This window comes from Anastrepha ludens, chromosome X, assembly GCF_028408465.1.
Source record: "Anastrepha ludens isolate Willacy chromosome X, idAnaLude1.1, whole genome shotgun sequence".
Taxonomy (NCBI): Eukaryota; Metazoa; Arthropoda; class Insecta; order Diptera; family Tephritidae; genus Anastrepha; species Anastrepha ludens.
In genome coordinates, this window is record NC_071503.1 from 44,724,584 (window position 1) to 44,783,548 (window position 58,965).

Sequence of the window (58,965 nt, forward strand, 5' to 3'; positions counted from 1 at the left end):
TTGTCTACGTGCACATATCTCTTCACACAAAATGTAAGCACGAACAAAATGTGCCATTCTCAAATAAAAATACTTTCTGCTTATTCTTACATCGAAATGAGTGGAAGTAGAAAGGTAAGTACAATAAAAAAGTTGTTTGATACATTCCAACGGCCGATTCTCTGTTTCTGATTTTGCAATTGGGAACTCGCCTTCAGGTAAAATAAATATATTGTTATGTGATTGAATATACCATTTTAACTGGTTGTAGTACATAAGAATGCAATCTCTTAACCTGAAGGCGAGTTCCCAATTGGTCTATATCTGGAGTCCTTAGTTACCCAGCGAAAAGAAAAGTCCTCTTTTCATTAGCATTTATCAACATCTTACAATGGATACTCATGTGGTTCAAACACATCCTAGGGTTATCCAGGTCCACGTTTTGCTCTATATCTCGAGACCCTAGTTACGGAGGGGAATTAAAAATACTCTATACTATAGCAATCATCAACAGCTCCCATTTGCTACCCATATTGTACGAACACATCCTTAAGTTATCGGGGTCCACATTTTGGCCGATATCTCGAGACCCTAGTCACGGAGCGGCATCAAAAATACTCTATACTACAGAATCATCAGCAGCTTCCATTTGCTACCCATATTGTACAAACACATCCTGGGGTTATCCAGGTCCACGTTTTGCTCTATATCTCGAGACCCTAGTTACGGAGGGGCATTAAAAATACTCTATACTATAGCAATCATCAACAGCTTCCATTTGCTACCCATATTGTACAAACACATCCTAGGGTTACCCGGGTTCACGTTTTGGAGTATTTCTCGAGACCCTGGTAACCGATTCTTAAAATTTCAAAACACAAACCATCTACTGAATAGTCCAAACAAAGCCTAAAAATTTGGTTTGGATAGGTGAGCCCATTCTTGAGTTATAAAGTCTCAACCAAAAATGGCATTCATTTTTATATATATAGATGTATCATTGGCGCTCCTCCTCCTCCATTGCAGAGCTCCTCCTCCTATTTGTGACGTGCGTCTTGATGTTGTTCCACAAATAGAGGGACGTACAGTTTCAAGCCGACTCCGAACGGCAAAAATTTTTTATGAGAAGCTTTTTCGTAGTAGACATACACTCGGAGGTTTGCCATTGCCTGCCTATAGTCGACTGCTATTAGAAAAACTTTTTCTTGATTTTGGTGTTTCACCGAGACTCGAACCAATGTTCTCTCTGAATTCCGAATGGTAGTCACGCACCAACCCATTCGGCTACGGCGGCCGATAGCACTTACTTAGTCTTGCCATAAATTGTGTGACAAATTTTACAATGCATACGGCGAGAACAAATTTTGCAGTTCTTGCCGTTCGAGAAATAATTCACAGAAATCCTCTTAAAAAGTAGAAAATCATGTCAAGCGAAATGAATGTATCGACCAGATCCATGTTAAGACTAATTAGAGATGATCTCCGCATGAAAGCCTTCCGTCGCTCAACTGGTCATCTTGTGACAACGCGCTACAAGAAAATTAGACACGACAGATGCAAGCAGTTTCTTCGGTGGCACGCGGTCAACGGCTATAAAAATATTATTTTCACAGATGAGATAATTTTCACTGTTCAACATAATAAGCAAAACGACAAAATCTATGCTAAAACTTCTAAAGACGCAAAAATTGTTGAGGGCTCCGCGTGATCACCATCCAGCCTCCGTAATGGTTTGGTGGGAAGTGTCTTGCAAAGAACTCACATCTCTTCATTTCTGCGAAAAAGTGTATCAGAAGGATGTCTCAGAAGGCGCGGTGAAGCGGTACTCTCTTCAATGGAGAGCGTTGCATCTCCCAGTAAGATTCCGCTCCAGCCCATATGGCAAAAACCACCCAGCAGTGAATAAAAAAACAATATTTCTGGGTTCATAGCCATAGAAGATTGGTCCCCTGGAAGTCCAGATCTGAATCCATTCGACTATAGTTTGTGGACTTGACTGAAATTTGGAGAATCTCAAACAATATTTGGTTGGACCAGAGACGTCAATATCCATGAAAACCGTGCATGCTGCAATAGCTTCAAAGCAACGTTCAAAAACCATGAAAAAGTAAAACATTTAAATCGTATTAAATAAGGGAGCTGTCCACAAATTCCTTTGTGTCATAGTTCTGCATTTCCAAATTCTGCAAAAACAAAATAATGTCAACTGTTTGTGTTAATGTGATGGCGTAGCGATGCTAAAATATGTATATAAGGCGTATTTAAAAAGTATTGCGAATTTTGTGTTTTTTCAAAAGTTATTTATTTATTCATTAATATCTATTTTGTCCCCTTCAAAGTAGTCCCCATAAGATGTTATGCACTTGTGCCAACGTTTTTTCCAATCTTCGAAGCACTTCAAAAAATAATTTTTTTATCCGGGTCAGCTCCTCCTTCGATGCCGTCTTTATCTCGTCAATTGTAACGTAGTGTCGTCCTTTCATGAACCTCTTCAGTTTTGGGAGCAAGAAAAACTAACAGGGGGCCAGATCTGGGGAATACGGTGGCTGTGGCGTCATTAGTGTGTTGTTTTTGGCCAAAAAGTCGATTTGTGAGCAGGGGCGTTATCGTGATGCAAGAGCCAATTTTTTTCTTCCACAAATCCGGGCGTTTCTGGCGGATTACTTCGTGCAAATTACGCATAACTTGCAGGTAATATTCCTTATTGAGCGTTTTACTCTGTGGCAAGAACTCATGATGCACAACGACCCTGCAATCGAAGAAAACGGTAAGCAAAACTTTTACATTCCACCGAACTTGACGCGCTTTTTTCGGTCTTGGTTCGTGCGGCAGCTTCCATTGAGATGATTGAGCTTTGGTTTCCACGCCATAACCATAAACCCACGATTCGTCACCAGTAATGACCCTCTGGAGCAAATTTGGGTGGTCGTGGGCAGAGTCCAACATCTCATTAGCAATGTTCATGCGATGCTGCTTTGGTCGAAATTGAGCAGTTTTGGTACGAATTTTGCGGCGACCAGTCTCATGCCCAAATCATTGAAAAAATTGAATGGTACGAGCTAATTAATTTCGTTTTTCACACAAAATTTGATACAGGTTCTTTGATCCATCTTTTTGAATAGGTAAAAATCGAAGACGAGCCCAAACACGAGCAAGCAAAGCAGCTGTCAACAATTAACTGAACATTCAAAATGGCCGAACTCGTCGGCATGAGTGAGAAATTCGAATATACGTAACCTGCAAAAATTCAAAATTCGCAATACTTTTGGAACACACCTCGTATATAAGTACATATGTGTGTGCTCCGGTTTGCTTGGTGCTAATTTTCTGTATTATTGACAAGTTATGTGAACTGCAAAGGCTAAGAATATCGCTTGATTTAGGGTATAAAGAGGCTCAAAAGTCAAACGCTGACTTTCGTTATGTCGATAACAGTATACACGATACAACATACCAAGCGTTTATCCGTAATTCAAAGTTTACATTGTTTTCTAACTCTTAAATTACATCTATATGCATATTGACCTGTATTCTCATTACAATATTCAAAATTTTGTATGCTTTTACTCACCATTTCTTCCTTTCCAGTGTTTTGTGAATTACTTCGACATTCTGCCTGCTTATTTGACTTTTGACTCTATTTGTCCAGCGTATTAGAGAAAATAGCAGCTGACGTTTGTTAAATATGCTCTTACTTGCGCAAGGAATTATTTGATTGGCAGGTCTCTTCCATATTTTCCCCCTACTTTGATTGAAAAGTATGTTTACCGAGTTTTTTAGTTACGACTGCCTTGTGCCATGTAAATATCGTTATGGTTGAGCCTACTGTTAAGGTTATGGCGTTATGGGATGGCACCTCTAATTTAACCTTAACTCGCCCAGTGGTTGAAAATTTCTTTAGCCCTTGCACAATCGTTTCTCTTAGATTTATTTTGTTTGTAAGCATTATAAATTTTCTTTTGATTATTTTGTTTTTTATTTAAATTTATAATAAATTCTGAGGAAATAATAACTAAATGAAACGCCATTTGGCGTAACAGATAGAGTACATGGTTGGGCATTCAGCTATAGCGTTACTGTTTTGTGTGGCTGACAATATTCGAATTGAAAGAGAGCGGGATTATACTGCATTTCATAATGATATTCCTCCAAAATTACCTTGAAGCGTTTCATTTTAGAATAAGGATTTTTATTTGATAACGCGTAGGTCAGGGGTTCCTGATCCGTAAACATCTTTACTCTCACAGTACTGTAAATATTTCCCTTTCATTGGTAGCGAGTCTTACTCAATGTTCTGGAAATGAGTTTTAGGTCTACATTTTCTTGTGTTAGTACCTATATCGTATTTTGAGGCGTCAGTCAGGAGTATTATAATTTCTCATAAGGGACAGGTTTCTCTATAAGTTTCGATTCATATTTTCAAGCTGTGATAAAATCGAATCCACCCTTGCCATTAAAAATTGCTGGTGGTTAACAAATGACCCGTGACACTAACACACACCACCTTTCTTGTCTGACTACCTTCTTTTACTACTTTTAACCCTTTTATTAATATATAAACAATCATCTATGCATTGTTTTTGTTCCCTTATTTCCTGCATCAAAGATATAACTTCTAAGTTAAAACAAAATTAATTTCATTATTAAGGGAAAGTTACTCGACATCAGTTAATATATGTACATAGGTACTTGAGAGCTCGTCTAGAGACATTTGACGACACATCATTACTATACTAAAACTATGGTTCATTGTAGTACTTAATATTATTAACTGGTTCTTTAACTCCACAAGTTCTTTAATTCCCAATAATCGTGGTAAGTCACCCTTAAGGTCACTGATGAAAGTCTCTAGCGCCTTGTCGCGGTATGTGTCTGCTAAAGCGTTCATTCACTACCGATATCCATGCAAGAAATTTTATTCAGATTCAGAGATAAGTGTTCGTAATCTGCATGGTAGAATTACTACATCGTTTTGTTGCCTTGTACTTCCGTAGTCATTTGGTACTCGAGTGTACTTGCCTGCGTAATGCAGAGTGAGACTCCGAGATATGCTGTCCCAGTTCAATGGGGCATTATAGGTATGACTCTAATACATTGTCAGCAATTCCTATCACTTTATTTCTAATTTATTTATTTATTTAAGTCTATGAATTACAATCCTTACAGACTATGATACAAAAGTCGCTTAGATTAAACTACTGATATATTACATGTATTTAAAAACAACTATAACATAAAATTCAAGAGAATTAAAAAATCTACTCTTGAAAGCGAAAAATCGAGAAAAACATGATTATGTATGGTATTTAATTCAGCACGAGTAAATCAGATCATTACTGGCATACTTTTAACTGGCATAAAGTTTTCTCCATAAAAAAGGTAGAGGTTCCTACGAGATCACTGGGAAACATTTAATCGAATCCTTTCCCACAAACAGGGGCAATCAATGATTGAAGTATTGGTATTATGAGTAAAGGGCAGACACAGTATACATAGGATCAATAAAATTCAGAGACCGCATATTTGAGAAAAAATGTTTGCACACGCTCGGTTCTATTGATAGCTTGCTGACTACATGGGCTGCAAATAAAAACAGCATATTCTAAATGAGACCTAACAAATGATGTATAGAGGATCTTAATGGTATAGGGAGCAGAGATTTTGAAGTAATGTAATTTATATGGTTATTAAAAGAAAACAAAGAAACAGCTTTTGATGTTATTAATAAATAACACAAAGAAGGGCGGTCCCAAGATACTTCCTTGCGGAACATCAGAGGTAGCGAAGGGGGTAGGTGAAATACCAATTGGTACAACACAACGTATATTGCTCAAATAAGAGTTAATACATTGCAGAAATGCAGAATGAAAACCAAAACAAGCTAATTATTTAATTAAGATTCTATGAGAAACTTTGTCGAATGTTTTCGAAAAGTCAGTGTAAATACAGTCGACCTGGAACCCAGCCGAGAAAGACTCAATGCAGTATGGGCAAAAAACAGCCAGATTAGATACTGTAGATCTGTTGGCAACAAACCCATGTTAGTTTGGGCAAATTAAAGATTTAACCACAAAGCTCAGTTTTGCATTGACCGCGTGCTCAAAAACTTTGGAAATAGTCGATAGCTTTGAAATAGGCCTATCATTTCTAAAGTAATTTTTATTGCAACTCTTCAACAAGGGCGTTATGGAAGTGAGCTTCCATGCGTCAATGAAACTCGCCGACGATATAGATTTGTTGAATATGATTTTCAGGGGATAGACCAAGGCCGAACAATTTTTTGTCAAAACTGCTGAAAATCTATCAGGTTCAGTTTGAGAGAAAGATTTAAAGTTGAGTAAAGCATTACTTATATCCTTAAGAGAAAGGTAAAGAGCTCCAAAGTTCAAGGCATTATCTATATCAGAAGAAAAGTTTGCTCGGAACTTCAAGAAGAACATTAAAAACCTCAGCAAATAAAATTGTCGTTTCACTTGATTTTCTCGCTTGACTCTTGTCGAAAAAGATACCAGTACGAACACTGGTACTACTCCTTCTACTTTTTATGTATTTCCAGAAGGCTAAGGGATTTGCATTAATGTTCAACTCCATGTTATTAATATGTACAATATTATAGACAGATTTATTTAAATCGTTGAAATCCCTTGACGTTTGTTTATATTTTACGAAATACAAATGATTCTTAGTAAATTTAAACTTCTTGAAATAATTATTTTTAAGGTTTTTGGGCATTTTCAAAGTCTTAGAAAACCAGGGTAATTTTTAAGGCTTTTTCTTTCTGAGCGGAACGTTATCCAAGCAGAGTAGATAAAATGGACTTAATTTGAGAGTAGAGTTAGAGTTGGAGACACCAATGTATCTTGCTTAAATTGAAATCACCTAATACACATAATTGATTGTCACTTAGATTATTCAAGACAAGATATACTATATTGTCAACATGCGCTTTGTACAACTCGAATGAACTTACAGGCGGCAAGTATGAGCCAAATAGATATAAAGAGCCTTGTGAAGTGGGACAAATTAGAGTCATCGTTCATGAGTGACACAAAAAAGCGCTTAAGTGACAGTTGGCAGTAATTAGAACGCCACACCCACGCAACCACAGCATCCCTGTCTTTGCGAAAAACATTGAATAAGATCGGGTTGGAGAATTCACTGTCACAGAAACTTGTATTTAGCCAGGTCTTAACAAGAACGAAGATGTCGTAATCTAATTGCGCACTAAGGGAATGCACATGCTTAGCCCCTGTACGTGTGGAAGTAGACCTTAAGACCAGAAACATATTTTGATATCATCTTTAGATACGTAAGAAGAGAAAGATACCAAATGTAACCATTTATATTTGACTGCAACATCCGAACCCTACAAGTATTTGTACCTACTGCTCGTACTAGTTTTTTGTTCTGTTTTTTATAGACAGTCGTTCACTGTGCATTAATAACCGGAGCAGTACGTAGGTGAACAGAGCCCGAAGTGTTAGAACCAGAAGTGGCTAGCGCAGAAATTTGTACGATCACTGATTAGATTATGCACACGGGGCATTGCCAGATCGAAGAGAAACAATTAAGCTGTATAGAGATCCCAATGTCACTTCTTGCCCATTGGTCTTTTCACTGTAATTATCACTTTGATTAAAAGAACCAACAGACTTTATATTCATAGAGTTTGGAGAGTTGGATAGTACATTAGAATTAGTTAATATGGCGTCCATGGCAGGTGGAGGGGGTGAACGGATGGATTTACGCCGAGCAGCAGCACAGACAGTACAAAGAAAACTCTTATCTGAGGTCATCAGAAACTCCAAATCAGCCGGTAGGATACCAACACATTGCTTATGGAAAAATTCTTTCCACTTCGCGCACTGCACTTGTTAAATTAAAATATTTTTTTTTTCATTTTTGGGGGATTAGCGGAAAGGGGTGCTCAAGGCTTATTAGATTTTTTCGAACATTGTGCATATCTCAGTTTTGAATTCCAATAATGTATGATTTAAGCCTCCTTGGAACACAGCAAAAACATGCAAGCGTAGAGTATTCCTTCCCAAATCCTGGCTTAGACCTTTTCCACAGAGAAATTTAACGTAGGAAACGTTTACCAAGAATTCAACCATCACCAGATATTGTGCGAAATATGCTGGCAGAAGCAGAACATCCAAGCGAAAAAAAGAAAAGCTAGTCAACGAGCAATCTGCGTAGTTTGTCGAAGCCCAATTTGCCCTGAAACGTACGATTTAACCGCACCATTTATAAAAACCGGTGTGCCCCCAAACCTCGTAGGAAGGTTTCTACATATAATATTTTACCTTGAACACTCAAAGTGAATATGTACCATACTTTTATGTATGTACAGATAAATTATGAAGAAACCCAATAAATGCTTAAAACTATCATACAAGTTAAATCGTCAGATTTTGTACGAATGCAGGAAAATAAAATTTTTGCTGATTTTGAAAACACTTACATACTTTCGAAAGACCTTATACAATTTTATTTAAAATTAAAATTTGTTGATTGAAAGTTTGGTTCAATAAATGCATATATAAACAATAATGTATATTCTAACCTCTTTATTATTACTTATACTTAGTCCTGCTAAAAGTTCTGTTACAAGTAAAGTCCGTTATATATAGATATGAAATTGTAATACTTTTTTTAACGAAGTTAGTTTTATTTAATCATGTAAATATTAAAAACCAATTTCAATTTTAATTCGAAATGGTCAACATTTGTTTTTACACAAGCATTCAAACGATAAGCTATTGTAGCACGCACGGTTTCCATGGATATTGACGTCGCTGCTCGAACCAAAGATTGTTTGAGACTCTCCAAATTTCTGTGAGGTCTGCGACAGGCCATGTTCTTCAATTGTGACCACAAATTATAGTCCAATGGATTCAGATCTGGACTTCCAGACAACCAATCTTCTGCGGCTATTTGCCCAGGGATATTATTTTTTAGCCACTGCTGGGTGGTTTTTGCCTTATGGGTCTTAACCCCTTTTTCGCAGAAATGAAAAGATGTAAGGTCTTTAAAAGGCACTCTCCACCAAACCATTACGGAGGATGGATGGTGGTCACGCTGAGTTTTAGCATAGATTTTGTCGTTTTGCTTATTAAAACCTTCTTCAACAGTGAAACTTTTCACATCTGTGAAAAGAATATTTCCATGGTTGTTGACCGCGTGCCACCGAAGAAGTTGCTTGCATCTTTCGAGTCTAATTTTCTTCAAGCGCGTTGTCAAAATATGACCAGTTTATGCCGAGATGATCTCTTATTATTCTTGACATGGATCTGGTCGATACATTGCCCTGAACAGGATTTTCTGCTTTCCAAGGGGATTTCTGCGAATTATTTCCCGAACGGCTTTTATGGCTGCACTAGTTCGAACCACGTGGGGCCGACCACTTCTTTTTCAGACGTTTGGAAAAAACGATGCGATTTTCCTTAGCTCCCCACTCCTTTGTTAACAAGCGAAATTCGCCACGAAACTGAGTATAATTTATGAGTAGACAATGCATTCGAACAAAAGCAAAAAGAACGGAACTTTTTTCTGCTAATTTGTTTTCGCCGTATGCATTGTAAAATTTGGCACAGAATTTATGGCAAGGCGAAGTATATTGTAAGTGTTTGAACAGATCATCAAACTTTTTTTGAATCTTGATTCTCATTTTTTGTGGAACACCCGATATAGCAAGCTAATGGGCACTCTATGATGAACGCAATCTTGTTTTTATCAGTCTTGTTTATCATCCTTGCTGCCGAGTGCCATGTGACGTAGCAGCTAAAGTGACTCCCACAATTTCATATTCCACCATAGTTGATGGCCAAATTTTGTAATCAATCATCCTCGTACTAAAGTACGGCGGAATTTGTGCTTTTCAAAATAACTCAGTCAATTAAAGTATTATTAAAGTGAATCAAATGAATTTGAACAAGTGAAGCCTATGTTATCTACTTCTAAATATTCAAAGTATTGAATCAAATACATCCTGACAGTGGGATTTTATCAAGGCTGTTGATGCTGTTCAAAATTCGATGTAAATTTTCGTTGGCTTGAAAGTTTTTGAAAATTGGGCTGATACAGTTTTATTTGAAATGTTTTTCTAATTACAATAAACTAAAACAAAAAAGAATAAAAAAGTTATGGAAGAAAAACGCAAAAACTAGCGTCAACACAATTTTCAATAACCTATTCGCACTTTCAAACTCATCACTGTGTATCAAAAATATATTATTATAGTTTAGAAATATATTATTATAGTTTAAAGTTATAAATAATTTTACATGTAGGACTATTTATGCCAAAATACGAACGTTTATTTTTCTGTGATCGTTGCGGCGGATAGCCATATTTCAAATATATACAATAAAAGAGGTACAAAATGTAAAAATTTACATTGAACTTCTCGTCCATAGCGATAATCATATTCGGAGAATGGTTGTAAATAATACTTTTTATTTATTTTTTCTAACTATTACACTTACGAAATAAGCACGGGCTGCTAGGCCTCGGTTTATAGTATTTAAATCTAGAGTAATTGTATAGATATGTAACTATACACCGTAACTGTTATAGCCGCTGTAGCCGAATGAGTTGGTGCGAGACTACCAGTCGGAAGTGCGCATGAAACATCAAATAACAAAGTTTTTGCTTATAGCGGTAGCCGCTCGACAAGCAATGGCAAACCTTCGAATGTATTTCTGCTGTGAAAAAGCTCTTCAGAAAAGACCACCGGCCATTGGGAGCAGGCTTAAAACTGTAGGCCCCTCCATTTGTGGAACAACATCAAAACACTCACCACAAATAGCAGGAAGCTCGGAAAAACTCCCAAAAACGGTGTAAGCGCCAATTATTTATATATGTAGACGAGTATAACTACACACTATCGGAGGGGCTTTAAAAGATGGGCGAAGGTAGCTGAGGAAGTGTTAGAGGGTTAGTGGATCGTGTGAGTTTTGAGTGGAGTATAACATTGTACATATGTATATAATATAATGTTAATTTGGTTTGTCTAATAAATTTACAAATTATGTTAATACTACATATTATCATCATACCTACCTTCCAATCCTGGATAAGGTATGTTGCCGTGTAGTCGTTTGAGTTGCACAAAGCACAGCCTGGTTTGGTTGTGCCATTTTGGATGTGAACTTGAGTGGCTATAGTGTGACGGATTCGAGGGCGTGTAAATTTCTAGAGAATCTGTGAAGACATTTGTGTAGGATATAAGGGTATGATGCCAGTAGGTTTGTTAATTTTGTAGTGGTGTTGGCAATTATTCCATTGTACATTTCCTGAAGATATTTTGAATCATTTCCCGAATATCTCTGTTGTTCAAATATGCAATGAAGTGCGAGGGTTCTTGAGTGGCTTCTTTGGCTCTGGCATCAGCGTATTCGTTGCTTTGTATTCCGGCATGACACGGAACCCACATGATCTTTATGAAATTTTTATTTGCATTATCATGCAAAAAGCGCCAGCTTTCTCCTTCGCGGTATTCAGAACGAATTCGACGAATGAGATGCAACGAACGCTTCAAAACGCCAAGATAGAAAATTGTATTGATGGTTTGGCCCATTGGCATGAACGTCTTGTGGACAATTCCCTTGGAATCGTAACAACAAATGAGTATCTACTTAATTTTTGACTTCTCCAAACGCGATTTTTTGGGTAGTGGAGCCTTCCATTGACGCTTAGTTTCATGTTCACCACGTTTCATCACCAGTTACAATTTTGTAAAGGAAGTTCTCGTCTTTTTTCGCCTCTTTAATGAGGTGTTTCGAATTTGAATTCTGAGAAAATTTTGATGCTCAGTTAACTTGTGCGGAATGAAACGTGCACAGATTTTTTGTAAGCCCAATTGATTAGTTAAAATACGATAAACCGATGTTTTGGAGATATTCAACTTCGATTCCATGAATTTCAATGATGAATTTCGTTCATTTTTGATAAATTTACGAACAATTTTGACAGAGTTTTCGATGACTGATTTTGGGCGGCTCGTATGTTCATTGTCTTTTATGTCCTCACAACCATATCTGAATCGAGTAAACCACTCATGAACTCTGGCATGAGATAGGCAATAATTTTTCATCAATTCAAATGTTTCGGTAAACGTTTTACCGAATTTAAAACAAAGTTTGATATTAGCTCTTTGTTCGAAATTAATTTTTGTACCGATGGCACAAACATACTGACATTTTAGACGCAATAACTTCGCTTCCGCTGAACCGAGTGGTACCAAGTTTTCACTGGAACTCAAAAACATTTTTATGGCGCCAGTCTTGTTTATTTTGGACCTCACCTTGTATTATTTCGGATTTCGGGGATTAATGGGGACTCGTTAGAATGCTCAATAGAGCGTTCATTGCAGATTTACTATCGCTGCAAATGATGAATTTTAAATTACAGCATCAAGCAATGTAGCTGCTTCGGCTGTAAATACCGAACAGTGGGATGGTCAAGCACCGGCTTAGATGGTGACGCCAAGCTGGTTAGTAACTGCAAACGAAGTACTAGTGTCTGTTTTAGATCCGTATGTATAAATGAGGATAGTGGATTATTTGGGAAATCTTAGCGAATCTGTGATAAAAAGCGTTTTTGGATTCAAGACTTGCGGGAAAACAGGAATTGGTGTCAATATTGCGCCTGATGTGACATTAAGTTTATGTATTAGTTCAACGCAACGCCGTATAGTGGACTACGGCTGTTTTTAGATTGTTGCATCGCTGAGTATATCTGTACCAGTGAAGGAGCTTGGGTAGCACCACAATAATGTTTTACTCTTGGCATACATCCGGTAATCCGACTTCCGCACGAACAGCTTTTGTTGGCGATGTCTGGCACGCGCGGATACTCCTTATAGCTGCCGCATTGTAACAAGCATTTAGTTGTTTAATATTTTCCTAAGCACAATCACCGAAATATAAAATCCTATATCGATTTTAGATAATTGCTTTTGTTATGTTGACAAGTCTTTGTGGATGAACATAGCAATGTTTAGAAGATAAAAACTTAATTATGTTAAGTCTTGAAACAATCTTATTTTAATGCCTTTACAGTATTCCTTATATATGAGTTTTTCGTGGAATGTTAAAATCCTTAGTGTATTAGAATGTGAGGTTATATATATATATATATAATTGCCGCGTATACCCTTTTTGGGTATTTGGTCCAGCTCCTCCTCCTATTTGTGGTATGCGTCTTGATGTTGTTCCACAAATGGAGGGACCTACCGTTTCAAGCCGACTCCGAACGGCAGATATTTTTATGAGGAGCTTTTTCATGGCGGAAATACACTCGGAGGTTTGCCATTCCCTGCCGAGAGGCGACCGCTATTAGAAAAATGTTTTTCTTAATTTTGGTGTTTCACCGAGATTCGAACCTACCTCTCTGCGAATTCCGAATGGTAGTCACGCACCAACCCATTCGGCTACGGCGGCCGCTGATTGTGAATGTGAGATTAGTATATGGAAAAAGGACAAACTGGGGAACAATTTTGTGATTTGGAAAATTCCGAAACATCATCGCCATATATTGAGTGTTCAACCTCAGCATTAGAAGCGATATTTGAACTAATTTCGTGTGAAGCTTTACTAAACAACGTCACTGAGAGAGCTGAACCTTGTTGTATACCATTAAAGAGGCTATGTGCCGCTGACTGAAAACTTGGCAAGTAAGAAGGATTTCATTTCACGGATTTATAAATTTTGTTTCCGATTTCCCAGCGCTTGAGTAGGTTAAGAGCAACATGAATCCGGATTCTATCAAATGCTTTCTCGAAATGTTAGTACAGAAACGTGATTACCTGATGCTAATGCCGATGAACCCGCATTAACTCCGATAATAATGTCAGCCTTGAAATCCAATGTAGAATCTCTCTTACCAACAAGTGCTACTATGGACTATGTAGGTAATTGAGTAGCAAAGTCCTCTTTCGACGAACAAAACCAACACTGTATCGTAGAAGCTTGGACGATGAGGCGTCGCTTGGAGTGTTTGAGAGAAAGGTTCTACGGAAGATTTTTGGACCGTTGGTGACGGCAAGTATCGTAGGCGATGAATGTTCAATATATATATAGCAATTTCGTTTTGGAACCCAAATTAGTGGGTACTAAGAAGTCTGTTTGCTTTAGCACATCACAGAATTCGGGCGAAATAATATTTTCAATGATTTTGGACATGAGTGTTATTTTCTGGTTTGAGGATCATTTTTACTTAAGCTAGTTTCCACTGTGAGGGACCAAACCAGATAGTGTAATAGAATTACATATATACATATGTACTCCATCTTCTATGAGTTGTTTCATTACTTCTCCTGTAATGAGGTCATATCCAGGGGCATTCTTTTTTCGATAATTTTTTTTTTTTGGGTGGCTCCATCTGGTGCGTGTGATCTAGGGTATCTGTTACTTTTTGAGGAGTGCTTGGAGAGAATTCGATTTCGTGCGGGCAGAAGACTTGGGTTAAGTGACGAGCAAATGTGTTTTCCTTCTCAAGATCTATTTAAGCCCATTTGTTAGTTTCCATTTTAATGGATGATTGTGATAGAGTTGGTCTTTTTAAATTTTTTGTTGCTTTCTTTAGAGAGTAGTCAGTGGCAGGGGTGAAATCCATTTTGGTGAGATAGCTCTGGAGCTTCTGGAGTTGTGTTCTTTTGTAAGGAGTTTTTTGAGTTCTTGAGTAAGTGAGTTAAGTATTGTTTAATCCTGAGAGTGTCTGCTTCCTTTTTAAGTTTTTCTTGCCATTTTTCTTTAATTGTTTCTTTTACTTCAAGATATATCTGTTGCTCGACAGCATTTCTAATGTTTTCATTGCTCTTGAGTGGGTGTTTTAAGTTAATGGTAGAAGAAATACGTTCAGTAGGATTTACTGTTGTGAAGACAACAGTGGGCAAGTGATTCAGCTGAATCTTTCTTTAATGCGAGAAATACGGGAAAGTGATTGGAAGATAGTTCACAACATGAGTTGTTGTCATTAGTTGTGTCAGTGAGCCAATACGTTGGAGAGCCTGAGGAGGCTGTGAAGAGGTTCAATTTCGTGTTGACTGCCAATAGTTGGTGACCTTTTGAAGTAGAGAAACGGAATCCCCAAAGCGTGTGCTTGGCATTATAGTCTCTTCCAGCTAGAAACCTGTTTCCAAGGGTTTTTAAGAATTTTTCATACTCCTCGGTTTGGACAGCATATTTGGGTGGGCTATTCACTGATGAGATTGTGATATGGCCATTCGAACTCTCCACAACTATACTTATGGCTTGAATATGTGCACACAGAGTTTATGCTGTAATGCTTCAAATTACTTTTTATGAGAATAGCAAAACCAGCATGCGGGGGGGTGCTCGTGAGAGTAACGAGCAGATTCATTAGTGATGAGACTTCTTGCAATACTATAATAATACTTGAGAAGTGCGATAATTTCTCGCATTTCACTTGAGGACGCGGATATTGTTTTTTGGGCATTCGTATTGTGTGGAACATGTTTTACAACTTGAGAGTATGAGAGTGAGTTTGGTACGTGTCTGGGCGTGTACATGTCAGTGGTCGAACCGGTTGAGCTTTGATAACCGGATAAGTGGACTCCAACGCATTTAATGCAGACGGCCACACTAAAACCTACTATCGCAAAAAAAACCGTCCGCATTAAATGCACTGGAGTCAGCGCACTGAGGAATTTTGCGTTTCGGACATGGGGGCTCACAAACAATTTTTGGGTAAGAAGTAATTTTTTAACGAGTTATTTTGGGTTGTCCTTTTTTATTGAAGTGAGTGAAGGGACTATTTCCTCTTTTATTGATTGTGATTTTTTCTTTTTGCTCTTTGACTTGTAGATAACAGGACGAAACAGCGTAGAAGATTCTCAAGGGTTTCTTTTGTACCTGGCTCTTTACATTTCCTACAAGCATCGTTAAGAGTTAGATTTAGCTTGTAACCATGCGCTGCAACTAGGCAGTGCCCTTGTGTAAAACGACAAGAGAAACTTAATTAAAAAGGTGGAGGATCTACAGTTTGAAGTAAAAACAGTTCGTCACAAACTTTGCGATCTCGATGTCGCTGCTACAATAAACATAAGAACTAAAATGCTACCTTTGTTGTTTTTCTCCTCTTCATCTGTCTATGATATCATAGCTTAAACAGAGACTTGGCTTTGTGACTGCCATTACACTGCAGAAATATTTGACTGTCAACTGTATAATGTATTTCTAAAAGACAGATGCTCCCGCTCATTATTACTAACAAACTATACCCCAAATCTAAAAATAACGCAAAACTTTATGAAGCGTACAATCAGTTGCGAAAAGAATTCGATGTTCTGAACAAATTTTTATATCAGAACTACATTTCTGAAGTAGAGAGTGGTATTAAAAAAAATAATAAATATTTTCGGCAGTTTATTAACTGTAAAAAGAAAATCACTGGAATTCCGTATAAATTACTATTTGGGGGAAACGTTGTCGGACATTCAAAAAATTAGTAACCTTTTTGCTGATTTTTCTCGATCTGTTTATGTTTGTCAATCTGACACCGGAAAAGAAAATACCTTTGCTAACAGCTCACGAACATATAAAAGTTTCCTCTCATGATATACTCAGGAGTCTTTCGGCCTTGACAAATGACCCAACTCCTGGAGATGATGGGTTCCCCCCTATATTATTAAAAAACTGTGCTACATCGTTAGCAGAACCATTAAAAATTATCTTCAATAAATCACTAGCTTCTGGTGAATTTCTACATAATTGGAAAAAATCGTTTATCATACCGATACATAAGTCCCGGAACCAAGTCGGAAGGCCAAAATTATCGCCATAAATTCTCTTGCATACTTAAACTCTTTGAAAAGCTAATTCATGATTTGATTTTCTTTCAAATTTCAGATGTCATATCACCTAATCAGCACGGCTTTGTCACGAATTTAAGGTTATTCGCAAATTTTGTCTTAAACCAATTTTAAACAGGCCAACAATGCGATGTGATATTCACCGATTTTTCAAAAGCGTTCTATAGAGTCAGTCACAGTATCCTACTTAAAAAGCTTATTTGAATTGGTCCTCATCCTAACTTACTTAAATAGCTTGCATTTTATCTAACAGATAGAACTCAATTCGTTCGTAAAAATAACATAAAACCGATGCCATCAGTGTTAACTCAGTTATACCTCAAGGTAGCCATCTTGGGCCACTATTGTTCTTAATATTTGTTAATGCCTCCAGACGTTTTTGAGGCATCACATTGTCTGATATATGCAGATGACCTGAACATTTACAGTCGGATAAAGGACGTAACTGACTGCATAAGACTTCAAGAAGACTTAACAAGATTGGAAGCTTGGTGTAATGATAACTCCTTACTTCTTAATGCTACTAAATGCCAGCACATGTCCTTCAGTAGAAGCAAAGTTCTGATTGATTTCGATTACAAGTTGTGCACCACCACCCTCTAAAAAATTTATGGAAAGAAAGACTTGGGGGTAATATTTACATCGAAAATGTCGTTTTCTAAACATATAGACATATGATTGCCAAGTCTAGATCTATACTTGACTTCGTTATAAGGAATTGAAGGGAGTTCCAGGATATTTGTACGCTGAAGAATTTGTGTTTTTCTCTTGTGAGATCAAACTTCAAATATTGCTGCATTATTTGGGATCCAGTCTATATGGGTTCGTCTTTAAGAATTGAGAAAGTTTAGAAACGTTTCACTACTAATTCACTTCGTTGCCTTGTACGAGTAGTTTGCCTGCATATAAAAGTAGATGTCTTTAGAATCGCGAAGAAAAATTGTATCGATAATATTTATAAGGGACATAGTTACGAACCATATCAAATGCCACTTCTTGCTGAAGCTAATACTTTTTAATTGTCCCACTCGTAACCTTAGACTCAGCAATATGTTCCATTTACGTCATCACAATGCTATGGGGGAAACGGCAACTGTTTTCCTAACGGAAGTTTTTGCCTGAAAGTAGCCGAATGGATAATCGAGAGGAGATGGAGCGGGAAACAGATTGGAGTTTTCAGTGACAGTCAGGCTGCATTGAAGGCCCTGGAGAACGCGAAGCAAGCCTCAAAGATTGTTTAAGAATGTAAGAAGAAGCTTAATTCTGTCGCAAGGCAAGACAGGCTTGTACTTTTATGGGTTCCAGGACACTCCGGTGTTCAAGGAAACGAAATTGCCGATGAATTGGCCAACCGTGGATCAGCGGTTCCCCAACAAGGGTCAGAGCCAATAATGGGAATCAGTTCCTCAGGAATCATGAATTGGATCAGCGATTATGTAGGCAGTCTACATAAAGAGCGATGGTCCGGTCTAGAACGCTGCAGAACTGCAAAGTGTTTTGTGACAAGTCCGAACAGAAAACTGTAAACTTTCTACTAAAACTTGGAAGGAAGGACGTTGTATTATTACAGGTCACAACCCATGGGGTCAGCATATGACCACCACTGGAATCATTGAGGACCCAATGTGCCTGTCATGCTTGGAGGAGGTGGATAGCACTGAGCACTTTCTCTGTGAGTGTCCTCCCTTTGCTAGAGCACGGCTACGAGTTTTGGGCTCCGATGTCGTGAGAATGAGTTATTTATTCTCTAAAACTGGAGCATATTTACAGATTTGCCAAAGAATCCAGAAAATTCTCACTGGACTAACTATCTCTATCTCCGTCTCTATTCTTTCCTATCTCTTTCTTTGATACTTTTCTCCTTCTCTCTTTGACTATCTACCCTCTTTCCAGAGCTTTAAAAACAAGACCAATTTTAGTCGAAATGAACCGCTTGCACGTTGTATAAGGCAGTTAACCAATTATGCAATAATTTAGATATATTCTCTAACTCAAGAGAGACTTTCACGTCAAAACTTAATCTGGAGAAGATACACCTTTTGAACTGTGACTAATGTATCTCACAGTATTGTTTACCATATATTATATTTAAGCTTTAGTATTAGTAATCTATTTGTGTTCTACTTTAATTGATGAAAGAATGAATAAATAAATACTTGGAAAAAAGGTGGATATAAAAATTTTAACTCTGTTCGTGGAAAAAAGTTTATGAATTGGGGTGAAATTTATCCCAGTGTGACGTTTACGTCAAAAAAAAAATTTGTGTGTCTTCCGAAGGTTAATTATGATAAAGCTACAGTGGTTGACAGTTTAAGTAATATTTTCAAAAACACTTAAATGTACATTCAATGATACATGTATTTGAATCATGAACACCAACAAATAAATATTTATTTAAGTGTTCGGTAACGATCGTGCACTTATAGACTATTGACAATTCTGCGATTAAACTACTATACCTAAGAAAAGTAACACTAAATGTACTCTTACAATTTCGAAATAAATGTGTTTTATTCATTGAATGTAGTAGATCTTATTCAAAATAACTGTAAAATTAATTTAGAAACACTTAGAAATTGAGGCTTAAAAGATTTGAGGAGGAATTTAGTCCTCTCCCGGTGGTCTACAGCTCGAAAATTTAGGGTATTTTCAGGAAGGTTTTTTTTACAATAAAAAATGAAAACCAATATTTAAATATTTTAAGCATTTTACTTAACTTCTTTCACATACGAAAATGAAAAAAAAAAAATTTTCTTTTAATAATTTAAAAAATGGCGCTGAAGTTGACTCTCCCGAAAAATTGGACCCGGACGGTGTTTTCCATTTTGGCTCTTCCATTTATCTAAAACACAAAAACCAAAAAAATTATTAATCAGTAGCAATATCCCATGCAAGAATAAAAAAATTGACAAAATCACGCGGTTTTGAATTTGGCACTCTAAAAATCGGGATTTTTTCATTTTTTTGAATATATAAAATAATACGCAATAATTGAAGTAATAGTATGATTCCAGTACGAGCGATAGCCATTGATGTTCTGAACAAAATATTAAAATCTCAGACAATTCTGTTGCATAGTTTTTTTTTTACAACACCAGGCCGAAAAAAGTAGTTTTGGGATAATTGAGTTTAATGTTTTGAGAGTGGCCGCGTGGCGAATCTGACTCTACCTGCTAAAACGCCCGGCTGCACAATCGATAATCCTGGGAATATCCTTCCAAAAATTTGGCAGTATATTCTGCCTATACTTTCGAAATACTTACATCTGGCACTATACTATGGCATTGGGTCCCCTTTTGAATACGCTTAAGCCTTAAGAGTCGGACGGACTATGAGTGATGGCATAGGTTTTTAGTCGTCCGCATATAAAAGATAATTTGAGTATGTAAAGAACTGACAAATTTCATAAAAAATTTAAATAATTAAAGAAAAAGATTTCTACCAAAAAAAAGCGTAGCGTAAAATGGCTTCACAACTTGTATCGTGTGAGATCTTTTACCGATTGGAAAAACGCAAAATTTTTTTGAATGTTACAAACGGTAAAATATGGTGGAGGTCACATGGTGGTTTTAAATTTACTGACAAATAATGTACTACAGAGCGCTAAAATTTTTTTACTTATATAAATATACGACTATACAACATGTTCCGCAAAGTCTATGGCGGACACTTAGAGTCGATGTTATTTACCACGATTGGTGGAAGATTCGCCTCTTTTTTTCACGCCAAATTAAGAAATGAAGTGCGGTTAAGTGCGGTCTTCGTACTTTATCCACAAATGCCGAAAACGTTTCAAAAATTCTTGAGACAGCCAAATAAAAAAAAAAATTGGAATTTCTCACTGTCGTTTTTCTGAAAATATGCATGTGAAAAATACGGAGAATTGTTAAAATTATATAAATTTAGCACTTATATGATACTTTTAGATTACGTGCATTGGAAATAGGTATCGCTTCCACAGGGCTTTCTTTACCATATTTATGCTTCCAATAGTGTTGAAAAATATAACCCAAAAGAAATAAGTATAAGTACATACATATATACATGGCATATGTATATCAATGAAGCCTTTTGTAAGAGCACATGCGAGACTACACACTTCGGTGTCATGCAGGAGCCTAGTAAGGGAAAAGACGGTTGTTTCCCACTCACATGAGTCTTTAAGCTAAGAGGTGGTCATCCCATTCCCATTTTCCTTTCCCTATCATTACTCTTCCTTTCCCTTCTCTTTCTCCACTGGGCTGGACTAAGGTGCAATACGACTGGTGCCGAGACTCAACCTGGCTGGAGGCCCAGTCCATCAAATAGCCCAGACGCAAACGAAGTATACAAAATACCCGGCGACTTTCTGTATTATCTTGCGTAACTTGCACGCAGAAGCCTCTGCGTGAGTGAACCTTCCCTTGCTCTACACTCGTGGGACCAAAATGGAAGCTCTCAAAAGTACAAAAAATACAAATGGTACGGATATCTTAGAAAACCCGAAGAAGGCAACCCCTCCAATTCAGCTATCGCCGATGATCAATATGTGAGCCGTGGCGTTGCAAATGCTTTGGTAGGACTTGACTTCGGCACTCCTGAGCAACAGAGACCAGGGAAGTATTGTACATTTTGTTAAGCGCAGGTGTTCCTCTACACTGGCCTATATAAAAAGGCGGTCAAAAGGCACAAGCTTGCTAAGCATGCTCCAGGGCTATTTAATAACTTTGTGGTTAAAAGTGGCGGTAAGATGTTAGTTGTCGTGGATAGGGCGAAGGAGTTATGCGGTGTTCTTGAAGATAAGTGGAGGTAGATTGAGGTTGCTTTGGCCAACTTCCTCTTGTGCTTACTGGACGAGCATCCTGACCCTCCTCCGACTTATAGCGGTGCGGGTTCGTATCAAGGCTGCGTCAAATTAGTTGCCTGTGACTATAAGTGGCTGTAGAGAAAGTTGGTGAGGTTTATTCTGGCGTGAAACTTGAGGCTGTTGACTTCGAAAACATTCCGTCTCAGGCAAAAGTCCGTGCTTGGGTTACCAGCAAGCCGGGTGATGAAGCATCCACCTTGCGGATGTTTAAGATCTGCAACCGGAACCGTCTGACGATATAGTGGTAGTAAGAATCAACACCGAATCCTTGGTGCCACTGGAGAAGGCTTGAGTGATAAAAAATTACGGCTTCACTAAGGTCAATCTGCGCGTTTATCGCAAAGATGTTGCCGCCTACTGCAGATGCTAATACCTCTAAGGAGGTATCGGCGGACCCTATGCAAGAGGACTACTACTCCTCAGATCCAGAAAGGCTGACAGGGGTCAAAGGTCTCTACGAAGAGGCCAACGAACTTGACTCCAATGAGGACATGGGTGATATTATGATGGTGGAGATGGAGACTAGAAAGCCCATTGGGCATTAAATTTTTGCAGATTAATCTCCACTACTCTAAATCGGCCTCTGCTGATTTACAGATCCGCTGAGCAAATCACGGAGATGATATTGTTCATCCAAGAGCCCTGGGCTCATAGCAATAGGTTTTGCGGACGGAGTACGTCAGGCTATAAGCTGTTGGTATCTAGTTCTGACGGTGTTCCTTGAGCCTGCATTTTAGCACGATATACTCTGGATATATTCATTTTATCGAATCTTAGTGATAGCGATCTTGTGGTAGCTAGCCTTGAGCTCAACAATTCTTGTTATTGGTTGGCGTCAAAGATGGGCTGATTGTAGGATGCGATGTTAACGCTCACCCCTACTTGTGTGGAAGTAGCTTTATAAATGAAAGGGGTGAAGTACTTACAGAATTTATCCTGGATACTGAGAAACTGACGTTTGTCAGTAGAGAAAGATAATAGGTTTTTGATATCACCTTGACCTCAGATGTTATCAACTCCTTGGTAATGAGAATTCGTTCTCAGATCATACGTATATTGAGTTTAATCATTTAGACTCCCTACAAGCGCCGATATTTCGAAGAAATATTAAGAATACCAATTGGGTGTTGTACAGAACTACCTTTATGAAATTACTTGATGAAGCGCCTATATAGTAAGTAAGTATAAGTACCAGTATCAGTCAAGTAGTAGAAAAGCTCTCTAGTAGCTGAAACTAGCACTTAGTGCGGCCTGCCCCTGAATCAAGAACAGAGGGGAAAGAAACTAACTTGGTGGTCGCAAGAATTAAATACGCATAGAAAATATTGTAACAGATTGCTTATCCGGGCTAAAGCCACTGGCCTGGTAGATGATTGGAAATGTCATAAAGATAGCCTCAGAATCTATAAAAGTGCTTTTAAAAGAGAAAAACGAATTTCGTGGCGAAATTTTTGTAGCTCAGTTGAGGGGTGTATGGAAACTTCTAGGCATAGGAAAGTATTGGACACCTTTGTCCCCAAGTTTTGTAAAAAGGCCGGACGGTTCGTGGACCATGCCTATTAGGGAATCTCCGAATCTCCAATGAGATACTCACTTCCCTGGTAGTTCAGGTATAGTTACTGCATCTACAATCCTAGCGTTACATCATAATCGTTTTTAAACGTAGTTTTTATTCCCAAAGCAGGAAGGACTTTGCATGTCCTTCCGAAGGACTTTACACCAATCAGCTTAGGTTGCTTGAATAATGTTAATTTTTTTTTACTTTTAAGAATATACTCTAGCAGCCTTTCTAGACATTGAAGGTGCGTTGAAAAATATCTCTCTTGAGAAAATACACTCCGCCCTTTGCAAGGTCGGAGTTGATGTGTCAATCAGACTACTACCACGTAACCTTGGATGCTCGATGGTCGGGGCTGTAAAATGAATGCTTACGCAATATATATATCTGTTTCCACATGTGACAAATATTTTTTAACTCTAAGCGATCTAATGCGAAATGCTTTTAGGCTATCTAGATGGGCCCACACTAGTTGTTTAGGTGTGGACCTTCAGAAAACAAGGGTAGTACTGTTCTCGAAGAAATACAAATTTTAAACCCATCATTGTGTAATGCTGAGAATTGGAGACAGCGCCAAACATAATATTTAGGTGTAATTCTCAACAAGAAACTAAATTGAACCATAACTGTAGAGGACAGAAAAGTACTAGTTTATAACTAGAGCTGCGACCGCCGTAGCCGAGTGTAACCTCCGAGTGTATTTCTGCCATGAAAAAACTCCTCATAAATATTTGCCATTCGGAGTCTGCTTAAAACTGTAGGTCACTCCATTTTTGGGACAATATCAAGACGCACGCCACAAATAGGAGGAGGAGCTTGGAAAAACCTCTCTATGTTCGTTGATTTGATCACAGGTCACTGTCTCCTTGGCCGACATGCTCAAAGATAGAACGTACCTAATTTCGATTATTGCATAAGCTGCAAGGTTGAAGAGGAGGAAGAATCTGTCAGACATCTTCTCTGTCACTGTTTCATGTGGCATAACACTGATGGCCTTGGGATATACAATGTGACAGCCAGATCAATGGGTTTGCACTCAAAACAAAATGGTTTAACGAGGAGTAGCAGGTAAACTGCTACTGTGGTATCCCAATGGATCGGCAACGGTCTAAGTGAGTTGGTTTGGACACCCACTGACACTTTTACCTACCCATATTACAGCACGTGTAAATAAAATAAGATGAATATTTTAGTGACAAGTATGCTAAAACATGAATTGGCCTTGGCATCAGAAGAGAAGACCGAACAAGGCGAGAAAGAAGTCTCCATTAATTAGTCTTATATTACTCGTGTGCACGATAAGTAAAGCTAATTGTGTCGCCATTAGTTTGTGATTTTCCTTCAGCAATCCAGTGATCGAACTAAGAGGAATTATTGTGAGACGTTTTATTTGGATAAAAATTGTTAGTAAATTAATTATATTATAAATTATGATACACCAAGATTTGGTGTATTGTGAATATTTGGCCGATGGTAGGTCCAATCAGTTGGTTGATGATGGGCCTTTCACACAATACGCTTGGTAGAACCTTATAGGCGACATTTGGAAGACTAGTCCCGCGATAATTGGCAAAAATTACAGTTTCACCCTTCTTATGGATTGGGCAAAACACACTTAAATTCCAATTGGCAGGCATGATTTAAATATTTTGCATAGAAACTCATTCATGAACTTTACCAGCTCCTCACTGCCATGTTTGAATAACTCAGCCGGTAGTCCGTCGGCGCCCACGGCTTTGTTGTTTTTTAGCCGCGTTACCGCTATTCTTACCTCGTCATAGTCGGGTAGCGGAACGACAATTCCGTCGTCGACGATTGGGGTATCGGGATCTTCACATTCTCTGTGACATGCGCACCTGTCACTATTTAACAGGTTCGAGAAGTGTTCCCTCCATAATTGAAGTATGCAAAACGCCCCGGTCTTAAAACTTTCTGTAAGCCGCTGAACTTTCTGCTAGAATTTTCGGGGGTTGTTTCTATTGGCCAGCATCTCAAGCTCCTCGCATTCACATATATCGGCCTCTCGTTCTGTTTGATAATATGTGCCTTTTCTTTTCTTAGCTCCCGGTAGCGATCCCACATAGCTCGCGTTGAGCCTAATCGCAGCGTGGCTCTATAGGCAGCGTGACATTCCTCGTCGTACCAACTGTTTTTTCGGACCTGCCAGAATAGATTTCTTCTTCGGCGGCGGTACGTACAGAACGAGAAATGTTGCTCTATTGCTCGTGTATGCTGGTTTGTTGAGCAGTACTCTCTGAGAACAGGAGTGAGAGTCAGGTGGCGAATCTTCTGGCTGTCAGTTGTGATTGCAGCTTTTGAATGTCGAACATTCTTTGCGTAGTTAGATGTACGGTTTTTGCTGCACAGAAGCGTGTACGTAGTTTGGCTGCAACAATGTAATGATCCGAGTCGATGTTGGGTCCTCGGATCGTACGTACATCTACAACACTAGAAACGTCTTCCATCTATTACAACAGGATCGATCTGGTTTCGCGTGTTCCGATCAGGATGCTGGAATCTGGTGCTGCAGACTTCCATGTTTGGGGCCCCGGCGAAGTCGATCAGCCTCTGTCCGTTACCGAATGTTTCGTTGTGCAGGCTGAATTTTCCGTCTGTGGGACCTCTTTGGCGAAAGAACCGTTGGTCGCATCGTCCTTCTCTTCCGTCGGGGCGTGGGCGCAAATGAGGGAGATGTTGAAAAATCGCGTTTTGACGCGGATTATTGCGGGGCGCTCCTTCACCGGAGTGAACGACAGTACTTTACATTGCAACTGTAGTAGACGTCGCTAGGTCTAAGGTTTTTCCGGCCTAGGCCCGTCCATCGCATCTCTTGAATGGCAGTGAAATCAGCCTTTACTCTCACGAGGATATCAGCCGGGCAGAGGCATCTTCCCCATTAAGGGATCGGACATTCCAGGTGCATGCCCTCAAATCGTTGTCCTTAGTTCGTATCCGAGGCTTCTCGCCTTCTCACGTTGGCTCACTCTCGAACGGGTGTTCGGAAGCTACCCAAAGGATACTTGGGCTAAGCCCCGAAGTTGTGAGCTGTGTGGACCGTATGCAGAAGGATTGTCCTGGTCACTCCCAAGTGAATGGCGATCAGTAACTTTCCCCACTTGCGTGGACTTCTACATATCGAAACATCCTCCAGACGTTTGTTATCAATGGTTGACTGTACACGTTTGTAGATGTTTCCAGACGTTTATTTTCAGTGGCTGACTGTGAACGTTTTAAGGGTAGTTTTTCAAAAAGCTTCGACATTACTGTTAACAGAGATATTTTCCTGCAAGAGGACACTTTGATGGGTGATTTACCAGGCTTATGTATCATGGTAACTTCGGCGAATTTCAATTATATACGTACGTACCTAAAGCTGAGGCATTTGTTAAATAAACTGGTCAAATAGACAGTGCAATTTCTTGGCAGATTACAAAGGACTTCAGGCGTGAATAAATCAATTTCAGGGGACCATTTAAGCTTCATTTCGTTTATTTCATTCCCAACTTCTTCTAGGAATAATATATTCGTCGTACTCAGTGCAGCCTCGTATACGTTTTACATCATCAGCGCCTTCATTTGGGGTAAAAGTTTTTTCCAGAGTTTTATTTCTATGTTTCTGTATTTATTCTTTGACAAACGAAATTGCATGTGTTTTGGTAAACTTAAAACTTTTTACAAACTTCATGAAGAGTCTTTCTAATTTTTTGTGTTCAAACTGATTTTAGATTAGAATCCAAAGAGCCTATAAGTGCTTAGCCATATTGATTTATATAGACTTATATAATTAATATAAATCTATTTAGTTATCCTAGGAACTTGAAGTGCGCCTTATTTGGACGTTACTGTACATACATTCAGCCTTCGAATGTAGCCCAAAGTGTCAAACATTTGATATTGAAGAAATCCCTGAAGCTTCTGTAAGCTGTGTTCGCATACAGTACTGTTCATAGCAACAGGGACCAAAGCCTCAAGCCGTTAAACAAAATGTTTTCAGTCAATATAGTGTATATTTATTTCAAAAATTTAATAAATAATTTTCCTCTTAAATATTAAAATTCATATATCAAATAATAATGTACCACTTCATAGTAAAGGCCTAAAAAGTTGTTTAAATAAATTATGAAACAATTTTGTTCATGGTTCATAATTCATAATTTTTGGCATAATGTTGTTCCTATGGATGTGCACTGAATTCATTCAGAATTTTAAGGGAATCTTAGTATTTTTGATGTAGTAAGTTCTCGCCGCATATGTACATATATATGTAAATTCATATATCTGTATGTGCAAGTTAACACATGACTCCCATGCAGTAAACACTTGATTCCCACGCTATATTGGATACGCTAGTGCCTTTTACCAGCTGAGTTATCTTTCGCGGGGGCAGGATGTGATGATTTACTCCTTTTGTCTACGTTCATTACCCTCGCGACTTTGCATAGTTGTCCAAGTGGTCCTTCCCTTCGAACTATCGTTACACTTTGTCTGCCATTGTTACAAAGAGATATCGTCGATCGTCAGTAGGGCGTCCCTCAATGAGGCATTGCTATAAGATATCGACGTATTTTTTGTATTCTGGTATTTTTGTTTAATACATTTTGCCTTTATGTCGAGAGGGGTTCTGCCTGCTATTACCCCAGCTGCTTCATTAGATATGGTTCTGTACCCGCTAATAATTCTAATGTTGCATAATCTGTACACCCGTTTAGGCTGTCTCAGGTAGCTGGTATATTCCACAGCTGGGATACTTCCACAGCGTAAAACATGATCGAATTGCAGACGATTACCAACAGTGCTCTAATTAGTTGTTTTGATTCACCCACGTTGGGCGTCAGTGGCGATAAAGCCGTGCATGATTTCACATCCGATTTGAAGGTTTTGAACTTTTCGTTCACAGCTTGTGAGAACTAGTTCGGTTTTATGGTCTTCTAATCTTAGTTTAGATGATTGTAGCCATTGCTTAATTTTACTGACCTCTGCCCTCTACCACTCGTGAGACCTCTTCCACCATTTTCCCTACGACTATCACAGGTAGATCATCTGCATATCCAATCATACTCGCTAGTTCATGCTTTTCAACGCATAAACGCTATCGTACATAATGTTCCATAGAGCCGGACCTAATACTTAGCCTTGAGGAACTCCTCCAGTTACCCTATAGAATTTAGAGCATTCGTCTGTATCATACCATAGAGTTCTGTTTTCAAAGTATGATACGATTAGCTTTAGCAGATAGTTCGGCACATTCATACTCTGTAATGCCATCAGTATTTGATCCCGTGTAGCTTTATTGAACGAATTTTTGACGTCTAAAGCCACGACTGCGCAATATTTTTTGGTACTTCCTATCCATACGGTTTCTGAGGTTTTCTGAGTTCTGCTCTTGACGGTTACAAATTATTGATTCTAGCACTTTACCAGCTGTGTCCAACATACATAGGAGCCTATACGACGACGGATCTTCTAGAGGTTTTCCAGGCTTCGGCAGTATGACTAGTCCTTGTTGCACCCATTTTACAGGAAAAACTCCGCTTCTAATACACGTTACGTATAGTACATGATCCGAAAAACATCTGACCTCACTTGCAATGCCTTCTTCATAATGACGTTAGGGATTCCATCACGAGCCGGTGTTTTGTGTAATTTAATCCTTTTGCGGGTCAGTTCCAGTTCGTTGAGGTTAAATTCAGGTATTTCATCCCCAATATCAGTGAGACCTCTTCTGATAAAGAGACTACCCCGGTCCGGGAATAGACTTGTTACTATATGTGGCATTTCAAAAGGTGGTAGCAGGATATTAGTAGTACCGTTATGGAATTTTTCGTAACAATCTTGTAGGCGTTACCCTATGGGCTTGCATCTACCTCATTTCGGAGGCTAATACATTCTATCAAAAAAAAATACCGGGAATTGTTGATTTAAAAAGCGCGCGTTACATATAGATCTAAACTTTTTTCTGCTGGAATGTTTGTACAACTATCCTCTATAGTGTCGCAGAGTTTGAGCGTGATCCGTCAATTAGCTTGTTTTTGGCATTTAATTGTATCAGTCAACAGGAGGTGTGCTCTGCGATAATTTTGTGTTTTGAACGGGATTTCGTTTGCCGAATCGTTGAAAATGTTGCAGAAAGTCTAGGGCGAGTGTGCTTTATCAGAAACACGGGTCTACGAGTGGTATAAGGCTTTTGCAGAGGGCCAAGAAGTCGTTTAAGATTTGCCACAATATAATCGCCCATCAACGTTTTCAATGGATGAAAACGTCGACAAAGTCAAGGAAATGGTGTTGAAAAATCATAATTCAAGTTTGGAAGACCCTAACGTGTCTCACGAATCAATCGCAACATTTTGCACCATCAATCGGGCATGAAACGCGTGGCTGCTCGAACTATTTCAGCTCAGGTTTGCCTTTAATTGCTTTTAAGATATCGGCATATGACTTCTTTCCAGTTTTAGAGATAATTAGCTAGTTTACGATGTCTCTTGGCTGTATTTTCGCGTTCCACATGTTGTCAAACATTTGTCGTAGATTGGCTCTCCGTATGCTGTTCGCTTGTTGTCTCTTCGGTTTCTGCCACTTTTATGGCTATATGCTGCCTTATCACTCTACTACTTTGCTTGCTCAATGCAGCTTGTTGAGCTTTCCAATTTTTGGCTCTTTCTCTCTGCGTGACACGAGGCATACCATTTATCTGCACTCCCGATGTAGCCTGCATTGCCACTCTTGGTGTTTCAGCGTCCTTATTTATTGACACCTCTTTGTGTAACTGCTGTGTTTTACTTGCCAGGTCTCTCATCCTGGTTCACATGTCGCTGTGCTGCCATCAATTCGATTAGTTCGGCAATTTTATTCTCTTACTTGTTGTATGTACTGTTTTCTTAAGGCTCCTTATCGCTGGTTGCAGTCCCGACTTATTTGCCTATTCGTGTACGCGGGGTGATGTTATTTCCTTTAAAAGGTTCACACATGTTTGATACTCCACATTCTGATATAATATAATAGGTATGATTGGGCGTGTTGCCGATCTTGCCATTTTGTTCATTCTCTTGAAGAGATCTTGCATTTTCGCGACATTCTCTTCTAATATATTTTCGTTTTTGTCGCTGTTTTTTCTATTCTGTTCGATATAATAATATATTGTTCCGTGCTTCGTGTGACAGGGGGGCAGGCCGAGAGTTCAGGAATGGGTATACCATCGAAGACATTGCTTCTACTCCAGTTCCCTCGAGCCTGAACCACGCTTAGTCAATCCCGGAATACACGGACGTATTGACACTCGCCCGGAGCAGTGCAGACTACTGATTCTGCACCCAATGAACATTTCTTGACCAGGGATCGAAGTGGCTGATTCCTGTTGCACGTAATAAATTTCACCTCGGCAGAGCAAGGTCACATCACCCTCTCTAATTGTGGGCAGAATACCGACATCTAATTCAGAGACTCCAATTGTATCGCTATGCAACGGTCAATATTGTTATTTGTAACGGCTGCAACTAACTTAGCGTACAGATGCTGATTAGCACGCCGCTCGACTCGGGAGCAGACGCATGCTGGGTTTTGCCACCGTTTTCGTTACTTCACTTTTAGGCAGCTATCCTGGAGCTATCCAAGAGTTACCGCGCGGAGGTGAGAATCGACTTGATGTATCATAGATAGGAACAAGGATTACTACACTTGTCTACAATTTTTTGTAGGTAACTATGTCTTGTATGTATAATATACAAATATGAGCATATGCTCATGCTTCTGTTTTCCTTGAAAAACGATTTTTTTAAGGGACGGGTTCCAAACATTGCTCACAGCCAGACATCCTGGACTATCTCGACTTCTCACATTAGCTCGTTCCCAAACGGGTGTTCGGAAGCTACACCGAGGATTAGGATGAATTTGGAAGGAATTTGAAAAGACCTACTGGGAGGTATATAAACGGGAACTTAAGAAAATATAATAATAATGAAATATGTCACAGTTGAGAGTTCTGAATGAACATTCATACAGAAAGGAAAATAAGATTTGAGCCGCCTTCTGCCAGCAGGAATTTGAAAAAGACCAATTGGCACGTATATAAACGGGAACTAGAGGGAAGACTTCCTCATTTCCAAAATATCACTATTGAAAATAGAGAACCACTGAATGATTACGTACAAATCCTTACGGAGGTTTGTAGAACTGCGCTAAATAAGGCCTACCCTATAATTAAGTATAATGGGAAGGAAAACCCACCTTGGTGGTCTGAAGACCTGAAAACCTTGAGAACTGATTGCAGAATACAGTTTAATAGAACGAAAGCAACACGAGAGTGTAAATACTGGGGCTGCTATTACATTAAACTAAAAATATATAAAAAAGGAGTAAGAAAAGCGAAAAAGTGTGGTTGCCATCCTCGGAGGATGCACCACAATGCATCCGGTTATGGTTACGGCGAAAACTAAAATTCAAGTCCAAAGGTGCCATAACTATAACGCCATAAATTTTCTGATCGAACCAACATATGGGCAACACTGTAAGCAGAGAATGTTAATGCAATGAGAAGGAGCAAATGTTAAATGAGCTTTTTTCGAGTTCTAATTTGTAGATTCAAACTAAGGTAATTTCAAATTCAACTTTCCTCACGAGGTGGGAATTACAGATATTTACCACGCGAGTGACGCGAGTGGAGGGTTTCTATATTTATTTACCACGCTAGGACAGGAATTCAGATATTTTCTGCGTTTACCAAACTACTGAGGAAGTTCATAAGATTTTTCGGCACACTACTAAGGAAATCGAAGCGAATAAATTTGCGATTAAGAAGGATGCGCACCAGTTAGTTTGTGGTGCAGAAGCTAAAGTCGGCGGAATTATTCGTTTTGTTTTTTGGCACGTATTTAATTCAGGTTCAAGTCCTGAAGTCATATTTTTTTCTTGCACTTTTACAATTCAAACCAGGAAAGTTTGGTAAAATTTTTGAGTTTATTTTAATTAAAATTTCTTTAAAATACTGTTTTTTTTGTATTTTATAAATGGAAATTTCTTTTCGGTATAAAATAGTTCATACTGGATATGACCTGATTTTTATATAAATCAATCAAAACAGAAAATATGTACATATGTCTATAATCTATTTCATCAAATCCAAATTATATTGATGAGAAAATATCATTCTAATATCCGTCCAGAAAGCCAAACGCGCAAACACACATACATATGCATATAATTACAAACTTACATACAAACTTTCAACTAACGCAGAATATGTGCATATAAAACTGCGAATCGAATAAATGAGTGATTTAGAAAACTTCATTAGCGATTGTAGATTAGCGCGAAAGACGTGTTGTGTATGCGGTACATAGTCTCATGTTTGACTCAGGTTCAAATCCTGTTTTGTTTTTTGTTCGATATTTTTATTTCATTTTTTATATTTAGTTTAATTAGAATTGATTTAAAATAGTGTATTCAGGTTTTTCTAATACCTGTTATTTAGAAATTTATTTTCTATATGACATTATTCATACTCTTTTTGAATTTATATGTAAAAGAGCCATAAAGGCAATCATATGAATATGCATTCCTATATTTAATCTCTTCAGTCAAATCTGAACTACTTACATACACATATTGAAGAGAAAATATTCTAATATCCATGGATGCATCCAGAAAGCCAAACGCACATACACGCATATGTATATAAAGATATATAAATATATGTATGCAAACCTTCAACGAACGCAAAATGTATGCATACAAAAAACAACAACTGCGACCGTCTTCTTGTCCGTCAGTAAAAAGATGGGATTAACATTCTCTGGTACAAGTACATTGGCTCTGCTCAGTTTTTGGTTTCTGTATGAAATCAAATTGACGAATGCCGACGGCATTTTGCAAGGCATTTGCTTGTGCATTTCTATGTTCCCTTGATAAACGAAAATTTATTCAATTTATATTTTCAAACAAATATAACCAAATAAAAAAAGACAACATTTAAAATCAAAGTAACTTTAATGTTTGTTGTTTTAATTTTAAAAGAAAAATTTAAACAAAATACATTATAAAACGACCTCACATTTTGTTGTGTGCGTTTTAGTGTAAATTTGATGAAAATTTTTAATATACTAATTTTTCGAGTCGAAATTAATTTTAGACAAGAGTTCAAAGAGCATATTGGCATATTGATGAATATATATGTATATCAATATATGTTTATATACATATATTTTGTTAGTTATATTTGTGCAAAAGTTCAATTGCATCTTCAATTCTTATATTGTTACAAATGTATGTACATATGTGCACACGCACTGCAGCAACAATGACCTATCTCACGACTCATTGCCTTATCATATTATATTTATGTACATTTGAATATGCATTTTTGTTCCTTTGCCAAACGAATTTTTTTTAAATTTACATATGTATATTACAGGGAATAATTCATATATGTATGCATTTTATAGATAGTACAAAACTTTGAAATTTAAAATAAATAAAATAAAACTTCAAAGAAACGTATTTGCATACATATATGGGACAACTAAGTTCTATTGCATCTTTAATAAATATAGTGTTGCACGCATATGTATGCACTGAAGCAACATGACCTACCTCACGAGCATCGCCTTGTCATATTTCATGCAATAATTAGGGTGTAAATATTCGAATGATCGAATTCCTGCAAATGCTAAAACAACTTCTTCTGCATATGCATCGACGTATGTATGTGCATGTGCGTATACGCACACTTGATGCCCTAACTATACCTATGTATATCTATATCAATTGATCAAATCAATAAATTCTGTATACAAAACGCTTCATTACCAGGCACACAGGAAGATGGCATATGCAAATATAAATATGTGAATTGAATTCAAGCAAATCAATGCTTATTAATATACACATATGCATGTACATACAACCACACACACAGGGCACTCACTTTATTCCTCAAAATGCGTATGTCGTTCAAAGCTAAAATTCTATGCCTAGCGACTACAAGAACAAAATGCAGTCTTCGGCGCAGGCGTAGCGGCCATCATTCTAGTTGACATAGCGCTGAATAGTCGCGGCGGCGCCGAACAGTTTCAACAAAAACTCATCATCAAAAAATTCATTGATAAATTCGAGCTCATAGTTCTAAGAGCAAGTACTTTCATTCATAAAACGAGCCGCCCATATGCCAATTTTCTCGACAATTCGAAAATAGTCAATATTGGAATATTTCGCGTAGAATTATTTGCCAATATTTGATAAATCTTGAATTTTTGTCAAATCGAGTGCCCGCGGCTTCGTACATATGAATGCATCAATATATGTACGTAAATATGTGTATATGTACAATGCTGTGCCTATGAATATGCGCTGCGCCATGAGTGCGCGCTGGATTTCTTGAGAAGTTTACCGTTTTATTTTGAGCTGTCGCTAGTGAACATACATACACACAGCATATACATATGCGCATATGTATATAAATTCACAAATTCACAAATTTACATTTGCATATGCCATCTTCCTGTGCGCCTCGTAATGAAGCGTTTTCTATAGAGGATTTTGATTCAGTTGAAGGGAATTAACAAATTTTCCAGACACCACCAGACAGACAGACATAACATACACTCGTCAGAGAAAGTTAACGTACACGGCCCGGTACGGACTTTTCTTGGCTCTGAATGATAAGATTCTTTATAAACAAAACTTTTTTTAATTTCAATACCATCGCATAATATTGAGTAATCATTCAAATGTAATTTTAATAGAAAAACTGTGGCAACTCTTGATTTAGCGATTAATATTTAAAAAATGTGGCATTACCACCGCAGAAAAAGTTAACGTACAGCACAAAGCACGGGGCTTCCCCTATTACGTTTTAAACAAAATTGAATAAAAAGCATTTAAGGTGTATATCTAAACTATTTTCTAGCTAGTGCGTGTAATATTCAGCAGTTTTGTAAAATGGCTCCAAAAAGAAAAGCAACAAGCTCCGATGAAAGGGATATCATCATAAAACTATGGAATGAAGGGAAATCTTTACGCGAAATTGGAAAAACTGTAGGAAGGACTCATTCTACAGTCCAAGGAGTTATCAAAAACTATAAATCGACAGGCTCCACAACTTCCAAGCCGCGTTCAGGACGCCCTAGTACGCTTACTGATAGAGAAAAACGCCATATTATTAATGAAGTTCAAAAAAATCCAAAACTTACGGCTTCAAAAATTGCAAAAGACGTTGAGGAAAGGTTTCAAAAAACCATTTGCAGTGATACTGTGTGTAAAATTCTAAAGAAAAGTGGCTATCATGCCCGAGTTGCACGCAAGAAACCGTTTGTGTCATTAATAAACAGACAGAAACGTATTGCTTTCGCCAAAGAACACATCAGCAAGCCCCTAGATTTCTGGGAAAAGGTATTATTTTCCGACGAAAGCAAATTCTGCATATTTGGAATTACGGGACGAAAACTGGTATGGCGAAAACAAGGAACAGCTCTCGACAGACAGAATCTTGCTCCAACTGTTAAGCACGGCGGCGGAGGCGTAATGGTATGGGGGTGTATGGCATATAACGGAGTGGGTACTATTGAATTTATAGAATCAACTATGGATAAGTACAGATATTTGGATATTCTGAAATCGAACTTGAGGCAGAGTGCTACCAAAATAGGCTTAGAGAACGGATTTGTGTTCCAACAAGATAACGACCCTAAGCACACTGCAGAAATAGTTAAGCTCTGGCTCCTGTATAATGTACCCAAACAATTGCATACACCTCCACAATCACCAGATCTCAATCCTATTGAGCATCTTTGGGATTTATTAGAACGAAAGATTCGGCAGCATAACATAACCTCAAAAACAATGCTGAAGGACGTAATTACTGAAGAATGGGGCAAAATTACGTCAGAGGAAACGTCAAAGTTGGTCAAATCTATGCCAAAACGTTTAGCAGAAGTTATAAGACGTAGGGGATACCCTACAAGCTATTAATAAGTTTTATTATTTTATTTACTAATTTTTATTTTAAAGTTATGTACAGTGTACGTTAACTTTTTCTGAAGTATTTTTCATATGATTTTTGTTTTTATTATTACTTTGAAACTGAATTTAAATTTATGCTTTTTAAATCATCTTGTGCTAAATGACTGAACTCTAACCTGTAAATAAAGTACAAATTTTTTTTATTCAATCCAAATATAAATACATTTTTTATACTTTTTTAATGAATGCATGCAGTGTACGTTAACTTTTTCTGACGAGTGTATGTACATACATGTATAATTTTGGATGATTTGGAAAAATTCAAATTCATTACCAGGCACACATATATGTATGGCATATGCAAATGTAAATTTGTGAATTTATATGGCGCATATGTATATGCTTTGTGTATGTCTGCTCACTAGCCACAGCTTAAAATAAAACGGTAAAACTTCTCAAAAAATCCAGCGCGCATTCATTAGTGCAGCGCACATTCATAGGCACAGCATTGTACATATACATACACATATTAACATACATAAATTGATGCATACATATGTACGAAGCCGCGGGCACGCGACTTAACAAAAACTCAAGATTTACCAAATACTGATTCTGTTTTTATGCGGTTTTGAAATAGTGCGGCTTTTTTTAATTAAAAAATGCATGTCGACCTATCGGGAATTGTACATATAAACAAGATTCTAAACCAGCTAAGAAAAAACTCATCACAGATTATATCAAAAATGCTAACTCTACAAGTATGGAACCGCCTGTATAACCATCCAGATCAGACGTGTACATTTCCTCAAGTGACGGAAGTGATTTTACGCCACATCCTAAACGAATGCGCAACATGCTAGTATTGTCTGGTTCTATTTTTGACGATGTAAATTTATTTTTCGATTCTGACGTAAATAAAGATATAATTTTCAAATATACAATTTTTTGTTTATGCGATTTTATTTAATTATTTCAGATTCATGCGGTCTATGGAACGTATCTATAGTTATAATATGGGACTAGTACCCTTTTTTATGCGATTTTATTACATTATTTCAGATTTATACGGTTCTTAGCACTTTTGAAACGTATCTATAGTTTTACTGTAGAACTGGTAGCTTTGTTTGTGCTGTTTCTTGCGGAACGTATATACCGCATAAAAACAGAATCTACTGTATGGGCAAATAATTCTACGCGAAATATTCCAATATTGACTATTTTCGAATGGCTCGTTTTATGAATGAAAGTACTTTGAAATATGAGCTCGAATTTATCAATGAATTTTTTGATGATGAGTTTTTGTTGAAACTGTTCGGCGCCGCCGCGACTATTTTAGGCTGTTCAACACCATGGCACTAGAATGATGGCCGCTACGCCTGCGCCTATGAGTGCATTTTGTTCTTGTAGTCGCTAGGCATAGAATTTAAGCTTTGAACGACATTCGGAATTAAAGAAATAAAGTGAGTAGCCCGTGTGTGCCGGCATTTGTATGTGCATACTAATAAGCATTGTTTTGCTTGAATTTAATTCACATATATTATTTATATTTGCATATGCCATCTTCCTGTGTGCCTGGTAATGAAGCGTTTTCTATAAGGAATTTATTGATTTGATCAATTGAACGACATAGGTTAGGGCATCAAGTGTGCATATACGCACATGCAAATACGTCGATGCATATGCAGAAGAAATTGTTTTAGCATTTGCAGGAATTCGATCATTCGAATATTTACTCCCTAATTATTTGCTTGAAATATGATAAGGCGATGCTCGTGATGTAGGTCATGTTGCTTCAGTGCATACATATGTATGCGTGCAACACTATATTTATTAAAGATGCAATAGAACTTAATTGTCCCATATATGTACATATGTATGCAAATACGTTTCTTTGAAGTTTTCTTTTATTTATTTTAAATTTCAAAGTTTTATACTATCTATAAAATGTATACATATATTATTCCATGTAATAAATCTAAATTGAAAAAAATTTCGATTGCAAAGGAACAAATGAATGCATATGTAAATGTAAATGTAAAAAATGTTGCTCCAGTGCGTGTGCACGTATGTACCAAACTCTATAAGAATTGAAGATGCAATTGAATTTTTGCACAAACATAACATAACATATACATCAATATACCATACACTTGTATGCTCTATGAATTCTTGTCTAAAATTAATTTCGATTCGAAAAATTATTAAAAATTTTCATAAAATTTTTATGAAGTTTTCAATTTACTAAAATTTTTGTTTAAATTCTTCTTTTTAGATTAAATCAACAAACAAAAAGTGATTAATGTTGGCGCATAATTTCATAATTGTATTTGTTTGAAAATATAAAGTGAATAAAATTACGTTTCTCAAGGGAACATAGAAATGCACTAGCAAATTCTTTGCAAAGTGCCGTCGGCATTCGTCAGTTTGATTTCATACAGAAACCAAATCTGAGCAGAGCCAATGTACTTGTACATAATTCACTGTAATCAGCTCTGTTAAGAACTTCCCCGCTGTCGAGTTGAGCGAGATGAAAAAGTCTTCGCGGTTTCATTTCATTTTTGACAATTCACACTATTCGTAGCTCGTGAGACTTCTCTATAAATGTATGTTCTCTGCAAACAAGTAATTCGCCTTCCTTTTGCTTTTTTATTCATGGGGTCTTACATTTGGAAGGCGGAGGAATAAACATACTCGCTAGCGGCGGATCTTGCTCGAATAATTTGGACCTCTTCTTTTCTCCATGACTTAGCAAGTGGCAAATAGATGAAGAAACTGGTACAAATGGACATATGTCGGCAATGCGGGAAGAGAGCTGCCTTAAATTACTTGTGTTGGTAAGATAGTGGTCCTAATGAGCGTTAGACATATTCGCCGGGAATGGCGAATAGAACAGGCCTTTTGTTATTGTTTTCACATGCAAAGTTTTCGTCAGGTTAGTCGAGCAGAGAGATAGAGAGCAGGAAAGTGGCGAGGCCATCCGTTAGAAAGTGGTGAATAGATTAAGCAACTAAATAAGGCGAAATATGTATTTTATAAATCACTTATGTATGTATATATCTAGCGAAACACGTCCTTACTGCATGGCTTCTTAATCCTACTTGTCTTCATCAAGGTTGTTCTTCATGAATGTACCATTAAGTGTTTGAGCTACTGTATGTGTTAATTAGAAATGAATATACAGTAGGTTCTGTTTTTATGCGGTAGATACGTTCCGCAAGAAACAGCATGAAAAAAGCTACCAGTTCTATAGTAAAACTATAGATACGTTTCAAAAGTGCTAAGAACCGTATAAATCCGAAATAGTGTAATAAAATCGCATAAAATAAAATCACATAAACAAAATATTGTATTTTTGAAAATTATATCTTTATTTAAGAAACGTCAGAATCGAAAAATAAATTTACGTCAGAAGTAGAATCAGACAATACCCACATGTTGCGCATTCGTTTAGGATTTGGCGTAAAATCACTTTCGTCACTTGAGGAAATGTACACGTCTGATCTAGATGGTTATGCAGGCGGTTCCATACTTGTAGGGTTAGCATTTCTGATGTAATCTGTGATGAGTTTTTGCTTAGCTGGTTTAGAATCTTGTTCATATGTACAATTCCCGATAGGTCGACATGCATTTTTTAATTTTAAAACAACCGCAATATTTCAAAACCGCATAAAAAAAAGCCGCATAAAAACAGAACCTACTGTAAATGAAATGTTAATTTCTGTCTAAAAAGGTTGGTTACTGTTTTCAAAATTTGGTAGTTTTTCTTTTTCTTTTTTTTTTTTTCGTGGCTGCACTGGTCTGTTTATATCGCGCAGACTATACTGTTAGTTTCGACCATGGAAACCGACTCCCAGGAACTTTTAAGTTGATTTGTTGAGGTAGCTTGGGTTATGACAGCGGTTTATTTACGACAACGGCTAGCAAAAACTGAGGTTGTGTTGGTGGTACAGTAGAATTCCGATTATCCGGATTCCAATTATCCGGACATTCGATTATCCGGATTTTTTTTCGTCAAAAAAAAAAAAATTTTTTTTATAATTTTTTTATGTTTTAACATTTTTTAAAGTTAAATTATTATGTAGTTTTAATTTTGTGATTGTAATATTTTTAATAAATTAAGTAATTTACCAAAAAACAAAAGGGCTTCGGAGATAAATTTTAATTGTCACTTGCACCAATGTTATAAAATAAATTACATATTTCTAAAAATATTTTTTCATTTAATAATAAATACATAATATTGATGAAAAGTAAACTTGAATTTCTAGACTATAATTTATTATTAATATTTTTTATATTATCTAAATTTTGAATGTGTAGAATGTGTAGAAACTATAGCATTTGCAAGTGCGTTTTTCGTCGAGTTTAAGAACGTTATCCCCTCCTCTGTAGATTTCACTTGACCGAGACGCATGCGGATACCGCGTTCTTCGGCGTGTACAAACTTGTATGCAAACAGCGGTTAAATTTTCGTCGCGTTTTCCAATCTTTATATATTTTTTATGTCTAAGTGATTTGTTTTAGTGTTTCGCGTACAGTTTTTGCGTAAAATGTCTTCTAAAAGAAAACGTGTCGTGCTTTCAATCACAGATAAAGTGAAAATAATTGAACAATTAAACAAAGGAGTGTCTAATAAATTTTTGGCTGAAACTTATAATGTAGGAACATCGACTATTTCGGATTTCAAGAAAAACAGTTCTGCAATTTTAAAATTTGCTTCTAATTTGCAATTTGAGGATGGAAGTCCATCTAGAAAAAATATGAAAACTGCTGAAAATAAAGAACTTGAACAGGCAATGATTAAATGGTTTTTACAGCAGCGTTCAATTGGAAATCCTCTTTCTGGACCTATTCTTTGTGAAAAAGCAAAAATTTTTGCTGAGAAGATGGATAATTTGTCCGAATTTAAAGCGAGTGACGGTTGGCTGCGTAATTTTAAGGCTCGGCACGGCATTCGAGAGCTCGATTTGTGTGGAGAAAAGCTTTCTGCCGATAATACTGCAGCAGAAAAGTTTATTGAGGAATTTAAAACGAAAATTGAAAATTACGATCCTGAATTTGTTTTTAATGCGGATGAAACAGGCCTCAATTGGAAGGCACTACCTCGTAAAACTTTAGCTTCAAAGAGAGAAACAAGTGCTCCTGGTCACAAAGTTAGCAAAGATCGCGTGACAGTTCTTACTTGTGCCAATTCAACAGGCAATCATCGGCTTCCATTACTCTTAATTGGCAAATCCAAAAACCCAAGAGCTTTTAAAAACGTTAAAAAGCTTCCAGTTGTTTATAAAAACCAAAATAAAGCATGGATGACTTCTGCATTGTTTACGGAATGGTTTGATGACGTTTTTATTCCAGATGTTAAAAAGTATCAAAAGAAAATAAATAAAAAGGGGAATGTATTGCTTTTGCTGGACAATGCACCTACTCATCCTTCAGAAAGTTTACTTGAGAGAGAAAATGGTCGTTTCAAAGCTCTTTTTCTGCCACCTAATGTGACCAGTTTGCTGCAACCTATGGATCAAGGCATCATTGAATGCCTGAAACGACTTTACAAAAAACAACTGCTTCGTAAGCTACTGTTAGCCGATGAAAATGAAGAAGGTACTCTAATATATCATAAAAACATTAACATAAAAGATTGCTGCTACATGGTAGCTGATGCATGGTCTTCCGTAAAGGCGATAACTTTGAAGAGGGCTTGGAATAAAATAAATGGAATTTCAACACAACAGCAAATACAGGAAGAAAAAGAAAATGCAGAATTGAAGAACAACGAGGAAAGTGATAAAGATACTGATTCAATGTCTACGGAAAACCTGCAGAATATGATTACAAAAGTTCCAGGCTGTTCCGAGTGCAATGTAGAGGATATCGAAGATTGGTTACATTCTGATTCAATAGATCCTGGGTTCCAATTATTGAGTGACGATGAAATTATTCAGAGTACAAAAGAAGAATCATACCCAGTGGACTCAGAAGATGACAATGATTCTACATTTGAATTAGAAGCTGGACCTTCTGCAAGTGAGGCGTTTGCTTGTTTTGAGACTGCCTTAAATTGGATGGAACGACAATCTGAATGCGACCATGTAGACCTTCTTGTCGTCAAGCGCTTGAAAGATCTAGCTGCTAAAAAGCGAGTTTCTTCATTAAAACAGCGTACATTGACAGAAATGTTCAAATAAAATTATTTTCTTTAATATCTAAAGTTAAATGAAGTACAGTGAGTAAGTTCTTTTATTCTATTAAGTTACGATTAAGTAAAGCGAGTTTGTTCATTAATACACTTACATTGACAGAAATGTTTAAATAAAATTATTTTCTTTAATATCTAAAGTTAAATGAAGTAAAGTGAGTAACTTCTTTTATTCTATTAAGTTATGATTAAGTAAAGCGAGTTTGTTCATTAATACACTTACATTGACAAAAATGTTAAAATAAAATTATTTTTTCAATAAAGTTACATATTTAATCTTACTTGCTTCATTGCTTAATAAGTAAAGTGATTTTAATGTTCTTATTAATGCTTTATTTCCCTATATATATAGCTTTTTTGGTCAAATCCGATTATCCGGATTTCCGATTATCCGGATCGAGTCTGGTCCCAATGGATCCGGATAATTGGAATTCTACTGTATAAGAAAAAATTAACCGAACTACAGCTCAGGATATTTCATTGCTGTCTGAGCAAAGACTAATAAAGTAGACGAGCGTAAGAATACGTGTGAAATGAGCGGGGCAGAATTCTGCTGCCGAATACCAAAGAACTGCGTTTTTATGCATCACCAGCGCTTTAAGTACCACCCCTAATAAAGTGCCGTAACAAAAACTACGATAAATATCGTCTCCGACAGCCAGGCGGCCATTAAATAAATGGAGACAGTTATACTATGATTAAAGGTAGTGCATACCTACAAATGTATGTGATAGGAAGTGGTCAATAAATGAAGGAACTGTTAAAAATAAACATATGTATCTTGGCAGCGCTGGAATAGAGCAACCTAAAATTACATACATATGTGTGTAAAATAGTGAGTTACACCAGCTTTATGAGGTATAATCAAGGTGAATTGAGTACTGGAGGTGGCGTCTTTCCAAAAAATTACTTTATTTTTCGCTATTTTGAACGAAACAAATAAAGTGAGGAGAAAATACGGGTTTGTGAAAATTTAGTGTATGGCTGCGTAATATTCTGAAATTTAAACTAAACAAACTAATGGGGACGAAGTACAGCGTATTAAATTGTGAAAGCAAAAATGAATACAAAGTCTCCAAATGCAGATATTTTACGTTTTTACACGGACTATTGAAAATTTCAACTTTATTTCTGTTTTCTCTCATAGAAGATAAATACTTAACTCTTTCGCGGACAAATCGGCAAGCGCCGTAAACTTTGTGTAAAAACATAGGGGCAGGACGGCATTCCCCGTCATTACATAACTATTGCAACAAATATGACATGGCAATATGGTAAAATCCACAAAGATGGTCTTCCCGGTCTGCCCTATGTTATCAAGTTTGAATTATAAAATGTACTTATAGTGTCCAAAAGTTAATTCAGCTATTGATTTCAAATATTTTGCTGCAATCCCGAAGTGATCATCTGAAGATATAGCAAGTGCCCCGAAACGTCATACCAAAAACTTTTGCGGAAGGGTTAATTAAGACATATCTTCACATATGGGATTATTCAGTTAATGAAAAATGAACGAAATAAGTAATATAGCCTTGAAGTTAGAAATTTACTTTGAAACAAGACTGTTGCCTTTTTGTTTTGCTGCACTGTATCCATGTTTACAAATACATTTTTTTCTGACAACGAACGCGAACTCCTGAGAATTTTTAGCGAATCGTGCTATTTTTCTGTGGGCCCATCACGGCACTTGTTTGGCTGCGTCGCACAGTTCTTTTTGAGCGGGCACAAATTAAACATTTTGTTGTCCGAAATAATGACGTATTTGGTATTGTTCAAATGTTCCGAAAAAAATTTTATCTCCATTTCAGACATGATTTCATAGAAAATATAAAAATCGTGAAAAAACAAATGCGAATATCAATGATTCAGCCTTTGAGGAACCAATTTTTAGCAAAATATATCCATTTGCCTATTTTTGCCCACTATTTATATTGAGCAGCAGCACTCTGCGTCGATTACCCCTTGTAGATACGAGCAATCATTGGTTGCCTTATAACTCGAGTAAAAATTAGGTGCCACTTCTGATACTCCTCATACAAAATAATTTTTGTTCGAGACTTGGATTCTATGTTATTACTTACTCAATGCTGGAACTCTAGCCGTGGGCGTAGATACAACGACCGTTCTTTATTTCGCCTTTCGATTTTTTAAGTTTCGCTGATTTAACTCCAAATTAAAGTTTTTAATTTCAAATTAAATTTTTTTTAAATTCAAATTAAAGATTTTGAATTTAAAATTAAAGTTTACGAAATATGAAATGATAACTAATTATTATTTTCCAAATATGTTTACTTTGCTGATAATAAGGTTAAACATTTATTTAAAGTTTAGCAATTGCAGTAATCACAAAACAAAACTTTTTTTGCAATCGCAGTAAACGCAGAATACAACTTTTCTTTTCTTGTTGTGTAGTTATTATTTGTTTTAAAATAAATATTTGAAATTAAAAATCCTTAAATTGACGCATTTCTTTTTCAATAGAAATATGAAAAAGCTCCCAAGTGTACCTACGTTCTACATTGAAGTTTGTTATTATAATATAACCTTTTTAAAACGTTAAAGTTTTATTGTTTTGCTTCAATTTGTGAAAAAGAAATGTGCGATAATCGTAATAAGTTTTGTTTCATATGTGGTTTGTTGCTGGATCAAAAGCATCGTTTGAAGTTACAAAATAATAAAGCTGACATATATTACTTCTGGTCGCTGGTATGAACCGGAATTTGCTTGTACTGAGTGTTCATTGAAACTAAAGAGATATTAATCAAAACGTTGCCAGAAAAGTCGAATTTCCTTATATTCTCCGATGAAATGGCATCATCAGCCTTATCATAAACCAGATGACTGTTATTTTTGTAAAACGGACGTAAACGGTCATCATTTTAAAACTCGAAAACACATAAAGTATGCTGGAGTTGCAACTGTTAAGAAACACGTAGTCTTGGACGATATCATTGACTCAACTGCAGGTTATGAATTGAAGGAAGTTCAACTCATTGCTGATGATGATCAAACTGATAACAATGAACGTGATGATGAAGAATACTTTCCGTCTGGTTCTAAGTCTTCAGAACGACACATTGTATCAAATTCAGATTTTCAGGGTCTTTCTCGTGATTTACTGCTATCGGGAAGACAATCTGTGTGGGAAGTTCCTTGGAAATAAAAAGAGCTCTGATTATGTTGAAGTCGTCAAAGAGTTTTCGAGTGCGTACGAAAAAATGGAATGCAATATGTCCATCAAGATACACTTCCTGCACTCACATTTGAATTTTTTCCCGGAAAACCTGGGCCAGATGAGCGATGAACAGGGTGAACGATTTCACCAGGAGATAGGAATCATCGAAAAACGTTTTCAAGGGATGAACTCCATTAACATGCTTGCTGATTATTGCTGGTCCTTGAGACGTAAAACAAGTGATGACTCTTACAAACGGAGCATGTCTAGCAAACATTTTTGAAATCAAGATCAGTTTTTCCCGACATCTTTTAAAATTTTAATCCTGTACTGTTTCGTACTGTTCTATTCCGGTTAAGTAATGTTATGTCCTTTTTTTGCTGTTTTACAATATGCTGTTCTGTTTAACAATATGTACTGTGCTGTAATATACTATACTTTACTGTACTATAGTGTACCGTACTATACTGTACCGTGCCATAGTAAACTCCAAAGAGCCGTTTCCAATGCATTTTTAAGTTTGGAACCAGTTCCGTTGTGTACTGCACCGTACCGCACCGTAGCATACCGTACAGTGCTGCACTGTACTGTATATCTATACTCCAATAAATATGATGTGTTTATACTGACACTTGTTATCATTTTCATGCTTCGAAACGCGCCCTTATTCGCATTTAGCTCAGCTATACGTACATACAAAATTAGTAAAAAAATAAAATCTTAAAACTCACACAACTCTAAGAATTTTAATTCAATTACAAATTCAAATAAAGCTCATTCGACGCAGAATTAAATTTACTATAACAGTAGTGTACTAAAAACATCCTCAATATCGGATAATATCGCAAAAATGATGTCAAAGTTGAAAAAATAGAGAAAAAATAAAAAATTTCAAATACTTCCGTCTACAGTCTCGTCAGTTGTCATTTCAGAAAAATTGTCAACACACTGTCAAAAAGGCTTGTGTTTGTTCTTTCGAACTAAAAAAACCAATTCGAAATCGGATGGAAATTGGCGAAGTTAGGAGTGATTGTTCACATCAACCTACTGAAAAACGGTTTTTTGGCCATAAAATGAGATTTTGAGGGTGTATTGGAAATTTATCCTATACCATTTTTTAAGTTTTTCTATACCCACAAGGTGTGCTAGGTCTCCATAAAAGTATATTTAATTTTTTTTTTGTCACACAGTGTTATTACTCTTAAAATAAACATTGAAATATTAATAAAACTCTATGTATTTATGTACAGGGTGGCTGATGAATTTTGCTACATTAAGAAACTCAAATAACTTTTTTTTTAGTGTATGGAATTCATTTATTTTTTTTTCAAGTTGAAGGTCATTAAATTTTATTAAATGTAGCTTAACTAGTTTTAAAAATAATTGAATTTAAATGCCCCCCATGCTCGTTGACACAAGTGCGGCATCTTAGTAAAAAGTTGTTCATTGCTGCTTTGAGAGTTGCGACAGGAATAGCCGCAATTGTTGCCCGAATGGATTGTTTTAGTTCATCCAAATTTGTTGGCTTTGTTTTATAAACTTCTTGTTTACATAAACCCCACAAGAAAAAGTCAGGTGCAGTAAGGTCAGGCGACCTGGGGGGCCAACGAAATTCGGAGTTTCTTGAAATCAGTTTATTGGGAAATTTTCGTCGCAACTCTGTCATAACAGTCTGGGCTATGTGAGACGTTGCCCCATCTTGTTGAAACCACACAGAGTTGAAAGGAATTCTCTTTCGGCGTAGTTCTGGATAGAAAAATTCTTTCAGCATTTTCAAATAACGGTATCCAGTAACCGTAACGGTGTGACCATTTTCTTCAAAAAAATAAGGCCCGGCAATACAGCGTGAAGAAACCGCACACCACACTGTCACGCGAAGAGGATGCAATTCCGTCTCGTGGAGTATCTGTGGGTTAGAAGTACTCCATATTCGACAATTTTGTTTGTTCACATTGCCGTTTAAATCGAAATGGGCCTCATCAGACATGAAAAGGCAGTTTAACATGTTTTGGTCTTCTTCCACCATTTGCAGGATCTTCTGGCAAAATTCCAAGCGAATCGGCAAGTCTGCTGCATTCAGTTTGTTAACCATTTGAATTTTGTAGGGAAATAAGTCTAAATCTTTGTGCATTATTGTTTGCAAAGACTGTCGGCTGACACCAAGTTGAGCAGATAAGCTTCTTGTTGAAACCCTTGGATTGTTTTGTATAGCTGCAGCTACAGCAGCGATCGTTTCCTCTGTCCGAACTGGTGGGTTTCGATGATAAGGCCTTCTTGCGACTGTTCCTTGCTCAGCAAAATTATTCACCAGTCTCATTATGGTCCATCTGCTCGGGGGATCGCCGCCAAACATCCGCCTGTACTCTCTCTGTACCAAAACTACGGACTCCAGTGCGTGATAGCGGCGGACTATCCAAATTCTTGTTTGCGTGTCCCAGTTATCCATTTTAATAAATTTTAAAGATCAATCTGCAAATTAAAACAAAAATGGAACAGATAACTTAAAAAGAAAAAAAGTTATTCAATTTTTTTTTGGTAGCGGCTTTCATCAAAATTGATTAAAATTGAATTAAGAATGTTCGATATGCACTGGTTCTAAGTAAAATACTACTGGAAAATACAGGGGTTGTCGAGTTCATTTTTTTTAATTCAGGTTGGAGATTTATTTTAAATATTAATCCACCATTGTTTTTACCAACGTATGACAATTTAGGAAAGACAAATGCTGATTTCCTCATGACCAATTTCGTAAAACTATTGTTCCCGTTAAATTCGTTTGCAATAAATTTTGTATATTGTTTTGTTGGCACTATAGTATGTCGTACTATTTTGATTAAAGCAGATTTGTCCATATCCATACTATAAACCAAAAAGGTCTCATGGTAGTAAAGATAATCCCAATTGCTACGAACAAATTTTATGCTTTTTCACCATGTTTTCTAAGTCTTGTACTGAACCAGGCGGTTTTTTATTCCGGGCCCTGCCGAACGATTATAACGACCGAAAATGTTCATAATTTCATAATTTTGCAATGCAGCTTTCACAGCTCACTGAAGTATTTATTTGTACCGCCGTAGCCGAGTGAGTTGGTGCACTACCATTTTGAAGTAAACAGGTTCAAAATCCTGGATCCGAAACACCAATTGATTAAACATGGGCAATGCGAACCTCCAAGTGTATTTCTGCCAGAAAAAAGCTACTCATAAAAAAACTATCTGCCGCTCGGAGTCGGCTTAAAACTGTAGGTCCCTTCAGTTGTGGAACAACATCAAGAAGCGGTGTGCCTCGAAATAACCAAAATTCACAATTTTTCTACATAACATTAACTCATCTATAAAATCATACGATAAAATTTCCATTAGCCTGCTCGTATCGAATGCTCCTTATTTGTATTGACAATAACGGTATTAAGTTCATCTTTCGAAAAACAAATGGTGTTATGAGGATGCTTATTGGTTTCACGCTCAGCTACGCCCCAGATTACATAGTAATCCAGGGGATTAAAGTCTGGGGAGTTAGGCGACCAGAAATTCGGTCTTATGTTGTCATGGAAGTTTTCAGCTATCCAATGTGGTGTGACCATCACTTTGTGCAAAGGAGCAGAGTCTTGCTCAAAAATGTATGGGCTGCCTTTGCGTACACACCAGGGTTTCCCAGTGAGACGTAGCTTCAGGAAAATATAAATTAATATAATATATGGAAGGCAAATTGTTGAACCTCGTTGAAATCGAAAAATGAATACGGCTCCGAAATGCTGATGCCTAGTACAACTTCTTGCGACTGCAATTTTTCGAGTAACTCTCTTGCTTTCGCTTTATTGTTTATGCTGCTTCAAGATGGCAGCTTCTTTACCGACAGCTGTTATTGTCTGTGCAGACGTGAGAGTGACACCTCACTGAATGGTAGCCGGCTAACATCTTACATATGTGCATGTCCTCAACTACCGTATGCACCCTGTATATATAAATTTAGAACTAGCCCTGCTCTTAATCGAATGCAGCCACTAAAATTTAGAGAATACCTCTATAATGGCAAGTGTGTGATTATTCCTCTTCTTCGTTTCCTCCATTGAACCTAGCGTTTTATCTTCCTTGTTAATTGCCCCTAACATACTCCCGCCTTAGTCTCGGCAACAAGGCATTCAGTGTAATTTTTTACTACGCTGACCACCTTCGGAGATAGGTTATGTACATAGAATTAACTTTCTTCCGATTCTTGCTTTTTATTTATTTCTCCACATCGCTGCTAACCTGAATCAGCTTTTCAGCTAACCATTCCTGGACTTGCTTTTGGACTACGCACTATCAGCTTCATCTAAATATGCGAAGTTATACCTTATGTCACGATGTTATACCTACGTCGACCAACCTCATAACACTATCCTTGGTTTCACACTTTAAGTGGTTCAATTCGATTCGAGGAAGCTCTTTCACGGTGCCCTTCTTGTAACTCTCAATGCTATTATAATCCCTTCTACTGGCGATGCTCGTACGAAATCTAGCTTCCTCACAGTCAATAACGACATCTACCTGGTTCGATATACTATCATCCTCTAGAACTACATAGTAAAGAATATTGCTCTCCCTAATGTGAAATAACCAATCGTTTTTATCTTCTTATAACCAATTGTGTATAACGTTTTTATTATAGACTGTAAGTCTATGTGTATGCAAAAAAATGAGTACAGTATTATATCTAATGGCGTTACCCCTATTTAAAGGCGCAGAACAAGTAGTCACGCTTGACTTTCAAATCTCTAAACAAGTATGTATTTGAAAAATTTGACTTCAACGTGAACAAGTGTACCTTTCCTCCTTCACCTTTGGGTTCGACTCGTGGTTATACAGAATTGCATTAATTTGATTTATGCATTAATTTGGTTTCTGATAGAACTTGAAACTCCTTATTAAAAAGTGAGTACTTTGTCCAGTTAAATATCCTACATTGTCGCCCTGAAAATAAGTTTTATTGCCCCGCTGCATTTCGGTAATCCTTCCCGTAAATACAACTCAGGTTTTCCCGAATTATTTTGATCAAAATCAATAGCTAATTGAATAGGTGCATAATTTAATTTCCATATTCAGTTTTTTGTTTGTGACTTAACTTGTAATATAAGTCATTGAAAGGCAGGAAGATAGAATATTGATTCGATTGATTTACTTATGCAGACATTTTAAATAAGTTTCCTATAAATTGTTCAATCGGAATTATGTCTTTGTTACACATTTTTAGAAAGCACATCCTTTGAAGTAATAACAAAAAGTAAAATCATTATAATATCTTTTTTAAGCAAGAAGATAGTCTCGTTTCCAAATACCGCTTTTTTAAGTGGTTTTCTTCAATTAGACTTTCGAAGTTTAGCGCTGTCTGCCTCTGACTTGTTACTTTTAGTATTAAATTGTTTGATTACTCTAAATTATAAGCAAACCAAATTTATTTGCTCCTTTTTTGCTTATTTTTGGTTAGGCACAAATTGTGCAGAGTTAAAAAAATATTTATTGGACACTTTTACATTGTCATCAGAGAGAGCTGACATATGTTACATATGTATGTACTTGGAATAACCGTTCAGAAAAATTTACTATCTAAGTTTAACGATCGATGCGAAAAAGCGGGGGAAAAAAGATCGTTTAAAAAAAAATAAAAAAGTGCTTGGTTGGATGATGAATTGAAGGTAATATTTGAAGATAATGTTCGTATAACTTCAGGTGAACGTGGTTGACCGGAAAACGAAAAAATATAGAACACGCTTATGTCAAATACCTACGGCGAATCAGATAAAGCCTATATTGCGAGTTTTGCAAGAAGAACAAAAAGGAAGTTCTTAAGAAGGTGATACAGAACCAGCCACCTTTTATGCAAAAGCTTTCGTCTTCGAAATATCAATACGGATTATTAAGATCTTACTTGTCTGGAAAAATGTGTTTACCTTTCCGTAATATGACATGATATTGGATGCAAAAACGATGTGCTTGATGACTTGCAGGATAAAGTTCCAGTATCGAAATTAATGGTATTGGTGCTTTAATCAAATTCCAAGACCTTTTAGGCGACCGCCGTAGCCGAATGGGTTGGTGACTAACCTTAAGAATTCGGAGAAAACGTAGGTTTGAATATCAGTGAAAAACAAAAGTGAAGAAAAAGTTTTTTCTAATAGCGGTCGCCCCTCGGCAGACAATGGCAAACCTTCGAGTGTATTTCTCCCATGGAAAGACTTCCCATAAATGCCATCGAATTCGGTCAATACGCAATAAATACTGCTCAAATATTTTTTATACATTTTTTGTTTTTGCGGATGAGGTGGTTTAAAATGCCTAATGCATCATCAAAGCTGCAGTCGCCGCAATGGTATATCCGGGAATAAAAAAACCCCCCTCGTTTGGAACCGTCCCCAACCTGGAACGGCTTTCGCATTCAGAGGTGCTTTCATCTTCCTCATTACAAAGGTCTATGTGCCTGCATCCAGGTGCCGCCTTTTTTATACGGATAATCCTTTCCGCGAAACCACTGATGATCTCCCACGTTGCTCTGCTACTTAGCATCTTGTCAATTATATTTTCAGTGGTTATATGACCGACTGCATTCTCTAGCGTTCGATGTTCTTGTTCCCAACGCATGCATTGGATGAATATGTATGTATTCAGCGTCATCTTCGGTTCATTTGGGTTGTATAAAAATTGACTTCACAGAAGTTTCTGATGTTTAATGTGGCGACGTGTTTTATAAGCCTATCCGGCCATCTGCTGCGTGTTTCGTAAATCCAGCGGTCTGGCTATAGCCTTAGCCTTTCATCTTTTATTGTGCGCGCTACAGGTTTGCTAACTCTTTTTTCTATTCGCTCTTACTTTAATGCCCGTAGCTTTTTCCTTTGAAAAGCTAGTAAGTCGATCGGTATGAACCACTTATTACTTGAATAAATGTCCCTAATACAGTGCGCTAGGCAAACACAACTCTCAGGGCTGCCGTTTGTTGTACCGATGATAAGAAGTTGCATATAAGCTTTACCTTTAGCGCATTTGCCCACAGTTCAGCTCCGTATAAGAGCAACTTTTAGCTGCCGCTGGGCGTTAGATAACGGCTTATTAGTGTGGTTTGTTGGATGCGCGCCCACACAAAGCCATTTCCGCTCCCATTTTCTGTTGTGCTTACCCCATTTCCTAGCGGGAGCCAGAGTTCCGGAGTACCAGTGGGGTTCTGTAACCAGTTGCGGGAATTTTTTGGTTTGTATTGCACACTGATTATAAAAACGTCCGTGTTCTTTTCTGCCATCAATTGTGGTAGGAGTGTGTCCGGGCATCTTCTCGATCCCGGTATATGATCAGACGAGCTGTGATTCGTTTCAGAGCACAAACAGCATTTCAAGGTTTTGGTGCATTCCTTGAGATTATGGTCCGATTCGGCGCATCTAATGCCCCTTCTGTCGGGCTCTCTATAATTCCATATTATGTACCCTGGGCCGAAGCACTGAGGGGAATGCCAGCTTTCTCCTGTGTCAAAGTCACGTAAGCACAAACTTGTTCTCTGCTGTTTGGTGCTGAGAAGTGTTTGTAGTGAGAGTCGTCCTTACAGCCTCTCCCACTTCCCACTTTGTAGTATCATCTAAGTCCCGTTTCTCTACCGTAGTTTTCGGTTTAAGGTCTGTTATAATAGCCCATCCCTGTAGTGTACTTTTTAGTGCCTCGCAAAAGGTGGGCTTGATCTGCTCGACAAGTATCGCTCCCACTCTGGTTTTTCGAACGAATTTTATTTTGGCCTCTGCGTGGCCAGGCTTTATTTTGCTATAGAGGTTTTTAAAACATCCACGTAGCTGTGCCCTTCTGCGGGCTTGATTAGGATCACTTGCGACTGCGGCTTAATTTAAACGATTTTTTACAGTTTTTCTGTGTTTGATGGTTCAGGGCCAGTCTTTGGACCTGCTTCCGCAGCGCTTCTAATTCGCACCTTTTTTTCGCCAACAATTTGCCATCGGTCATCTTCGCCATTTATGTTTGACGAGCGTGTGTTGGAAACTGGAGGACTTGTGGCCAGTCGTTTTTCTTGGTATGTCCTAGGTGTGACCGCAATGGTAGCTCCTATAGCCTCAGTTACACTTCTTGCGGCATTATTTTTTTTCTTTTCCGCCCTTCATCCAGTTTCGTCGATAGCTGCCAATTACGTCGAGTATTTCTTCCAATTCCGATACACCATCCTTTATGTCCACGCTGATGTTCTTCTGCTTTAATAGTTCAAGCTTCACTTTATTTATAACCCTTTTTCATTTCGAAAGTGATTCTTCTTCTGCTGCTCTCATTTTTTGTATGAACTCCTATTTTGGAGAACTGGGATAGAACGACTGTAGTTCGGTTTGTGAACGGAGTGGCGCACTGTGTTGGTTGCTTTGGTGTTTCGATTTGAGTTTCTACTACCGTTTTTCTAGTCCTCTCTTTGGAAGCGTCCTTTGTCTTTTTTGATGGTTGAGGCGTGCTCAATACCGGAGATCGCAGTGCTCTTCTGCTCCTTTTGAACATGCTCCTATCACTGGCGATTTCTTTATCTGTTTTTGTTGTTGTTTATTTTCCATTTTCGCTTCAAGCCGCTATCTCCGGACGATGTACAGTTGTCTTAAAAGTAATCCCCGTGGTTATCTATGCAAGTGCGAGGAGTTCACGCGAGGGTTGACACTAGGCCTTATGGGAGCTTGTGTCCAGGGCCAGAATCCGACACTAGTCAGGAATTGTCTCAACTGAACCTGTACCACTTACTTAATAGCATCGAACGTACTTGAAGACCTGCCACAGTTTTAAGGAGACCGAGGCGTTTGTAGCATTAACCTATAGCTATTCCGGTGAGGTGTCACCCTCCTGCACTGAGGCGATAGAATACTAATTTCACCAGCTCTTAGATTAATTTTTCCAGTATACCATAATCAGGATCTTACTGATCTCGATCCTGATGAGGCTTACAGCTCTGCCGCTGGAGGTACTCAGGACATGAGAGGCCTTTCAGCCGAGCCCCTTCTGCTGGATTTTAGTCGCCTGTTAAGGGGGCATGCCTTTCCGCGGGTGTATTCTTTTTCCCAGATCCAAACCTAAAAGCACCAAATATTTAAAAAAAGGAATTACTTCATAATGGCCAAAATCAAATCAATGATTGTCTTTATAATTACTCATTATCTTAGAGTTTTAATTTTTATTTATCATTTTCGGCTTTTCCATTTCCAAATGTATTTCTATAATAAAATTTAATGTTAATTTCAGTAAAATATTTTATTAAATACCAGAATTCTGCCCGCTCTTGTCACAGGTACTCACACACGCGCCCAATGAATCTTTATTCAGACGGCAACGAAGTAACATGTATATCACCAACACAATCCCAGTTTTTTCCTAAACAATCTGTTGGCCACACCTTCTGAATTTTTTTCACCATGGCATTTTCTGAAAAACTGAAAAAAACACGAGCCCAAAATATGCGACTAAAAAGAGTTCGAGGTGCCGATAGGAAAAACGCCCAAAACTCTATTAGAAAGTTCGACGGCTTATATAAGGTTTCAAAGGATAAATTCCTAGTAGGAGCAACTACAGAGAAGTGGTGACTGATGTACAAAGCATGCTTCAGTTGTGTAGGGAACACTTTTACAACCTGCTCAATAGTGACACTAGAGAAAGTCATAGAGAAGATGAAGCAATCGATCGACAAAACGTTGATGCTGGAACTGTCTTTCTATTATCAGATTATGACGAAATGTGTCTGAGTTATTCAAGTAAGGCAGTAAAAAGCTAATAAGGTGCATTGAGTAATACCAGCAGCTTCGATAGAACGGAAAAGGATCTCTTCGAGCGATATGTTACCAAACGAGGCTTCAGACAAGTTGACTCGCTAAAGTATGACGTCTTTGAAAGCTTTTTCAAGCTGTAGAACTATCTATCTCAGTCATCATCTTTTATAATTATACAATTGTGTACAAAATTGATGTGATCAGCTTCAATAGCCGCAAAGTTGGTTCTCCCTTTTCTAAGGTGGATAAATAGTCGAACCGAATTGGTCTAGTATGGAACAAAGATAAGACGAAATACCTTCTGTAATCAAACGGTGGACTCACGGTTCGACCCTCATGTCACTATACTAGACAGTTATGATTTCGAAGTTAGAAGAGGCTTCGTTTATTTAGGAATATACTTTAATAACAATAATAATGTCATCTTTGAAATGAACGGAGCTTCTCTTACCAACAGGTGCTTATTTGGACTAAGTAGGCAATATAATTGTAAAGCCCTCTCTGGACGTGCAAAAACCACAGAATAATACCCGAATCTTGCCCGTACTACTGTATTGTGCAAAAGCATATACGCTGACAACATCCGATGAAGCGGTCTTTGAAGTGCTCTACAGAAAGATTCTACAGGAAGTTTGTGAAACTTTGCACAGAGAACGTTAATGTATGGAGAAGATTCAATGACGGAAACACATGGAATTTCGAGGGATACTCTTTTGCGCACGTTTGTGGTCCAGCAGAGACATATTTTTCACCAAAAAGTTAACAAAAATATACTCAACTAGTCAAATTAAACAGCAGTTGAGTAAAATTCGTTTGTAAGTAATATAGGAAGAAAGAATGTTAGCGCTGTAGGTAGCTACAGGCACTTTCTCATAAAAAAAATATGCTAAGTTCAATAGTGACTTAGAAAGAGCAAATTATGCAAAAATATATACATATACATGTATTATGCCTGTCTAAGGCATTTCCTGTTAAAACATGTAAAAAAAATTTTTTTTATATACTATTTGATGTCAATAATAACATACTATAAAAGCAAAACGATCGCATTTTATTTTCTTAAAAAAAAGTTCTAAAAAATATCTATAAAAAATAAGTGGTTGACCAGAGTACTACCTTCAGACAACTCGCGCAGCTGATGCACATGCATCATCTGTATGTTAGTTGGCTAAATGACAGTGCAGAGTATTGTTTATAAACACACGGAAGCATTTTGCCCAGAGTAAACGCGAAAAAAGGAAATCAGTAATGGATTTTAATCGTAAAAGTGTGATTGCATTATATTTGGCTGGAAAATCACAACCAGAGATTGTTCGTGAGCCCGAGCCCCTCGAAGTAAATAAAGTTTTTTTTACTGCACCATTACTTGTTACAATGATATTGGTAGCAAAAACGGCATGGAGGTGATTATCAAAAGACTGCGACGAAGTGCCAATCAAATGACGAAAAAACTGAAAATAACTGACCGTAACATCCGCCGCATACTGAAAAATGATCTCAAAGTAAAGCCTTACAAGATCTAAAAGGCGCATGATCTCACACCCAAGCAGCAACAAGTTAAACTTGAGAGAGCGAAGGAGTTGCTTCACTTGGCCGAAAGCGGTGAATTTCCGAATATTGTGTTTACTGACGATAAGAATTTTCAAATTGAGCAATTCGTAAACTCCCAAAACGATAGGGTTTTTTTGACCGACCGTTCATACGAGAATTCGAGTCATCGATTAGAAAGTATTCTGGACGTTGCTTTGAAGTCGTGGGCGAACAAACATATTGGTGGCAGACCATGGACGTTTCTACAGTACTAGGCACCGTCTCACGAAGCTCGAGTGAACCAATAATGGCTTCAAGACAAAGTTCCGATCTTCATAACGTCCACACAATGGCTCTCAAATTCACCAGACGCGAATTACCAGACGCTGAAAAGAGCCATTGCCCGCGAGTGGGCCAAAATATCTGAAAGTCACATTTGGGTAGCTTGCGATTCATTCTGGACCGTCTCAAGGCCATAGTCACGCAAAAGTAAATGGATTCTTAATTTTGTATTATTTTCGCACATTTTTTACTTTGAATTGAATAAAAGCAATTTTCTAAACTAAATTTTTGGCCTTTTTAATTGGTTACACTTCGAGTGCCGGGCCCTATAGATATAATAAGGCGATGCGTCGTGAGGTAGGTCATCGCTGCTTCAGTGCATACATAAGTGTGTAACACTTTGGAATTAAAGACGAAATTGATCTTTTGTACAAACATAACTAATATTATACATTTTTAATATATACATGTATCAATATACCAAAACACTTGTACGCTCTATGCATTCTCGTCTAAAATTATCATAGTTTCAACACAAAAAATTAGCAACAAACTAAATTTGTATAAGTTTTAAATGTACTAAAACGCACTCACCAAAATGTGAGTTCGGTTTTGTACTTTGTTTAAATTCGTCTTTTTGAATTATCAAGAGAACATAGAAATACACTATCAAATGCCTTGCAAAATGCCGTCAACCATTCGTCAATTTGATTTCCTACAGAAGCCACAAACTGTGCAGAGCCAATATACTAAACAGAGAATTCACTGTGTTGAGCTATGTTAAGAGTTCCACTACACCACGGCGGCGGTTACACTTCATTTTTGACAATTCACCCTATTCGTAGCCCGTGAGACTTCTCTATACATTACCGTTCTCTGCTTTGCATGTTGGCGTCGACTGAAGAATGATAGAATATAAAATTGCACCTTCCGAATTCGCGTGCCATCAGCTCTTCAAATAAACAAACAAATGGAAGAGTAAGAGGAAGCATGGAAATTGCCAGTACATACGCACTTTCTTGCCATGGCATTATCGGCAAAAGAAGGCCAACAAATTTCATTTGGAAGAATTTTTATAATCCGCGCTTTCACCGTTTAACACCCGGCACTTCATTTATTTTAGTTTTTAAAAGCCACAAATTTTCAAATTACAGTGTTAACAAACTCTTCACTGAATATTTACAATCAAGTAATTTCTCTTCCTGTTGTTTGGTGCATGTATTACTATAAAGTCAGCCGATCGGCTGTTAGTTAGAGCAAAAGGCCTTGGTTTGCCTAACTGGATCTAGTTAGTATGTACAAGAAAGAAATGTGTGCTTTGTTGAACTCTGCCGAAATCGCTTAAGCGGTTATCGCACCAATCAAGAAGAGGAAGAAGAAGAGGATTTATTAGGTGAAAAGAAAAATTCGCACCAATTTTCGCTAGCACTCTTTACTGAGCCGTAACTAACAATGTTTGCAATCCATCGGGTAGTATTTACAAATCGTAACTGGCAATAAAAATGGTTCGTGTATGAGAACAATATGTAGCTGTATAAGTTTGAGCCGATTCGCGCCAAGTCTAGACCACTTTTGTTATGTCGGGTCAGAACTCGTGAAATCGACCCCGTCTAGTTATTTCACAATAAGGACGAGGACTCCTTCAATTAAAATAGACAAAAGTTATTCAACAAAGCGTACATATGTATGTACGAGTATGTCTGTAAATAATGCAGAAGAGAATTCTACACTGAAATAATGTGAATGTCGCAGCTGTAGTAGAACAAAGTATAAGTACTGTAATTTGTTAAGCCACAAAAATAGAGTGGCTCATTAAGAATATCAGTCAATTTGATTTACAAATTTTAAGTAGAA

The 58,965-nt window shown here is 37.3% G+C and overlaps 1 protein-coding gene across 1 annotated transcript; it reads left to right on the forward strand.

Moving 5' to 3' along the window:
• The first annotated feature begins 40,375 nt into the window (after positions 1–40,375).
• On the forward strand, positions 40,376–42,521 carry LOC128870456 (jerky protein homolog-like). The gene has a single exon (XM_054113121.1). The coding sequence runs from the start codon at positions 40,722–40,724 to the stop codon at positions 42,354–42,356; it is 1,635 nt and encodes a 544-aa protein (XP_053969096.1). The 5' UTR covers positions 40,376–40,721; the 3' UTR covers positions 42,357–42,521.
• Positions 42,522–58,965: the final 16,444 nt, after the last annotated feature.

What these genes read in the sequence shown, in the direction of transcription:
- LOC128870456 (XM_054113121.1), top strand. Translation starts at nt 40,722, where the DNA reads ATGTCTTCTAAAAGAAAACGTGTCGTGCTTTCAATCACAGATAAAGTG.